Source organism: Mytilus galloprovincialis, chromosome 2 (assembly GCF_965363235.1).
Source record: "Mytilus galloprovincialis chromosome 2, xbMytGall1.hap1.1, whole genome shotgun sequence".
In the NCBI taxonomy this organism is placed as follows: Eukaryota; Metazoa; Mollusca; class Bivalvia; order Mytilida; family Mytilidae; genus Mytilus; species Mytilus galloprovincialis.
This window is the reverse complement of record NC_134839.1, coordinates 1,301,920-1,374,008: the sequence shown is the minus strand read 5'-3', so window position 1 is coordinate 1,374,008 and position 72,089 is coordinate 1,301,920. Positions and strand designations below refer to the sequence as shown.

General features: G+C 32.0%; 3 protein-coding genes across 3 annotated transcripts; 1 reads left to right on the top strand and 2 right to left on the bottom strand.

Annotated features, from left to right (window-relative positions):
* Positions 1 to 951: 951 nt before the first annotated feature.
* On the bottom strand, positions 952 to 8,941 carry LOC143062069 (chymotrypsin-like serine proteinase). Its single transcript, XM_076233911.1, has 7 exons — positions 8,849 to 8,941; positions 8,007 to 8,068; positions 5,181 to 5,368; positions 3,973 to 4,057; positions 3,421 to 3,589; positions 2,304 to 2,449; positions 952 to 1,172 (listed from the first exon to the last, which is right to left on the bottom strand). The coding sequence occupies exons 1-7, from the start codon at positions 8,886 to 8,888 to the stop codon at positions 1,014 to 1,016; spliced, it is 849 nt and encodes a 282-aa protein (XP_076090026.1). The 5' UTR covers positions 8,889 to 8,941; the 3' UTR covers positions 952 to 1,013.
* Positions 8,942 to 13,610: 4,669 nt separating this feature from the next.
* On the bottom strand, positions 13,611 to 65,437 carry LOC143062649 (polypeptide N-acetylgalactosaminyltransferase 5-like). Its single transcript, XM_076234336.1, has 11 exons — positions 65,264 to 65,437; positions 60,993 to 61,149; positions 60,508 to 60,674; positions 58,225 to 58,389; positions 27,030 to 27,255; positions 24,172 to 24,289; positions 23,411 to 23,584; positions 19,740 to 19,874; positions 17,537 to 17,635; positions 15,478 to 15,603; positions 13,611 to 14,224 (listed from the first exon to the last, which is right to left on the bottom strand). The coding sequence occupies exons 1-11, from the start codon at positions 65,412 to 65,414 to the stop codon at positions 14,102 to 14,104; spliced, it is 1,641 nt and encodes a 546-aa protein (XP_076090451.1). The 5' UTR covers positions 65,415 to 65,437; the 3' UTR covers positions 13,611 to 14,101.
* LOC143062650 (calmodulin-alpha) lies at positions 39,583 to 45,597 on the top strand. Its single transcript, XM_076234337.1, has 5 exons — positions 39,583 to 39,736; positions 43,074 to 43,104; positions 43,738 to 43,881; positions 44,455 to 44,697; positions 45,454 to 45,597. The coding sequence occupies exons 1-5, from the start codon at positions 39,734 to 39,736 to the stop codon at positions 45,480 to 45,482; spliced, it is 450 nt and encodes a 149-aa protein (XP_076090452.1). The 5' UTR covers positions 39,583 to 39,733; the 3' UTR covers positions 45,483 to 45,597.
* Positions 65,438 to 72,089: the final 6,652 nt, after the last annotated feature.

Sequence of the window (72,089 nt, the reverse complement as noted above, 5' to 3'; positions counted from 1 at the left end):
AAGTTCGTTTAAATACTTGAGTTACGGTCATCTTTCAAAGTTACGACCATCTTTTGTCGGTTACGACCATCATCCAAACTACTATAGTTGACATTACGACCATCACAATTTAAAGTTACGACCATCATGCTCGAATTTTTGAATGGCTATTTTACGCGAAATTGAAATTATTTTATGTGTCAAATTTGATTTCAATAACCACACTCATGATAAGTATGTATGAGACAAGCGGTTTGGCTCAAATAAATCTTTTACTGCACGAAAATCGGAAAAGAAAAATTTATCCCTAGAGTTGTCTCCCATTTTCGGTAAAGTTACGACCATCCGCTTACCATCAGGGCTTAAGGCTGGCCATATAGCCAAAGACCAATGCATTTATTCTATTTGGATTTTTTTTAATATAAAACCAAGTAAGAAAGGAACCACACTGACAGATCATTCTTCTGTGAATTCATTATGTCCAAGATTCTCTCTGTCTATTATTGTTTTCATGATAATAGTCAATAATGGAGAAAAAAAAATGATAAAAAAAATGCCATTTATTTAAGGGCAACAAGTCCTATTCAAAGTCATCTCACAGTTTTGTCGTATTAAGATAACTGGTAGAGCTGATCATTAAAAAAAAAATATTTCTCAAATTAAGATTTTCTCTATTTATAACGGTATTCAAAATAATAGACAAGACATTCATTTCATCCCATGTTCTATTGCTTCGAACGCCATTTCAGCTATCTTAATTTGCAGGCATGGTCACGTCTTGACACATTTTAATACCCCAATGATGATAGAACTTGGTCAAGTTTTTGTTAAATTTAGTCTAGTAGTTCAAAGGAGAAGATTTTTGTAAAAGTTGGTGAACGACGACGACGGACGCCAATTGATAAGAAAAGCTCACTTGGCCCATTGTACCAGGTGAGCTAAAATAAAGTGGATCGTTCGAATAGAAGCCCGTTATCAATGTTTGATTATTTTATTCCAACGAAAAACTAAGTGAAATATGTACATAAAAGTTATCAAATGCTAACATAACTACTGATCCATGATCTGAATGACGTCAGTCTGGCATAAACACTTGGGAAATCCCCGGAGCACGTGCTTATACCCCACGAAGTAGCCCCAGCGAGGTAAGGGGTATTCTCTGAGTAGCATGTCATCGGTCCACCACTGTCACCCTGAAATAAAAAAAAACACCAACATATTCTCTAAAAAAATAACACCTAAATATGTCATTAATGTAGTCGTAATCAGTTATAACGTTAAAAACCTGTATAATATGATGAAACGCTGAAACAGACATTCTTTTTATACGACCGCAAACAATTTTTTTGCGTCGTATAATGCTATCATGTCGTCGCCTGCGTCGTCTGAAGACACATTTTGTTTCCGGACAATAACTTTAGTTTCAGTGAATATGTCTCTATAATTTTTTACCAGAATTTCAATACCACTAGAGGAAGGTTAGGATTGATTTTGGGTGTTATGGTCCTAATCGTTTAGGAATAAGGGGTCAAAAAAAAGGGGCCCAAAATAATCATTTTTTGTAGTTTTCAAACAATAACTTGTGTTTAAGTGTACGAATCTCTCTGAAATTAAATTCAAGTTTCCATACCATGAAGGGATGGTTAGTATTGACTTTGGCTCAAAATGTTTTGGAATTAGGGGCAAAAAAGGGTGAAACTAGGTTTTTTTGGTCAAGGAACAATTAAGACAATTTAACAGCAGTGTAAGGGAGGTAATTCTAAAACATTTAACATACAATGTTGGGTATGTTCGGATTTACCTCCCTTACACTACTTGTAAATCATTTAATATAAAGAAATGATAGGTTTTGGATTAATTTCGAAAAAAAAGGTGGTGGTAGTAGTTTTCAATTTTTTTCCTCCAAATGTTTCAAATTCGAGTTATTACTAAATATACATTGGATGAGACGTATAGACAATTTTGTGTTGTAATTGATAAGAGATATGAGGTCGGCAATGCAAACTAGACTAATATACACCATAGACTAATTGACACCAAACGTACGCAGCTATATGGCTTTTACGGAATCTAACAATAATTTCTTATGTCTAATTTATCAAGAACTCATTGTAGACTTGCAGACGATTTAGAACAGACAATGTGTATAGACACGGGTATATATTTGGAGCCTTCAGAGAGTTTTATGTTATATTTGTTAGGTTGCTATCTTATTGACCTATACCAAAATCTCATTTATGTTTTTTTCTCTCTAGGTCTATTTTCAAAAGTTAATTAGATTTGTGGTCAATATTCTTATTAAATAATACATATGAATGACTTACACTACAGGCTGATTTACCAGATTCTAATATACAAATGTGTCCGTCATTAATAGTAGCACCACTAACAGGTGCCCATCTTGTTGAACATTCGGAATTGCGGATGATCGTCATCTGAACATCTTTTAAATTGTCAGGACTGCTTCCACCTTACAAATGAAAGGTTTATTATTTCGTCGTTATTTATTTAAGAAGTGTACATTTATGATTATACGTCGAGGGGTAGAAGGCATGTGCATAAAACAAATATATACACAATGCAAAAAATATAAAATATAATCATATACAGGATGAACAGAAAGTCACTTTACTATATCTATGCAGTTGTGGTGTCCACTCTTCTCAGTGCAAATAAACTCATAAAAGATACCAGGATTGAAATTTTATATTTGAACCAGACACTCGTTTCGTCTACGTACAAAAGACTCATCAGTGACGCTCGAATAAAAAGATGTTAGAAAGGCGAAATAAAGTACGAAGTTGAAGAGCATTGCGGACCAAACATGCATGCCTAAAAGTTTTGCCAAATACAGCTAAGAATCTTAATGACTGTTTAATGAATGAAAAAGTAAGCTGCATAATTAAATGATGATATTAGTTATATCAATCAACTTCTTTTTAGTATGATTACAAAATCATGAATGCATATTATTAATACCCTTTTCAAGCTGTTTACGTGAAGATTTATTCTCCGGCTTGTGGATGCGGTCTGCGATCTATGTTTTTTTGCATGCAGATACACTTCTCGTTTCACACTGCGCGAGAAAATGATTTTTCGTTAATTTGATTGGCTTATCCGGCATCGAGGGACGATATTACGACAATGGTTATTTGTAAGGTTGTTGCTGACTGGCAAAGATTAACATGATGCACATTTCTTTCATTGCAACGGGCGTGCAATTCCTGGAATAAAAAACACAGTCACACTGTTCACATAAAAATGTTTTTGTTTTTTGTTTTTTTTTAATTTTGTTATATTTGAAGCTTAGGAAGCAACTTTTTAATTTCAAAAAGTGGAGGGGGGTGGGGTTGTTATTGTTTAAGCAACTATTTTTTTTACAACAAAGGGGGTGTCGGACCCTTTGCACCCCAAATTCCTTTCTGTGAACATATAACTTACTTCCGGATAGTCTTCCCCATCCGGAAAGACTGCAGATGGATCCAGTAAAATCCTGAGTCGTTGGAACAGCGATCTTATTTATTTTTACACCATAAGTCAATGACTCTGACAATTCTAATAAAGCAATGTCGTTTGGGTATCCACCGCTACTTGAACTATAACTTGGGTGCTGCAACGAAAAAGAGAACGTTTATAAATAGAAATATCAGTATGTTCATAATTGAAGTCAAATTTTTATTTCGCATTAACAAAAGTAATTGAATTTTCAGCGTTGAAATGTTGTTTGTGAATCTGGAAATCATTCTTAAGTTGATTCAACAGGTTGAATCGGTATTATATAGAAAAAAGAAGATGTGTCTAATTGCATCTATTTGGAAAATGTTTCTTAACTTGAAATAATGTTATTGTCTCTCGACAAACAAACACCACTGCGTCTTTTAAAAATATAATAACTTAGCTTCGAATGTTTTGAAAATAAAAACAAAGCATTATTATGATTAAGTTACAAGATTATATGTCATGTAAAATAAAGTTTCAAACGAAACAAATTACCATGATAATTCTGGCGAGCGAGCGAACTGTTCTAGAAGTATCTGATAACTTTGTCATTCCAGCTGCAATCCGTAGAGTGTTGGCTCTACAAACAAAATGTAAGATATAAAATACTACATGTACAGTAGACTTGTTTTCACTCAACCCGACCGTGCGAGGGCTGTATAGCCAGTCAAGGTCGTTTAAAACTTCCACAATCTTTTCACTCAACACTTGAAATGGTAATAAAAATGTCAGTGAAAAATATGTGTTCCCGCAAACTTCATCAACAGAAATGTTCCATCATCGCAGATTTAGTCTCCTCTCATAGTTCCGGATGGGCTTTACAGGATAGAGAATAATGGGCAAAAAATAGAGACAAAGAAGGTCGTAAAAAGGAGAAAAATAAACAAACAAATAAAGAATAGAGAAATTCTTAACTAGAATCTCTATTTCGTTGATCTCTTTCTACTGTTCATTTTGCCGAAAAAACACAAAAAAAGCGCGGTAACATCATTATTTAAGGGTAGTGACTCTTAAAAGTAACGGACTGACAATTTTGGCCTTGTTGACCTATTTGTTGATCGAGTCTTACTAATCATTCTCACTGTTTACAGTTTTTTTTCTAAATCCTGTAATGTTTATGCCAAAAAACGCAAAACTAGGTAAAAAAAATAGGGACAATAATTCCTATAAGGTCAACTGACAATTATATTGACTTTTTGAAGATCTTGTCCTGCTGATTAATTTTGAATCTTTTCGACAAAGCTCTTTTTTGTTTAATTTTTCCTGCTGATAATAATTTCTGTTTCAGTATATCTCTATAGACTACTATAAGTGTTGCCAAAATTCCCCAAAAATAAGGGTAAAAATATTATTTAATATTATTCAAGGGCAATAACTTTCATAAAAAGCGAACTTTCAATTACGACTTTGTTGACCATTTTTTTGCTGTTAACAGTTTCTCTTTATCTTCTATTGCTTTTCTCAGCACACAGGAATGATAAATAGTTATCAAAGGTACCAGGATTATAATTTAGTACGCCAGACGCGCGTTTCGTCTACATAAGACTCATCAGTGACGCTCATATCAAAATATTTATAAAGCCAAACAAGTACAAAATTGAAGAGCAAACATTTAAAGGGCCACTGAATTTGACGGGTTTAAGATATATTTCATTTTTAATGTCTGAAAGATCACTGAGTTAAAAATAAAAAAGATGACTTACGAACTTCCATCAACACAATGAGCAGCTGTTACAATCCATCGGTTGTCTATTATAGACCCGCCACAGATATGATACCAACTTCCGCCACTTCTCATCTGCAGTGATATTTGCCAGGGGTAGGTTTCGATTTCTGCGTTACTCCCTCCAACGATTTTACTACTTAAACCATCAACATCCGGTATCCCATTCTAAATATGAAAGCTTAAAACTAAATTTAACGAAGTATTCAGGGAGACTTTCCTAAAATGTTTATCAACATTCCATACATCCCTTTATTTTGTTTTAAAAGCGGTTTTGCTACCTCAATTTTCACTTTCAACCAAATAAAATTAAAATGAATTGTTTTTGTTTGGTTATAGATTGCCAAGAAATAATTAGAGCACTTATGTCAAATCAGTTACTAAGTGGTTGATTTAAGTAGCCGCATGAGATTCCTGTATTGCAAATATCATTTTTTTTCAATGATTTTTTATGATGGAACTGATAAAATGTCATCTATTATCGAAAATATTTAATTATTGTAACGACGTCAGGATATTTGAATTTACGAGGTATACTGATGAGTTATTACGATGTTACGACAACTTCAAAGACGTAGTAGGCTACTAGATAATATGCAGCTGATTGGTTGATCGTTTTTTGTCCAGTGATATTTAGTATGCAGATTATTATATAACAAAATATCAGCTACTCTATTCGACACAATATAAACAAGGTATTCAAAGTGGTAGGCTTCTATACATGCATTCATTTAGTGTGATACCACGTCGTCAGGGATATGAGACTAATGTTGACCCATGTCGTCAGAGAACGAAGATTGATTTTTGACCAATTCAGTCAAAGAACAAAGACTCATCTTTGACCTATTTCGTCGGAGAAAGAAGACTGATCTTTGACCCTTGTAGTTCGGCGGGAAATGACGACTGGAATTTGACTCACGTCGCCAGAGAACGATGACTGACCTTAGCCCCGTGTCACTCACTATAGAACCAAGAATGGTCTTCGAGGGTAACGTTAGCTTCTGAATCAAGATTAAGATTTTTTTTGTTTCAATTGTTCAAATAAAGCCTTTGAAAATAGTGGAATTAATTACTTTTGGAGTGTCAAAAACTCATTGGAAGTACTTGATAAAATTGCATGCATATATTGGTGATTTTGAATCTGTTCAAAGTTTAGATTTTTCTACCCTTTATACCACTTTGCCTCATATTCTAATTAAGAAAAAAATCACATTCCTTATTAACTGGGCATTTCAGAATGCGAGTATATATGTTCAAACTCTTTTAGGTCTTTTTTAGTAGCAATAAACAAAAGAACTATGTCAATTGGACATGCTTTGATACTATATATGCGCTTGAATTTTTACTTGATAACATTTTTGTTCGCTTTGGAGATTCCGTATATCGTCAAGTTATTGGAACTCCAATGGGGACTAACTGTGCACCACTTATTGCGGACCTGTTATATATATTGTATTGTTATGAGTTACAATTTATGACTGAAATTAACAAAGACCCATCGAAACAACATAATATGTATATGTAAACAACATGTATACTAAAGAAATTTATCCTGTTGAATTTACTTTAAATAAAGCTAATACTAACAATGACCACTGCCCTTTCCTCGATCTTGATATCTATATCATTAACGGGAAGCTTAATACAAAAAATTATGATAAAAGAGATGATTTTTCATTTCCTATCGTTAATTATCCATTTTTAGATGGTGACGTTCCCTTGTCACCATCGTATGGTGTTTATATATCTCAACTTGTACGATTCGCTCGTGTATGTAACAACGTATTAGATTTTAGCGAGAGAAATTTATGTATTACTGAAAAATTATTACCAGGGTTTTCGATATCACAAACTGGTCAAAACATTTACTAAATTTTATCACCGGTATAAGGAAATAATTCGTAAATATAACTCAACATGCAGACATCTTATACGCTCAGGTATTTCGCATCCAATCTTTTATGGTAATATTCTTTACAAAGCACAAAAATGTCAGTATTTACCTCAAAAGCTTACAAAACCTTTAACCAGACTTATAAAGAAGGGATATAGTTACGATACTGTTGTCAGGTCATTAAAGATTGCATATTTTGGCTTTAATATTGTTTCACTTATAGGGTCTTTGCATCGGAACTAAACACATTTATTTAAAAAAAAAACAGTTATTGGCATGACACGGGTTATGTTCTTCTCATATATCTTATGATAGTATGATACTAAACCCCTAACGGGAGGAATAGTGCCTGATATTCAAATGATGAAGACATAATCTTTCAATCAGTTTAATTGAGGTCTGGAGCTGGCATGTCAGTTAACTGCTAGTAGTCTGTTGTTATTTATGTATTATTGTCATTTTATTTATTTTCTTTTGTTACATCTTTTGACATCGGACTCGGACTTCTCTTGAACTTAATTTTAATGTGCGTATTGTTATGCGTTTACTTTTCTACATTGGCTAGAGGTATAGGGGGAGAGTTGAGATCTCATAAACATTAACCCCGCCGCAATTTTGCGCCTGTCTCAAGTCAGGAGCCTCTGGCCTTTGTTCGTCTTGTATGGTTCTCAATTTTAGTTTCTTGTGTATAATTCGGAGTTTAGTATGACGTCCGTTATCACTGTACTAGTATACATATTTTTAGGGGCCAGCTGAAGGACACCTACGGGTGCGGGAATTCTCGCTACATTGAAGACCCATTGGTGGCTTTCGGCTGTTGTCTGCTCTATTGGTCGGGTTGTTGTCGCTTTGACACATTCCCCATTTCCTTTCTCAATTTTATTCAATCATTGGAATTACATTTCAACTTACCGAAAATGAAAATATTTCTTTAATTAGTTCTCGTCCTGGTTGTACTATTTTCTGTGTACACACTGAAAATAAATCAATGTAATTTAAAACAGGCATATAGTGTCTTGATTGTTGGTATTCAATATATAATAAATACATGGTAATTTCTATTGAGGAGCATATGAGCCAGAAATTGCAACATCCTTACCCTGAAAAGTGGAGAAAGATTTTTCTAACACGTTTGTCTCACAAAAGACGACGTTTGACCCATTCCCTTTTTCTTGCTTTTTAGTCTTGCTTTTTGAATTACTTTACAATAAATTGTAATTCAAGTTAAATATTGTAAATCAGACAGTTTAAACAAATTAATATTTTTTGCTGAACAAAAATCGTAATGGAATGACAATCACTGTAAAGATTATTTTTTATACTTCCAAAATATAGACGACTTTATTATCGAAGTTTGGCTCCTCTACCCCCCACCCCCACTCCCCCCAAAAAGTCAGTCTATTCCTACGTCACCTTTGAGTTACTGTACAATTATAAGTAAACTATAATTCATGGAAATATATTAAAAATCGGACAACTTGAAGAAATTTTTTGAAAATTTACCCCAAAAAAAGTCCACTCTAGTTTACGATATATTTAATAATCAATTTTCACCCCAAAAAAATGTAACTAACGTACATAACTATGTATATAAAAGTTATGCATAAAACATACCATAGGCGTCTTATTTACGACTGTATTACTAGATATTCCATTAGAAGAGATGCAACTTTAAATCACAGTAAACTTTAAAACACACTTTAAAGCCTAATTCGTTTTGTGTGTTTTCTCAAACATTTTTTTAAAATACTAACCTGCAAAGCCAAATGTCAGAAAAAGAACAAAAGTCTTCATAACTGGCGTTTTTAGGCGGTAACACAACGGTATCAGATGTCGTCTGCTACTAGTTGAACGTCAGTCCAATTTCCATTTATACCATAGTCCATTACTGACCATATGTGCCATTCCAGCGATAAACGTGATAATTCAGAAACAAACGGTCACTAAGAAGTGATTTAACAAGGTCAAAATTTGTCAAATTCGTGACCTTAACCCAAATTTACTATGTCAAGTACTGGTTCTGTTCACGTTATAAAACAAACGTATGTTTAGTTTTGGGAATAATCAATTGACATTGCTAGTCAATTTTTATAGCATCTGAGAAGTTCAGGAGATTATTCATTCGAAGGACTACGACCAGTTTATCGTGTGAATATAAAAGTAAAGCAAATAACTGTCATTTACGATTTCGGTACAGTTTAAACACAAACGAACTCTTATTGGGTGTATATATGTTGTGTACAAGTTATCATTTTGTACAAATACTTATTTGTCAAATCATTTTTACAACTTTAAATTTGTGTATGTTCACTTTGTACAAATTGTTATTGTCCAAAAAAGGGGGTACACAGTTCAATTTGTACAAGATCATACTTAAATCACGTATAATTAGTACAAAGTATTTATGGAAATGTAACATAATTTAGCCTTCCATTTATTTTTAACAGATATAAATTCTAAATCTGGATATTTTTGTTACCGACATTGGAACAGCTGTAGGAATTCTATTCAGATATTTGTGTAGAAATCAAATTAAAGGTGGGAGAGACAAATATTTATTCGCAGCAACAATTCCTTGAGCTGCTTCAACTTTTGCTACGTGACCGTGAAGCAGTTCAAATGTTCTCAATAACTGTATGGTGGTTAGGGGGTTCTTTCATGTTAAGTCAAATGGAGTGCAACACTTCTAAATGTTAATATAAATATAAAAAACGAAGAATTTCCGATGCCATAATTTACTCACATCCAGTGGTCAGTACTTTAGTGGTGACATGAAATGGTCATAATTATGAATTAACTGTTTACAACACTTTGATTGTTGTCGAAGTACAGTGGAATAATTCAGCTAAATGCTTTGTTAGGATAATTGTTTCGGACGTTTTAGATCTTAAATGCTCTTCAACTTCGTACTTTAATTGACCTGTTTTTGCTATTTTGATCCGAGCGCAATTGATGAGACTTTAGCAGACGAAACGCGCGTCTGATGTAAACGATTTTAATCGTGGTATCTTTGATGAACTTATTAGTGTATTTATGTTGAAACACAATATAAACACAAAACAATTACAATGTGTTAATGCTGTATTTACATATTTAAAAAAAAACATAATTCAGTTGTATACATATTGGTGTATGTCACATCTAATAAATTGCAAGCACATATATGCATATGTGTGAACAGATCAAACATTTCTGCACCCAGACACAGACTGTTTACATGAATCAATTAAAGTTCACTGTATGCAATCCACACCGGTAAACACATGTGTGGTCAATCAAACATATCAAAACCCATGCAAGCATGCAGTATCGATCGAAACATACGTTTGCCTTTGTCGATTACATACACCACTAGACTAGTAAACACTATTTGAATTTGATCTGAAATGTTCATTTTGATTTGAAAAAAAAAAATATTACTTCAATCTATCTGTAAATGTTTCAGACTTATCCGTTTCCAATAGATTCAGTTCTGTTCAGCAAATATGCTTGGAGTAATTTATTTTAAGATCTGTTCAGCTTACAAGATGAAATTTTAAGGGACTGAATTTTCGGTTGTCCCCTGACACCGTTTGCGAGTATGGTCTTGAGGAAACGATGATAGTCCGTCGGAAGGGGACGATAAATGACTGACCCGTGTTAAGAGAGAGCCATATCTCTTGCACGTTAAAGACACCCTTGTAGATTTAGAAAAAGAGCAGGCTAATGCCGCTACAAGGCAGCACTCACATCCGCAAAGTGGAAAGAGATTAATATAAGTTGCAAAAACTTGTTTCCCAATCCCTATAAATAAATGTGTTTAAACTAAACTACGGTGAACTCAATCTAGCTGTTTGATTATTTCGAAGAGATCATATAAAACCTTTTATTATATTAATTGGATTGTCTATTAAAATTGTCTTGCCAACAAAGTCTAAGATTGTTGACCTGTAAATAATACAGGAGCGGATAAGGTGTGTGTGTGATTTCTTTCTGCCCCTTTGTTTTGAAGCCCATCTTTTAAAAACTCAAATGTCCCCCATTGTGATATATATAACAAAAACAAGTCTTAAGAACTATAAACGAATTAAACAAAGACTGCCGGAAAAAGATAGAAAATTAATGACGGCATAATAAACCTGTAAAAATATTTACCTTGATGTACCTTTTTCCCAAGAAATCATCCAAAAATTGTATCCACGATAATGTTGAATCTTCAGTATCTCAATTATATTGACAACGATGTGCGAACAAAATAAACATACATAATTAGGGAGCTACCATTTGATTTTTATGGGGGGGCTAGGATGAAAAATTTTGTCCTGCTTTTTTTTTTAGTTGAAATCTCTGTCCTGCCTTTTTATTTTTTACTCTATTCGGTCCTGCCTTTTTTTTTTTACTAGTTATCCTGACTTTTTTTACACAAATTGTCATCCTGCCTTTTTTTTTACCAAGTTGCTCATCCTGCCTTTTGTTTTTACTCAAAACTCCTGTCCTGCCTATTTTTTTCAAATTTCATCCTAGCCCCCCCCATAAAAATCAAATGGTAGCTCCCTTAGTAAAAATGTCAAAAATAAGGGACAGTAGTCAAGATTGTGTTATAATACTGATCACAATAAAACAAGCTAATACGTAACAAAGAAGCAGTAAGAAGGCATAGAGACAAAGCACATCCGCAAAAATGAAGGACAAGAATACAAAAAAAAAAATACCATATCTGAATAACACAATGACGGAATGAACAGAGCCTTGTCATATGTATCAAAGGAACACAAAAAGGCAATCAAAAAAGAATATTATCAAAAATGAAGGACAAGAATACAAAAATTATCTTAGAACAATAGCACGATAACGGGATGTAGAAATACAGAGCCGCGTCAAATGGATATCATAAAAAACAGACTAAACAGTCGAAGTAATATTCCTAAAGACAAGTAAAAGAATGCTTCTATAACACGCTAGTAAGATGATAAACAACGTCAGTACCCAGAATCTATACTTCAAGATCTAGACCATCGTGTATTATTTGTTCCAAACCACAACTTTTGTTTTATCTTGATTTGACTTTGGAACTCGTCATCAGATTATGGCAGTAAAGTTTTATTACCTTAATTCTACTTGAAGTAAAAATATGTATATGATGGTTACATGACAATGTATTATTTCTATAATTCAAATACTACGTAAAAATTAAATATTGATGCCATAGTTAGTTTTCGTCGCTAATTACATTCTTTCATGTATGCTTGGGGTGACATTTACTTCCACATGGTGTCATAGCTTTTTTGAATTTGCAAGTCTTGGTTGTGCACGATCCTTTTCATTTTCACCTTTTTTTGCGAGTGAAACGCTAGCTTTTTTGTAGCTGCGTACAGTGATACCGATGTCTTGGGACATTCTGATAATATGTCTACGGTGTTTTTAAGAAGCTCTGGATCTCAAATATCGTAACATGACTGCAATACACCATATTCACAAGACAACTTAAATAAACTATGATACTTTCTAGTGACTTCTTGTGTAACAGTTCATTAAGAATTTTTTTGAATTTATTTTTTAAAGTCGACATATATATATTGCCATTCACTCGTAATAACAAATCGGTATGACTACGGTAATGACCATCGGTATAAAATGTGTTTATCATACTTTTGACAAGTAAGTAAAATTAACTATGTGAAACGCGTATGGTTCAAATACTCATATTGTCCGGAACATATATACATATTGTCTTTGTTTTTCAAATGCAATTTATTTGTTAAATTCGTCCTTATGTGCTTAATTTTATCGAACCCTTTAAAGTTTGTAGTTTAGTTGCTCATACTACATTCTCCATAAATTATAGAAGTAGAAAATAGTATATTATGAAAGTAAAGCAGAAAAGATCGTGGAACAAATAGAAACATAACAAAATTTCATATAATATAACGGAAAATAAAATAACAAAAATAACAAACTCCAAACTAGAGATTTCAATAAAGGCAACAGTAGTATACCGCTGTTCAAACTCATAAATCCATGGACAAAAAACAAAATCGGGGTAACAAACTAAAACTGAGGAAAACGCATAAATATAAGAGGAGAACAACGACACAACACTACAGTGTAACACACACAGAACGGACCAAGCATCAGACAAAATCCAACGAGAATAACAAATATAACATCTTAAACATATTTCAAAACGGAAAGCCTTTAAAAAAAATGGCACAATCAAAAGCTAAAACACATCTAACGAATGAAAAACAATTGCCATATTTTGACTTGGTACATGAATTTCCTTATGTAGAAAATTGGGAATGAAATCTGGTTTTATAGCTATCTAAACCTCTTCCTTGTTTGCCAGTCGAATAAAATTCCATTATATTGATAACAATATGCTAGCAAAACAAACAGACATAATAAGTAAACATGTCAGTCAAAGATAAGAACACACCATTATAGTGTAATGTCAATCACTATAACACACATAACTGTTTCAACAAAAAAAAGACAAAGTACATATATATATATTAAAGCTAATATGAAAGAATAGAACTCAAAATTGACCATAAGGGCGGGAGGTAATATTACCGATCAGTAAAGGTAAAAATTAAACAAGTACAAAAATAGATTATAACACGTAATTATGATAGTAAACAACGTAAGTACCTAGAATACTTCAAGACCATTTTGCATTATTTGTGAACATGGTGAAGTTGATACGGAATAATTATCAATACAGTCTTGGTATCTTCCAAAGTATTTTGTAAGTAACAGGAGAAGACGTCTTTGACATCACATTGGCTCGTCAATTTTTTGTTCAAACAGGTCGGTAAACACAATTGTAAGAGTTGAGACTTGAATGAAACAAAAGAATGAATTATTTGCCGTAAAATTTTCGAACATCATTCACACTTCCAAAGTTAAATTCAGTAGCATGTGTTTCACTGTTACTAATAACATGGTGTATAAAATTGTGCCTTTTAAAATCTTTGTTGAGTTTAAACACATATCCACTCTCTTTAAAACACTTCATTTATTATATATTATTTTAATCTTTTCCATATCCATTGCTGATACACAGATCCTACGCACTGCTGTAAATTGACTTTTGTTTCATTTATTATTGTTAAACAAAGCTTACTGATCCGGTGTCGAATTGTATTATCCTGAAAAATAAAAAAAACGGGTTTTGACATTACTTCTTAAGTGCTTGTGAGTGACATATATTTGGAATTCTTTCTGTATCTAATTAAAAATTGAATCGTAATATTTTTTTAAATTTTCGTTCCATTAAAAAAGTTTACTGTTAACGGAACTAACGGTAAAAATATGGTTACATTCAAAAGAGAGTCAGATCCTTCTGCTTCATAATGTTTTGAACTTTCTTTTAATGTTTTTTACCTTATAAAAATCAAAGACAATTATATAACTTGAAAAGAAAGGCATTCTCCATTTTCCAAGTGCGAAGTCAGATTTTTCTGCTTCATAACGTTTTGAACCCTCTTTTCATGCCTTTTTACCTTATAAAAGACAATTATATAACTTAAACAGAAGGGCATTTTCCATTTTCCAAGTGCAATGACAGATCTTTCTGCCTCATAACGTTTTGAACCATCTTTTAATGTTGGTTTACTTTATAAAAGACAATTTTATATTCCTTAAAAAGAAGGGCATTTTCCTTTTTTTCTCAAATCAGAAGATACTGTTTATTTACTTCAGGGAAACAGTGCGCTCTTAATTTGAATTAACGATATGATACATTTGTTTTTGCACACATTGAATATTTAACTTGCATCACATATTTCGAAGAGATTGTTGAAGAATTTGCATGGTTTCTGACTTAGTCGTGATTCAGTCATGTACAACTCTTAAAGTTACTTTCGGACATGTGCCAATAACTGTTTTCTAGTATTCTTAGTCGATTTATTCTGTTCCTGACCTAATAATTATTTCTATTTTATCAACGTGTGGTTCTTTTCTGTTCCTATTGGTCAAAACTCGATAATGACATTAAATTTTTTGACGTAATGAAAAAACCACCTAATAGTTAGTACAAATCTTTTTGCAGATCAATCGAAATCGGTGAAAAAGTCTGTCTGCAAATCTTCTAAAAATCATTAGAGAAACAAATATCCCACAAAATCTCGTGCAATTCGGTATAATCCACTTTTGACAGTAAAATTGACCTTCAAGCTCCCGTTTAAGATTTGAAAATTTGACTGTCTCAAGTGGTTGAATACCTTACCACACTCGATGCAGTGATAGAAACAACTGGGGTTGATGTAACGTGTTTGAAAGTGAAACAGTTGCAAAGAGACGAATATATATAAAGAATTATTTACACTATGGTTAAACATTTGTATTATAGTTTTGCAATATTTAAAAGATGCTTGATTGACAAGCCATATCTTATACGTACCGAAATGTAATCCCATTTGCTGTGTTTTTCAAAGTCACATTCGTTTATTGATAAATGATTTGCACTGTCAACAGCAAGACAGAAAACCGCGTGACGGATTTCAAAATCAGCAGACCATTCCCAATACTGAAAAAAAATCGTTTTGAGCATTTCTTAGTGTTATTGAAAAAAAACCATCAAAATAAGGTGACCATTAACACAAGCTGGACATACACTCTTGTGTCCTATTTCCACTTATTCTATGCGGACTGGATTATGATAATTTGAATAGCTGGCTTTTGTTTATGACTATATACCAGTATAAAAAAATAATGTATTATGTGCTCAATATCGGAAATTCACCGTTAAAAACTAGGGGGTTGGGGGTAATTTCAGGTTTCCGAATAAGTAGTTAGATCCTGCTCCACATAGTGTACATATCGCTTAACTCATGTAAGAGCCACATGTGGAGCAGGATCTGCTTACCCTTCCGCAGCACCTGAGATCACCCCTAGTTTTTGGTGGGGTTCGTGTTGTTTATTCTTTAGTTTTCTATGTTGTGTCATGTGTACTATTGTTTGTCTGTTTGTCTTTTTCATTTTTAGCCATGGCGTTGTCAGTTTATTCTAGATTTATGAGTTTGACTGTCCCTTTGGTATTTTTCGTCCCTCTTTTCAAACTAGGCGAAGAATCTGATATAGTAGGACACATTAGGGGAAAAGTGAACGGTAATATGGTGACGACAATTTGAACATATCGGTCGTCATCTGGGAAACAAATAATACAGAACAGTCAACAAACTCTTGATGGCGTCTGTAAAATTTTTGAAGGGATGATTTGCACTTCACCACTTAACACTCGGTTTAATAGTAAACCTCCAACAAGTAAATCATGATAGGTAATGCAAAGTCTTAAATATGGTATCACCTGGGAGATATATCCTCCATATGAAGGCGTTTCTGAAAGGTCGATACATAAAAATGGAAATTTCCAAATTGAATCATCTGTTTTTGTCGCTAGGCTCGGTTATCAGACGAGCCTCATTGTCAATATTGGGATGTTAGATACGGTATGAGATAGTCCTAACTGTTTCTACTGCAGCCGTTAATTTAAATTCGTCTGTATTGCGGAACAGCTAGCATTGAATTCATATAACAAAGACTATTAGTTTTGATTACATTTGTATCACAAGTTTAAAATTTTAGTTTTGTGATGGGAGTCTTGCAATGACAAAAGACAGATATACAAAATATTTGCAAAACCTTCATGGTAATTTTCGATTGTTTTTCCTAAGGAGCACAATAGTATGTGTGTCAATCAGACATCTCTCCATCAAAGTCACAATATGTAAAAGTAAACCAAAATAGGTCAAAGTACGGCCTTGAACACGGAGCCAATAAACCATGTTTAGGTTTACCCTTTTATACAAAATTACTCATATAGAAAAAAAAAGAAAAAGGAAAGGGGTTTAAGCTCAGAACTACTTTTACACTTGGATACGCTAATGATTGTTATTTGATTTCAAGTATAAGTCAAAATGTCTAATATGAAAATCAGAATTGCAATATTAAAGAAAACGAAATGTTGACAGGAATATTTATGTAGATAAAAGTTAATTAGATTTATATCGTTGAGCCCAAAACAGTTTAATAATGAAATAAGCACTTAATAACTGTTATCATCTTAAGCTCCTTCTGAATTTACCTTAACCAAGAACGCTCAAACCGGATGTCCGCCTTTCCCCCTCTTGTTTTTATATTTCAAAAGAATTTTACCGTATTCAACATTGATACATCGTTGCTGCCTTTTACTAACTTTTGTTATCGTTAATCTTTAAACAAAAAGTTAAACACCCAAAAATACTAGTAAAACTGAGAATGATAATAGAGAATATGTAAAAGAGACAAAAAAAGAAAAAAAAACCCGACCAAAGAGAAGAAATCAGCACATGAAAACTAATGGATCATTAATACAGCGATAAACTACCGAAGCCGGAGACTGGCCCCTAAAAAAATGTGTACAAGTACAACGAATGTAATGTTACGTTATTTAGAAGTCTGTATTACGATAAGTTAATTACCTGATTTCCACTTTGATAGTGACATGCAAGTAAAGTTACTGAAGATAAGCTGGAAGCATCCAAACAGAAGGAGGATGTGTTCTGTAAAGCCGGTTTGATCTAGAAAACAAGGAAACTCATGATTGCAGATCCTACAGCAGTTGTGTGCTATATGCTATGCTTTGAATATTTGTGTGCAATATTCTATGTTTTGATTACTTGTGTGCTATATTCTATACTTTGAGTATTTGTGTGCTATATTCTATGTTTTGAATATTTGTGTGCTATATTCTATGCTTTATTTGTGTGCTATAAAAGAGGGACGAAAGATACCAAAGGGACAGTCAAACTCATAAATCTAAAACAAACTGACAACGCCATGGCTAAAAATGAAAAAAGACAAACAAACAACAGCACACATGACACAATATAGAAAACTAAAGAATAAACAACACGAACCCCACCAAACAACTAGGGTGATATCTATGCTTTGATTACCTGAGTGCTATATTTTATACTTTGATTATTTGTGTGCTATAGTCTAAGCTTTGATTATTTGTGTATAGATTTATCCATTTGAATTCATCATACATTTTGTCAAGATGTTGAATTAGTAACAGTTTTGGTAAGCGTGGTTATTCGATGTATAACAGTTAAAGCCGAAATAAATATTTAAAACTTATGTAATCCAAATTATTTTTAAATACGTTCTAGAATACATTGTTACAAGTGAAATCATACATTTGTTATCCAAATATACAGGATGTGTTCAAATTTATTTAGATGGTTACAAGAGCTTTGGTAAACTTTTGTGCATAAAATCAAAGTTTGAAAAGAACGATTTGTTCCAAAGCAATAAAATTGAGAATGGAAATGGGGAATGTGTCAAAGAGACAACAACCCGACCAAATAAAAAACAACAGCAGAAGGTCACCAACAGGTCTTCAATGTAGCGAGAGATTCCCGCACCCGGAGGCGTCCTTCAGCTGGCCCCTAAACAAATATATACTAGTTCAGTGATAATGAACGCCATACTAATTTCCAAATTGTACACAAGAAACTAAAATTAAAATAATACAAGACTAACAAAGGCCAGAGGCTCCTGACTTGGGACAGGCGCAAAAATGCGGCGGGGTTAAACATGTTTGTGAGATCTCAACCCTCCCCCTATACCTCTAACCAATGTAGAAAAGTAAACGCATAACAATACGTAAATTAAAATTCAGTTCAAGAGAAGTCAGAGTCTGATGTCAGAAGATGTAACCAAAGAAAATAAACAAAATGACAATAATACATAAATAACAACAGACTACTAGCAGTTAACTGACATGCCAGCTCCAGACTTCAATTAAACTGACTGAAAGATTATGATTTCATCATATGTACATCAGGCACAATCCTTCCCGTTAGGGGTTTAGTATCATACCATCATAACATATATGAGAAGAACATAACCCGTGTCATGCCAACAACTGTTTTTAGAATAAATGTGTTTAGTTCCGACGCAAAGACCTTATCAGTGACTCAATATTAACGCCAAAATATGCAATATTTAATAACTTGACAACAGTATCGTAATTATATCCCTTCTTAATAAGGTTATCTGTATCTAGATGTTTTGATATACTCTTTTTTCCTACAAATCACGTAACCATACAATGAAATACTGTAAACCAACTTATTTTCGCGGATACTTAATTTCGCGTTTTACCCTTTCTAGTCCACTTCGTGGCTATTTAATATTGCGATTTTCTTATTTACTTGATGTAGCTTATTTGGCAAAACTTTTATGAACTTTAGGTCCTCAATTCTCTTGTACTTTATTTGGCATTTTTAACATTTTTTTTATTCGAGCGTCACCGATGAGTCTTCTGTAGACGACACGCGTCTGGCGCAAATATAAAATTTCAATCCTGGTATCTATGACGAGTTTATCATCAAAAAGGAAAGATTCTAGTCGCTACTATTTATATTCGCGTTATTTTCTACTCGCGAAAGTCGCGAAAATAAATCGGTTGCGAAAATAAGTTGGTTTACAGTAAATCAATCTTACGAAACTTGTCGTTTTTTGTAGTTATGACCATATACAGAAATCTTTATTAATGTCATTTATAAAGTATTTTAAACAGAGTTTGTCATCAGTAAATTATACAATGAAGCAAATCGACTAGGATACGACCTTCATATAAACATCAACAGTTTTTCTGCGACTAAATGACATTACCGTTCCACTAGCTTGTAAGTTGTCTGGAACATAAAAATGTATCAGCTCCTTGACAACCTCTAGATAATGTGTAAAAGGTTTACATTTGTTCTTTTTTCTGATCATTTTTCTTTCAGCAACATCACCTGTTGTGTACTGTAAAAGAATGGTCATACTTATTTCAGAGAAAGAAAAACAACACCATGGCAAAAAATATAATACTACAGTTAACAAGACATATTATTAAAAACTAAATTATGAATTCATAGAATTAGTAATTGAAACGAGTTATAGATTTACCTTTTATTCCATTATTTTCCAAAATGAAGAACTTGAACTCGTAACCCCTCCCACAAACGAACCCGTGGTGCTGGTCTCACATATTTAAAATTATTCAATGGGAAGTCTCATATAATGGTATGTCGTGAAGAAAGAAGAAAGAATTAAATTTAGTTAAATGGAACATATGTCTGGTCTATCATGACGCTGATATTCTGATATTTGGCCAATTTAGTCTCGATAGTGATAGTAAAATAGATATAGGAAGATGTGTTATGAGTGCCAATGAGACAACTCTCAATTCAAATAACAATTTATAAAAGTAAACCATTATAGATCAATGTACGGCCTTCGAACACCATTTACTGCGACTAGTATACTAAATATCAAGGTGCTGGAGACATTTTGCTTTAAAGATTGAGAGTACTTATTATACCCCACGCAACGAAGTTGCGGAGGGTATAATGTTTTTGACCCGTCCGTCCGTCCGTCCGTCCGTCAGTCCGTCAGTCCTGTTTCTTGTCATCGCAACTCCTCTCAAACCACTCAACAGAATTTCACGAAACCTTTTCAGATAATAAAGACATACTTTGTAGTTGTGCATATCGACGGGAAATTGCGATTCAATTTTTTTTCTAGGAGTTACGCCCCTTTGAACTTATTTACTTTAATGTACTACTGCAACAGTTTGTCATCGCAACTCCTCTCAAACCACACAACAGAATTTCACGAAACCTTTTCAGATAATAAGGACATAATATGCTATTGTGCATATCGACGGGAAATTATGATTCTATACCCCACGCAACGAAGTTGCGGAGGGTATAATGTTTTTGACCCGTCCGTCCGTCAGTCCGTCCGTCCGTCAGTCCTGTTTCTTGTCATCGCAACTCCTCTCAAACCACTCTAAAGAATTTCACGAAACCTTTTCAGATAATAAGGACATACTATGTAGTTGTGCATATCGACGGGAAATTGCGATCTAATTTTTTTCTAGGAGTTACGCCCCTTTGAACTTATTCACTATAATGTACTACTGCAACAGTTTGTCATCGCAACTCCTCTCAAACCACACAACAGAATTTCACGAAACCTTGTCAGATAATAAGGACATAATATGTAGTTGTGCATATCGACGGGAAATTGCGATTCAATTTTTTTTCTAGGAGTTACGCCCCTTTGAACTTATTAACTTTAATGTACTACTGCAACAGTTTGTCATCGCAACTCCTCTCAAACCACACAACAGAATTTCACGAAACCTTTTCAGATAATAAGGACATACAATGTAGTTGTGCATATCGACGGGAAATTGCGATTCAATGTTTTTTCTAGGAGTTGCGCCCCTTTGAACTTATTTACTTTAATGTACTACTGCAACAGTTTGTCATCCCAACTCCTTTCAAACCACACAACAGAATTTCACGAAACCTTTTCAAATAAAAAGGACATACTATGTAGATGTGCATATCGACGGGAAATCACGATTCAATTTTTTTTCTAGGAGTTACGCCCCTTTGAACTTATTTACTTTAATGTACTACTGCAACAGTTTGTCATCGCAACTCCTCTCAAACCACACAACAGAATTTCACGAAACCTTTTCAGATAATAAGGACATACTATGTAGATGTGCATATCGACAGGAAATCACGATTCAATTTTTTTTCTAGGTGTTACACCTCTTTGAACTTATTTACTTTAAGGTACTACTTCAACAGTTTGTCATCGCAACTCCTCTCACACCACACAACAGAATTTCACGAAACCTTTTCAGATAATAAGGACATACTATGTAGATGTGCATATCGATAGGAAATCACGATTCAGTTTTTTTTCTAGGAGTAACACCTCTTTGAACTTATTTACTTTAAGGTACTACTTCAATAGTTTGTCATTTCAACTCTTCTGAAACCACACAACAGAATTTCATGAAACTTTGTAGATAATAAGGACATACTACGTAGATGTGTATATTGACAGGAAATTATTATTCAGTATTTTTTCTTATACTTATTTAATTTCTCGACAATGTGGGGACGTGGGGTATGTGAGCGTGCTCACTAAGGTTCTTTAATTTTAAGTGACGGGAAGACCAGGCATTGGGGAAGTAGTCCGTTCTTTTACATCACATTTCATTATATAAAGCACTATACGATAAAAAAAATAACAAAAGGAAAAGTAACAAAAATAAAACCTACAACTGTCATGCAATTGAGAGATTTAGCTAGCTATATAACCAGGTTAAACAACAATTTTCTTTGAAAGTGCCTGTACAAAGTTCGGAATATGGCAATTGTTTTTTTATCCGTTCCGTTGCTTGATAACTTTTGATTTTGTCAGTTGTAATATGCTTCCTCATTTATGAAATTATCTTGGAGTTAGGTATTTTTTGTTTTTTTGTTATACATTTCCACAACCGATGTTTTTTGTGACGCTTTATTATCGAACGCTTTAATTTAATGTAAAGTTTAAATCGGAATGCTGATCAATATAAAAAAGTGTTGAATTCATCTACACTATCACGTGCACAGAAATTTCGCAGACAAAATATTTTCAGAACTAACATTGTTCCATTTTAATCGATACTAAGTTATTTGCATTTGCGTAAAACTTAAAACATGCCAATTTAGTATCTACTAGAACATACCCGTGATATCGCTGGTCCGTGACTGAATTAAAGTATATAACTATGCGTATCCCTTATTTTAGTATTGGTATTGTCATCTTATAAAGTCATGCCGATTATAAAATGCACAGTTTCTCTGCTTTCAAAATATTTCTGTTTGAACCCGTCGACCTGGAACCTATCAATTATTGGTAATATTAATAATTTGGAAAACAAAAGGGCCTGGAATGGAGTACTTTTACTCAACAGTATACAGCAAAATTCTAAATACACCGTTTGGTGGTGTGCCTGTCAGATGCGGAACGTACAGATAAGGTAATAGGTACCAGGTGAATATACTATTGGTATCGGTGTCGGATTCGATCCGGAACTTCTTAATTATTGGCAATATTAATTACGTGGAAAACAAAGGGGCCTGGAGTGGTGTAATTTTTAATCTACACCATTGTAAGATATTAGTTATATATAAAGTTGAATTCTTTTATTCATCGTTTTTACGTGATGACGGCTGACAAATTGGACCTCGTCATTTTAGTATTATAGATTCGACTGTCATACAAGTCAGATGTTTAAGTAGCTATAAAACCAGGTTTAATCCACCTTTTTCTACTTAAGAAAATGATTGTACCAAGGCAGGACAGTTGTTGTCCATCTGTTTCATGTGTTTGAGCATTTGATTTTGCTATTGTTTGAGGGGTTTTCCGTTTTGTATTTTCCTCGGAGTTCAGTATTTTAGTGATTTTACTTTAAATTTTTTTTTCAAGATATATGCACTTCAACTCACCGAGTAATTTCCATACTGTTCGAATACAAATTGTTTGTAATCGTCGAGCCATACCTCGGCAACTCTGTATTCATTTGATATCCTTGTATTACCCGCATGCCAAGGAACAGGTCGATAAAGATGAGCAACATGCGAACAGGGAATCATATATATTCCATCTCCACATGTTATATACTACAATAAATTTTATACATGAATCTGCAATTGCATTATGGGTGATTCTATTAAAAAAATACTAAAAACAAAAAAAGCGGGAACACATGACTTTGTGTCTTTTAATCTATTTGTTTTCTTTATACAACGAAGTTAACACGTTTGTGATAGCCACTACATAGCCCATGTATGCTGACGCGGAACTTCGTTTTTCGTATAAATACTACAACTCTTTTAATATACGAGTATATATATATTCAAAACGTCTGATTCAATATGAATCTGTTCAGTTTGCTCATCTACCTTTTCAATGCTTGAATTCTTAAAGGTCCATTATCTCTTTACAATTAATCTAAAATTTCGTTTTCCATTTTAGTAGTTTTAACATGGTAGAAATATGATATTTCCCGACCATTTGAATGTGGATATATTCATTAAACTTGCTTATCAAGAAGTTATTACAATCAGATACTACTAAGAAATAGTACATACAGTGAAACATTTTATTGAAATCTTTATAACATTCTTTTCTGTTTTTGAAATATGTAATATTTTATGTAATTACAAAATTTCTGACATCCAATATTGAAAATAAAAGTGAAAACTACCTTGATAGCGAGCTCTATTTGTTCACCACCCCATACATGCATTCCTGTATCCATACCACCAAGTTCTTGAAAAATTGTCTTGTTTGCAACAATCATGTTACCCTGTATACTGGGAAGTCTAAATAATAGTATCTTTTAAATTAATCACACGCATCTATCCAATCGAACTAGATATAAAGGATACAACAGATACAGTTAAGTCGGCCTCATATCTTGACTTCTATCCAGAAATTGACAATGAAGTTCGGTTGAAAACAAAACTTTACAACAAAAGAGATGATTTCAGCTTTCCAATTGTGAACTTTCCATTTTTTTCTATGTAGCAACATTCCAGCAGCACCTGCATACGGGTTATATATCTCACAATTGATACGATATTCCTGTGCTTGTATTTCCTATCATGATTTTCTTGATAGAGGGTTGCTGCTTACAAGGAATCTATTAAATCAAGATTTTCAAATGGTGAAGTTGAAAAATCCCTTTGTAAATTTTACGGACGCCATCACGAGTTGGTTGACCGTTATGGAAATATAAAAAAGAAAATGTGGTATAATTGTCGATGACACAACTCTCAACAAGAGACCAAAATGACACAGAAATTAACAACTATAGGTCATCGTACGACCTTCTACAATGAGCAAAGCCTATATTGCATAGTCAGCTATAAAAGGCCCCGAAATGACAATGTAAAACAATTCAAACGAGAAAGTTAACGGCCTTATTTATTCTAAAAAAATGAAAAAAGAAAAAGAAAAAAAAAATATGTAACACATAAACAAACGACAACCACTGAATTACAGGCTCCTGACTTGGGAAAACCCGTTTCACAGATGATATCAGATATGTTCCTCACGTCGTAACTACAATCCCCTTCCCTTTCATGAATGTGACCTACCGTTTAGACTATTTACCGGATTTTTTATAATATAAGCAACATGACGGGTGCCACATGCGGAGCAGGATCTACTACCCTTCCGGAGCACATCAGATAACACTCAGTTTTTAGTGGGGTTCGTACTGCTTATTCTTTAGTTTTATATGTTGTGTCATGTGTACTATTGTTTGTCTGTTTGTCTTTTTCATTTTTAGTCATGGCGTTGACAGTTTATTTTCGATTTATGAGTTTGACTGTCCCTCTGGTATCTTTCGTCCCCTTTTTAGTAGATTTCTACAAAATAGTGGATATAAAGATATAGACTTATAATTTCAGTAAATGTTGTCTCCTATCTTTCTATCGGTTTTCGTGAAATGACTGTACCAAGGCCAACATTACATTCATTTTATCCTCGTTCTTTAGGTTGATAACGTTAGAATTTGACACGCTTTATAATGGACTTCCCTTTAAATATTTACCTCGTAGTTCGGTATTTCTTTTAATACTTTTTCTCCTATGTTTGTACTTAATCTATTGAAACATTTTATGATTATTTGTAACCATTCCATTGCAAAGTGTATATTTTCACAAATGAAAAACTGATGAATTATCATAAAATGTGCGAATTTTGACCAAACATTAACATTTCGGATAAAGGATACGGTTTCGTTTAAAATGGGCAACAACCTTACCAAACATGATATTTGTTTATGTTATCTAATGGTATACTATCTTTTCAGGATAATGCTGTTTATCGGTCGTCCCACTGTCTATATCACTCTGTCCAGCTCTTAATATTATTCCGTATCATGTCTTTGTGACGTCAAATACGTTGACCCGGCCTTAATAACTTTGACCCGGACATATCAGCGACGTCATAATGTTTGAACCGACGTTAATAACTTTGACCCGAACTTATCAAGTCATCTTTTGTGTGCTGGTGAAACAAAGAAAACACTTCTGAAACACGCAAATATAGCCCGATAAATCGATTATCAGATTATCTGCATATTGATATTGTAAAATATCAGCTGCTTGACATTATATGAAGGCTTTTTGATCTCGTTCGCTACGCTAACTCGACAAAAAGCTTCATATTATGTCTCGCAGCTGATATTTTACGATATTAACATGCAGATAACCTGATAATCGGTACTTATCAATCAAAATGTTAAATGCGCGATCGAAATAAAAGAGAATTATCATGAAAAATAAAACATGAAGAAAGCAATTGTTTTAATGTATAAATATTTGATATACGTATTATCAGTAATCAATTTTTATATATATATTTTTTTGCAGTTACCATGACAATCAAAAGTTTGTATTGAATTTGAAACTTGATACAATGATAGAACCGTAAGCGTTGTTGGAAAAAAATATTTATTGTTTGCCATAAACTGTTGTATTTAAAAAGTCATACTAAATGAGTAGACCCAGTATCCTTAATAAACGGACCTGTAAAGGTGTAATGTTTTAAAAATTCAATTTTTTGAGTTAATCGACTGTGTATGTATTGCGAACAGTATTACAAAAAAAGATGAGAACATTAATATGTCTGCTTCATATATAATGAATATAAAAATATCAACTTGAAATAGAAAAAGATTTCATTTTAGTCATTTTTTTTCTAGAATTTTTAATCTTTTTCGACTTTATTTCATGATTTCAATTGTGGCAACACCCCTCGCCCATTAAAATTTTGTTTGAAAAGTTAATAATATGTAACATTCAAAATAGTGCAGCAAAAAGAATGTGAGAAAGGGGTGGCACCACTGTTAATTTCTCAGAAAACTGTAACAAGTTTTATCAAATGATGCAAAAAATTAGGCATGATCACCAGCGTCTATTCCGTCAAATATATGTACACCAGTAATGAAGCAATTTGTGATTTTAACTGAAATTTTTAGACATTGTAACAAAAGCTTATATAAAATTTCACATTATCATGACGTTAACAAATTCAAAGAATATATAACAATACCTGATAGGAGAAGCTTCAAAATTTTCTCTACTTAGGAGGTATTCACTTTTAAATGGCATAACCGTTTGCATTAAACGCCAATCAAATGAAAATGTGATAGGTTTTTTCTTTAGATCTAGATCAGTCTTCTTATACTGGAAAGTGTCCTTATCAATCCCATCTACTACTGGCACTACAAGAGCACGTGGTTTTTCCTTTAGCTGTTGCAACAATGGTTCTAGCCAAACTACAAAATTCAAATGAAATTATAAGTGTTTTAACTTATCTAATGTTGAAAAAAACTAATTGCGGAAATTCTTTTACTTATATTTCCATCATCGTTCATTAAGGTCTTTCCTTTTTCTATAAGGAAAGACCTTACTGTATTTCTTCTGATTATTATTAGTCTTTCCACTTTTCTGTGGAAAGACCTATTGTTTTTCTTCTGATTATTTTGTTTTTCTTCCGCCAAATTTTGTTCTTGTTTGTTTCGCATTATGTCGCTTAGATATTTGGTATATGATATCGAACAGTTTATGCGCTTTTGAAATTTACCCTGCGTAACCGAATACTTTTCTTTGTAGGAGTTATCTCCCCAAACACTGTTTTCCTTGTGATCACAACTCCTTTGCAACCGTAAAAGATTACGACAAATTTATTTTATAAAATTGCTCGTTATATCCTTCGCATGATTTGTCCAATTTCGACCAAAGCAATATGAGAGTTATTTCCCTTTTTGTATTTGAAATTTTGAAATGTATTTTAAACTGGAACACCATAAGTGATAGAGACCTAGGATCTTTTGATTTGAGGTCCTTGGTCCAAAAAAATGAAAATTAGGTCAAGGTCAAAGGTCAAGGTCATATTCTAATTTTTGAATTTGTCTTATTTTCACTCATTTTCATTAACCTTATAAGATATCGACAAATTATTTTGTATAAATTGTTAGTTGCGACATGTTGTAACTAAATAATTTTAGTTGAAAGGGTGCGTAAACAATGAATGGGAGTTTTAGCCCCTATCATATCTTAAATTATGTTTAAAGTGATATCACTTATTAACCATACATATTAGAGACTAGGGTCTTTTGATTTGAAATCCTCAGTTTGTGACCTTGAAATTGAGGTCAAGGTCATAGGTTAATTTGACGTTCTAGATTTTGACCTTTGCTTTAAATTCATATCTATACATCATAAAGCCATATGAACTGACATTTTAGACTGATTTTTTATATTTTAATATCAAAATAGATATAAACTGGTGGAAAGGCCTTCAATTGTTCTCTGAACAATTATATAAAGAAGTTATTCAGTTATCCATTTACGTTCAAGATATGAAGGCAATTTAGTAAATTACAAATATGTTTTAATAACCAGTTTAGTTATTACTTTCAATGACTTCCAAACATTCAAGATAATAATCTATTCCAAAGTTAGTATTGCTTCTTATCAATTGTTGAGTTAAATCCAGCCTGCATTGATCACTTATCATGTGTGCAAGGGGTCCAAATATTGGTCTCTCGCCCTCTTCTACGTCATTTTGATCCACATAGCCTTCAATTCCATAGTCTTGCAAATTTGCTTCTCCTACGGTAATTCCTACGGCATTTTGAAGTTGACCTGAAGTCCACAAGCTCAATGGAGATGAATTAACAGTGCGTAGTCTATGACCATCCCATGCCTCTGCCCAAAATTGCAGCTTCCTGTTTATTTCGTCCATGAAAACAAAGTGGAGAGCAGCTAAGTTTGTCAGTTTTAGTGGGTCTAGATAACCTTCACCTTCCATGAAATAAAATAAGTTGTAAAAGTAACTAAGCACACCTTCATACACATCTCTCCATAGTCTTTCAATCCGTTGATTATGAGTGCTTTTTCCCGTTACCATACTGTTTGGGCCTTTTTGAATCAACATGTAGTTTTCCACAGAAACATTTTCCAATCCTTTGTCAGACCTAACTTTATTGGGTATCCCATACTTTGCAACACCGGAGAAGAAACAATCCAAAACTGTTCATGATGTGTTGTTGTCGGTACATTTTAAAAATGTTATCAATCGACTAAACCCGTCAATGCCACCTACAATTACAAATCTTCACTGGACAAGTTTATGGTTTGTATCTATGTGCCAGAGGTGATTTGGACCCATTACATTGTAAACACGCCTATGAAGCCTACCCGTACGTCTCGCCTGTACACCGGCGGTATCTAATCGATGAATGCACTCCCTCAGTCTCCATCTCTGTACTCTTATGCCTTTTAATAGAAGCATCTGTTGCAATAGTGTTTCACCACACAATGGAAACTCTTTTATTATTTGTCCAAGTGTCAAGTCTAAATCACTGTTATCAATTTGTGTAAAATTCATTTTGCTTAATCCGAACTTTGCCATTCTTCGGTAAATGGTGCTTTCAGACACGGACAACAATTTAGAAATGTCGGATATTTTAAATCCATTTTCCAGAACACTTTTTAGAACAGACTTTGGAATATCAAATGTCGGAGGGCCGCATTCAGAGTTTATTTTATTAGGGGCGGACGTTCCATATTTTACACATTCAGTTCTTAACTTCATCATATCTGCCCTACTAGATACACCTAATATTTCCATTTCATGTGTCGAAAGCCTACATACAATGTCTGGAGTGATTTTCTCTCTCTCAAAGTTTGGAAATGCTTGCTGCAAGTTTAATTTCTGTAAAACATTTAACATTTTAGTATTCACAGCCATGGCCGCCATGTTGGTTCGGTGAGATTCAAATACACGCCACGCTTCCGGTTAATCACGGGAACCACCATCGTATAATAGAAAAGCACCATCGTATAATAAAAAAGCACCTTATAATAAAAAAGCACCTTATAATAGAAAACCACCATCTTATAATAGAAAAGCACCTTCGTATAATAGAAAACCACCATCTTATAATAGAAAAGCACCATCTTATAATAGAAAACCACCATCTCATAATAGAAAACCACCATCTTATAATAGAAAATCACCATCTTATAATAGAAAAGCACCATCTTATAATGGAAAAGCACCTTCGTATAATAGAAAACCACCATCTTATAATAAAAAAGCAATAAAAAAAGACACATAAGACAGCTATGGCGTTCCATATTTTCCTGTTACACCAATTATGAATGATTCATTGCTATTTTTGTCAATTACCGCTTATCAATGATCTGAATATAATCCAATTGTAAAAATGCCACTGTAGTCGTGCAACTTTCGAGTGAATCGATGTTCGTTATCCATCTTGCTATGGACTAGTCTAAACGGATTATAGTTTTTTTTTTAAATAATACTTTAATAGTGTAAGTACGAATTTAAAGAAATTTCCATGAAACCACACACTACCGAGTACTTCACTGTCTATATGAACAGAACTCAAACATCAGTACTGCAATCAAACTTAACTGGTTTGAACAAGTAAATAAGTTTATATCACCCTTTTTCAATAGTTGTGTTTATGATTAGTTTCGATCTGAAAGCTCAAGCCCTTTTGCGCCGTTTTTTTTTTTGTGTATAGTTTGGTTCTTATGTTGTGCTGTTAAACCAATGCCGTTGATACGGAAGGGTTGAGTGCTCATAAAATACTATCCCCGACATATTCTTTTTGTGTCTATCACAAGCAAGTAGCCTGACGTCCATTGTGCATGCCATTAGTTGCTGTCTTTTATTATTGATTTGATCTTGCATCACGTCGTCAGTTTTTCTCCGTAACACATTGAATTATTTCACATTTTGATAATATGGGAAATTATAGATTACTATAGTGTAATTGGTTCTGCACAATATGCAGTCTGCATGGTGATTTGTAGTGTATTTCATAGTGTAATTGGTTCTGCACAATATGAAGTCTGCATATAAAAAAGAAGATGTGGTATGATTGCCAATGAGACAACTAGTCACAAAAGACCAAAATGACACAGACATTAACAACTATAGGTCACCGCACGGCCTTCAACAATGAACTAAGCCCATACCGCATAGTCAACTACAATAGGCCCTGATAAGACAATGTAAAACAATTCAAACGAGAAAACTAACGGCCTTATTTATGTAAAAAAAAAAAAAATGAATGATTTGTAGTGTATTTCATAGTGTAATTGCTTCTGCACACTATGAAGTCTGCATGGTGATTTGTGGTGTATTTCATAGTGTAATTGGTTCTGCACAATATGAAGTCTGCATGGTGATTTGTAGTGTATGTCATAGTGTAATTGATTCTGCACAATATGAAGCCTGCATGGTGATTTGTAGTGTATTTCATTTGTATCATTTTGCCTAATGGGGGATGCTCCATTGCAAGTACAATTGCATCTGCTTATTTATATTGATACAAAATAGATAGTCATTACTGATACTATACTGAGCCAAAAAAGTTTAGCAACACTTTTTTTTTGAATTTTTTATTGGTTGTTTCTGGATTTTTTTTTTTTATCAAACATCATTGATATAATCCTTAGTTTTACCTGGATTTTTAAGCAGTCGTACTTTTTTCCAGGTGATCGATTTCGCGCCATTTCAGCTTTGCGCGTGTAATTAATGTTTTACCTTCTGTACCTGTACTTTTAAAACGAAATTTATTTTTTTTTGCACTAGCGTTCAGAAACCCACCATTGGTAAGAAAAACACATAAACGTTTGAAAAAATTGCATGGGGCGTCAATCAGGCCTCTCCGAAAATGACCGTCAGATGGCTCTTGGAATGGTTGATGCCGGCATGAGTGTTGCTGACGTCTTGGCTCGATTTAATGTGCATAAGTCAACAGTTTAGGGACTAAAAAACAGATATCAACAAATTGCAACAGCACAGGATAGGTCGATATGTCGTAGAACAAAAACAACCATCGTCAAGAGAGGAGCGCTACCTTCGCTTTACGTCAACACGGGACAAGTTTTTTGTGGCCACAAGAGTAGCGTATTGACTAAGGGCAGCTGCTGGTGTGCCTGCCAGTCCTTAATTGATGCCCTTAAAGCATGGCCGAGAAATTGATTTTGAATAACACTATACTCATTTCAGCTTTTTGACCCTCCCGCGCTCCATACAAAAAAATATCCTAATGAATATGAGTGTTAAACATTCATGTTGCTTCTGACATGTCATAATTCCATTTTTTTATTATCAAAATTATATGTTGTTATGATTTTTTAATAAATTTAAATTTTATATTTATGTTGCTAAACTTTTTTGGCTCAGTATATAAACGAGTCTATTATAAAGCTTGATATACACATGATATACTACTATAATCGATTGGGTGTATTTATGTACTTGTGTTAAAATTTAAATCGGACAAAAATGAAGGCGTATCTGATGAATGTAATACGTTTCATGAGGTTGAGAAACTACTAAAAAACAGGAATACGAGAGGAATACAATATTTTCTTGTGAAATGGAAAGATGGTTCCAAACCGACATGAGAACCAAAACAAAATATATGAGAGGGCTTGATACAAGAATATTTTACAAGGAAAACTAGGAGAGGAAGGAGGAGAAAACAGAAAAAATATTTTACGAGGCCATAGGTGAAAACAAATTACTATACAAATTTCACTGGAATAACACAGATAAAGCTTTAATGGCGAATAACTCGCGTACATTCAAATAATCTGGATTGAGCTCCAGTTTCGAATCTGCGCAGTGGACCATTCTTTATTTATTTGACCCTTTGATTAACATTTTTTTCTAATTTCAGAAATTTGATAGGCAAATTATGATGTGAAGTCAAACCTAACAGAATGCATCAGTGTTTTGTTGTCAGTAGTGCTAGAGTACGGCCGTGCTCATTCGACTAATCATCACTTTTTTTTTTAATTTTTAGAAACTGAGTGTCCTGAGAAACTAGAATCCATTCCAATATTATAGTTATGTATGATGAAGTTAAGTGTTCAGTGAACCGAGAGCCAGAGTGAAGGAGTTTAGAGCGTATTAATGTTTAGTTTATTTCTTTTTGTAGGATTTAGAACACAAATATATTAAACATATTTTTAGATTACATTATACCATAGAGACTGCAGATTATGCATGAGATTGCAGATCATGCGCTTGCAAGAAGTGAGCATGCAATGAATCGTTCATTTTCATGTTTTATATTTGAATTTTATATTGTTATATTGTCTTATTAATATGAAAATTTATTGGTACTTCGACTTTTCTGTTGCACTAGCACCTGGTTTACTTGATTTTTCATTATTGAAAAACTGCATCAGTACTATTTTTTAAAACACACATATTTTAGTGTGAACTGTTAATATCCCTCCTCATATGCAAAAATGACAATATTAATTAAAAGCATATTTGCAAACATACAATACCGCAGTGCCTCCCCATTACAAATTATAAACATACATCCTTTGAAATTTTGGAAGTGTCTTATTGAATATCTGCAATATATATATATTTTTGGAATGTTAATTTTTGATAAAGAAGAATGACTTACAACTTGAATATTTAGACAACGTAATTAAGACGGATAACAAATAGACATGTAAGCGCTAAATTAGTGACTTTGGATTATGTACCTTACATGTAAATTAAGGCTTTTGTTAAACAACCTTTTCCTATTAATGGTGGTTTTGAAGAAAAAATTAAAGATGAGAAATTTAAGAATTTTATTTGTACTTATGATATTGTGTTTTTATCAGAATGTTGGATCAATAATACATGTAATATTGAAATTGATGATTTTGTGTGTAAATCTATCCCTTTATCTAGAAAAAAGTATAAACAAGGGTGTGGTATGTATGTAATGATAAGAAAAATATTATCACCCTATGTTAAAATAATTGACATTTCATATGAGACATTGATTTGGATAAGGATAGCTAAAGAACTGACTGGATGTGAAAGTGACTATTTAATTGCAAATCTGTATATACCACCACAGAACTCATCCTTTTATAGGATTCATAATTGTGATTTATTTTATGAGCTTGAGTCTCAAATGATACATTACTCAGCTGAATGTCCAAATATTTTTGTTATTGGTGATTTAAATGCTAGAACAGCTAATATGAATGATTATGTACAAAATGATAAATTACATGATACTAGTAGTATTTTAGATAGGGTTGGTGATCTGTTTACATATGTTGCTGATGAGGCTTTGTCTTGCCGTAATAACCCGGATGCAGGAACCAACGACTATGGATCAAAACTACTTAATTTGTGTAAGAGCAGTGGACTTAGAATTATAAATGGGCGCCACCCTGATGGACTTTCAAATGATTTTACATATAGTGGTCCAAGAGGTATGAGTGTGATCGACTACTTGTTAGCTAAGCCAATTAATATGGAAAAAGTTTTAAAATTTATTACAAGTAATTTTACAACATACAGTGACCATGCTCCCATACATGTTCAATTTAAAACTGACTTTACTATGCAATGCAATGATATAAATTCAAATTTAATGGATGGTGAAGAATCTCAATTTTTCAAATGGAATAAAGAATTTAGAGACTTATGCTATAATGCCCTACTAGTTAATGCTGATGATTTAAGTTTAACGATAGCTAATATGGACATAGCGTCTCAGGATGGTATGGACTTGTGTATAAATAACTTCACTCAGTGCTTAACAAATGTGACAGCTCCTTTTTTCAAACAAATGCCAAAAGTAAAAGTGAAATTAAAGCGAAATTCCCAAAATCAGAGAGTAAATAGTGATAAACCATGGTTTGACCAGAAGTGTAAAGAGCTATATGCCAATTATTGTAAAAAATTACATACTTTTAATGGTAAAAAAACATTTAATAGTCATACAGATTTGAACAGTGCCAAAAAAAGCTTACAAGAAGTATGAATGCAAGCTCAAACGTAGTTACAAACGACAGGAAGGTTATATGTTGTGTAAACTAAAGAAAGACAATCCAAGAAAATTTTATTCATTATTTAGGAAAAAAAATCAGAGGAAATGTGATTTAAACATTACTGACTTTTTTGAATATATCAAAGAACTTGTATCAAGTGCGCCGAATAGCAATAAGAGACCCGAAGTGATTAATAATGAATGTGTTTTTGATGAACTAGATGCAGATATTACTGCGGATGAGATTATAAAGGCAATTTATGAACTTAAAATGGACAAAAGCCATGGTTCAGACTGTTTGCTGAATGAATTTTTCATTGAATACAAGGATTTTATTATACCACATTTATGTACTATTTTTAACGCCGTATTGATTAGTGGATATTTCCCGTCATCGTGGTCAGATGCCATCCTGGTACCAATTTTCAAATCTGGTGATGCTAATGATGCAGCAAACTATCGTGGCATAAGCCTTGTCAGCAATCTAGGTAAACTTTTCACCACAATACTAAATAAAAGATTGTTAAATTGGGCAACTGTCAATGATATATTATCTGATGCACAGTTTGGTTTTCGAAACGGTTATAGTACAGTTGATGCTGTTTTTTGTTTATACTCTGTTATTCAAAATACACTCTGTAAAAATAAAAGATTATATTGTTGCTTTGTAGACTACTTGAAAGCTTTTGACTCAATTAATCGCTTATGTTTATGGTACAAAATTTCCAGATTAGGTATTCGGGGAAGACTATTAACTGTTTTAAAATCTATGTATAATAATGTTAGAACCTGTATTAGATTCAATGGGCTAAACTCTGATTACTTTTGTAACAACCTTGGTTTAATGCAAGGGGAAGTTCTTTCTCCAATTTTATTTTCTTTCTATGTGAATGATTTTGAAAATGAATTTATTGCTAATGGCAACTGTGCCTTAGAGTTTCAAGATATAACATTATTTTTGTTAATGTATGCTGATGACATGATTTTGATGTCTGAAACAGTAGAAGGTTTACAGGAAATGTTAAATACTGTGTCAATTTACACAGAAAAATGGGGCTTGTCTGTTAATACAAAAAAAAAAACAAAAATTGTTGTTTTCAGGAAGGGTGGAATTGTACGGCCTAATGAGACATGGGTCTATAACGGTCAAACAATGGATATTGTGGAACAATTTTGTTATTTAGGTGTATTAATACCGTATAATTGTAAATTTCTTAAAATACAGAAACATTGTGCAGAACAAGGTAGAAAAGCTATGTTCAGTATGAGAAGAACTACATCATCATTATGTTTAAATGTATTTACAATGCTTAGTCTTTTTGATACTTATGTTAGTAGCATATTAATGTATGGGTGTGAAATATGGGGAGTACACAAATCTCCTATGATAGAAAAGGTCCATTTGGACTACTGCAAAATGTTATTAAGTGTCAAAAGAACGACCCCAAATGTGATGGTCTATTTTGAATTACAGTCAAACCTGATTAAACCGGACCCTGAATAAACCGGTTTCCTGTCCATTCCGGCCGAAAATGAAAGTCCCATATTTTTCCATTCAAAGTCTTTGTTAAAATACCCTTTGTAAACCGGACCCTGTGTATTCCGAATTCCGGTCTTATTATGAAGTCCCAATACTCTTAATTACATTAATTATTACCTGTCAAAACCGGTTTGTCTAATTAATATCAATGATCGATATGCAATCAAAACATATTTGTTGATACAATATAACTTTTCGTGATAATCAATTAGTCAGGTGTCAAACTGTGAACCTACAATCGTACAGTAGTGAGCTGTATTATTTATTAAAACATTATAAACGTGTCAATTAAACGAAAAGACACACCGAATATATATCTCGGATTGAACTTACGTTTTAACTTGGATAAACAAATTAAAATCGCGAAGTAAAAAGTTCACATCGTAATTTTGAAATCCTTGGTTCCTTGTTGTGAACCCCTAAACAAATGACCTTGATAATGAAAAACACCCGGATGACAACAATCAATGGATATTGTACACTGTACGACAACGTTTTGAAAGTGATGACATTACGTTTGATAATATTCTGGCTTTTTAATCGGCCATTCCAACATTTCAAATTATTGATCATGGGAGTAAATCGAAACTCTCGTCTTACAATCCAAACAACGCGAGCATTATGATGCAAATGCAAACAATGAAAAACGAAGTGAAAGTATTTTAATTTATCAGATATAATTTACAATCAGAGAGATTTTTTTCATGCAAAATGTCGGACGTCACAAGTCATTAACTTCCGGTCAAAACAGAAACCTGAATAAACCGGCTCACTGTCCAAACCGGCCCTTTTTCATGGTCCCGTAGCCGGCCGGTTTATACAGGTTTTACTGTAGGTAGATTTCCACTGCAGTATGAGCGTAATTATAGAATACTTAAATTTTGGTTCAAAATTTTAATTAGTGACAATTGTATATTAAGGTCTTGTTATAAAGAACTTGTGTTAAATTGTTCAAAATGTATGAATTGGGCAACATATGTTAAAAGATTGATATATAGTCTTGGTATGAATAATTTGTGGGATAATCAGTGGTTGTTAAATGTAGACAGCTCATATTTACCTTTGATAAGACAGCGTTTGTTTGATCAAGCTAACCAAGAGTTACAATTTTTATTAGATTCTTCTTCAAAGTGTAGATTATATAAGTATGTTGTAACAAATGTAGTTTTGCAATTTTATTTACAGAAATGCATTCCTGTACTTTTTCGTAAATGTATAACAAGGATTCGTTTGTCTTCACATAATCTTTGTATTGAAACTGGACGTCATGTTGGTACTAATAGAAATGAAAGAAATTGTATTTTTTGTGATTTAGGAGTAATAGAGGATGAATTTCATTTTATCCTTCAATGTAGTAGATATACTGATTTGCGAAAAAAATATATAAAAAATTATTACTGGTCTAGGCCATCAACTTTTAAATTAATAGAATTATTGTCAGGTGAAAACACAAAACAGCTTTGTAACTTGGGAAAGTTTATACATTTCTCTTTTAAATTAAGAAACAGTTTATTGTAATAAAAGATATTTTGTATTGATGAAACTTCTGACGTCACCTATTGTTTATTATACATATTGTTTATATTGTTTGTAATATGCCATATGTATACACTGTACATGTACTTGATTATACTGATGAGCCGTAAGGCTCAAAGTTAATAAAGAATTTGAATTTGAATTCTATTACTCATGTGTGAAATTGTTAATAACACCTGTCACCCATGACTTGATTATTGGCCAACCAGTGAAAATAGGTTGTGGTCAAGGGAGCTTTACAAGGTAATTTTTGATTGGTGAAAACAGAAGAAATCAGTGATCATGTGACCACATCCGCATGGAAACAATTTATGTTTTCAACGGTCACTTTGATTACTGATTTCAAGAAATAAACATCTATATTTACTAGAACTTTCTCTTGTTTTACACCAGGTAAGTTGAATTATATTTTTTGTATTTTTGTTTATTTAAATTAAAGAGTTTTAATTACTTTATATTTTTGAAAAAGCTAACTAAAGTTAAGATTCAGTTTATGAAATTCACTTAAATTAATTGTATATATTTTGTATAGATTTTATTTGTTTCCATTGAGATTAATTATTTTTGTGTTGGTTACGCTTAGGACGCGATGATTTTTATTTATGTAAACAATTGAGAAACGTTTCAAGAATTTATTTTATACAAATCTATTCTATGTTTAGAAATATATAGTTGATTTTAAAATAGTTATTTTCAAAAGATTAGAGAAAGTCCGGAAATATTTCATATTGTAACTTTAAGTTTTACAATGTCCAGGGGAGATAATTTGTAATTTATTTGCCGGGAGAAATGTCTTTTGTTGATAAAGCAATGATTATAGAGTTGAATCGAAAGCTAAATAACATAGACATGAAACCTTATTTTCTACTTTATTATTCTGTAAGTTGTGTTATTATATTTTGTATATAAATTGTATATTAAGTTCATAAAATAGGTTATGGTTAGTCCAAATAATTATGACGTTTTGCAAGGCTATTTTATTTTTTTTCTGGGACGCCTTCCTACGAAGATAATATACGAAGGCGTCCCAGAAAAAAAATTAAAATAGCCTTGCCAGACGTCATAATTATTTGGACTAGGTTATGGTAAGCGACACTTGTCCGCAGGATTTCAGTTTGTTTACAAAATTGTTTGAACATTTGAATTGACCTAAGAACTTATATTTAAATTGAACTTTGTTAATTTTATTATAATACACACATACACGGAACTCGTGACAGGAGTACATGTTTGTTGCTAAGCAACATGGGTATATTCTATATTTTAATATTTTGCAATAAGAGTAATTACTGTTTAAGAATTATGCAAAGTTATTTTACATACAAATTTATTCAGAATAAATTGTATTTGGTATTAGATTTTATGCGTTTAAATATTAAGATAGTATGGCAATGATTTTATTAATTTTAAAAGTTTATTGTTTCCATAGCAACAAATTATTATACAAAACATTTGAAATTAAATATCCTTTTTAGTTGAAATGATTCGGTTTATTTAACATATTGTATTATGCATTTACCTGTACGTAAAGTTTTGTAAAGCTGTTTCACTTGATAAAATAGAGTTTGGGCAAGTTTTGTTTAATTAGTTAAAATTTGCATAGAGTTATGTCCCTTAAATTAGTTCATTTGTGAAATTCTAAATTTATTATCAAGTGAGACTTGCTATTTTATTGTGTAAAATCTGTGGCACTTTGATTACTAATTTCAAGAAATAAACATCTATATTTACTAGAACTTTCTCTTGTTTTACACCAGGCGCTAAAAGTCATCAGACACAGCACAGAAAGTCAGTACGACAGAAGTAAGGACATAGATTTTACACTCACACAAAATGGTATGATTACTTTAGATTTTTATCTTGTTACAACAGTTTTATTTTATTTCTACTTCACTAAAATGTTAAGATAGTACATTTCATATATAAATTTAAATTCAACTTTATTTTTGTCCCTTGTGGAGAGATGTCCCATAAGCAATCCTACCACATCTTCCTAATTGTATATTTACTTTAAATAATGATGACTTTTTTTGTGTTAAAAATAGAATTAAAAGATATGTGTTTATTTGCTGTTAAAAGCAGCTATAATGCATTACAAAGAGGGATGTTATGAGTGTTTAAGGGTCTTTAAACAAAATTTATTGAGGTTAACTATCATATATATATTTTGAGATATTCCCTACATTTCTTTTTAAAACTTATATGTATGGTCTTACGATTGGTTAAATAATTGAACTGTGATATATCCCCTTTCCCGGTTAAGTTTCAATATTTTTATAACGTTTGTCCAAGTCTTTTTTTCTCGGAATTATGAGGTGTTTTTTTCAAATTCAATCTTTTGGAAACATAACTGAATACAATATTACCGTATGAAAACAATTTATTTATTATAACTATTGATCTATTGATTATGATTACACTTCCGCATTCATACAATATGAATAACAAAGGGCATGTGAAACGGTTATTGTTTTAGTGTACGGGGTATGTGGTAATTATGCCCCACCTACGATAGTAGAGGGGCAATATGTTTTCTGGTCTGTGCGTCCGTTCGTTCGTTCGTCCATCTGTCCCGCTCTAAGTTAAAGTTTTTGGTCATTGTAGTTTTTAATGAAGCTGAAGTCCAATTTACTTGAAACTTGGTACACATGTTCCTTATATTATAATCTTTCTAATTTTGAAGCCAAATTAGACTTGTGACCTCAATTTCACGGTCCACTGAACATAGAAAATGAAAGTGCGAGTTTCAGGTTAAAGTTTTTTGTCAAGGTAGTTTTTGATGAAGTTGAAGTCCAATCAACTTGAAACTTAGTACACATGTTCCTTATGGTATGATCTTTCTCATTTCAATGCCAAATTAGATTTTATTACCCAATTTCACGGTCCATTGAACATGGAAAATGATAGTGCGAGTAAGGCATCCGTGTACTTTGGACACATTCATGTTATTTGCCGGGGTGAAATGGTGTATATATATACAAGAATGCAATCAAAACTATAAGTCGAAAAGAGACAGAAAAAAAGTTGTTCAAACGAAAAGAAAAAGCAATAACAGGAGATAAACAGTCCAGAAGCTGAGGTCTCTGGTCGTTTATATAAAGGAACGCCTGTGAACCATGCACCATAAACCAAAATATTTAGAATGGGCTTTCTGTTTAGTGACACTTGTTGTCTTACTCCTGTTAAAATCTGTTGATGAAATGTATCATCACGCTGAAGTAGACTAATACTATCTCTTAGTAACCCTTATTCATTATACACATCGAAATATATCGTCGCAATATAGGCTTTAACATATGATTTCCCTTCCATAACTTGATTTGTCCTCTCTTCATTGAAATTTATGCAGTGGAAAGTTTAGGGAATGGAAACCTATTGAGTTTTTGGTCAATGGCCAATGCCTAAGGTCGCTGGTACTAAAATTAAGTTATATTAAATGATTTCTGATGATAAAATTGAGAATGGAAATGGGGAATGTGCCAAAGAGACAACAACCCGACCATAGAAAAAAACAACAGCAGAAGGTCACCAGCAAGTCTTCAATGTAGCGAGAAATTCCCGCACCCGGAGGTGTCCTTTAGCTGGCCCCTAAACAAATATATACTAGTTCAGTGATAATGAACGCCATACTAATTTCCAAATTGTACACAAGAAAATTAAAATAATACAAGACTAACAAAGGCCAGAGGCTCCTGACTATATATACATTTAACTTGAGTTAACTTTGTTGGTTTGAAAGGAAACTTATATATGTGAACTAAAAAAGGAAAGGGAATAGATCAATTATAGGTATATGGCCAAGGTCAGTAGGTTAAATGCCAATGAGACAGTAGATGAAAATAGATGTTCATAGTTTATAGTATGAAATTCTTTAAAAAAAATTGTTTCAACTATGGCATTTAGTTGTCAAATACATGTTTATGGAACATGTGCTTCAGACCTAGAATAACCGTAAGCCAAATAATACCAAGGGCCCAGGAAGTTTCTGTATAAATCTCTTTAGATACAGAGTTTTTTTTTAAATTGTCAGCAATATAGTTATCTGGCATCTTTTTAGGACCCTACAGACAACAAGACATGACTCTTATTATAGCTTCTCCCAATTTATATTCGATTTGGGGAGCATCTGTTAACAGTGTTCACTTTTTTAGTAATCAATGCATGGTATAAAAGCAATTCGTCAGATTTAAAAAAAAAAATCGTTTTGAACTTCAACATATATATATATATCTATTTTAAAAAATAACGACGATGCCCTGTTTTATATGTCATAAATCTTCTGAATCAATTCTTGAAAGACATATAAAATAGCTAGATTTTCAAACGGAAAAAATAAACTGTTAAAGTAAATATAGTAAGAGATTGACAGTGATTTAATAAAAAGTTTTATATATTTTGCTCCGTTGATCTGATAAATTAGACATTTAGTCGATATTGAAATTGATGTAAATAGGTTTATCTTTTCAAATTCATGTATTAAAATACATTTTTATACATGTTTGTTCATGTCATAACTTGAAGGTGTTTTTTTTTGTGTTTATAAAAAATCCTATATTATGTGCATCACTTGACCAAAATAAAGAAAAGAGTACTTATACATGTAACAGGACTGCTAGTATATCTATATTAACAACTTTAGTGACAATTTTGTGATATTAAATCAAGATAACGTGAATTTAGTTACCAAACACAAAGCGGCCTAAGGGAGCTACCATTTGATTTTTATGGGGGGGCTAGGATGAAATTTGAAAAAAATAGGCAGGACAGGAGTTTTGAGTAAAAAAAAAGGCAGGATGAGACACTTGAAAAAAAATAAAAGTCAGGACGACAATTTAGGTAAAAAAAAGTCTGGATAAACTAAAAAAAAAAAGGCAGGACCGAACAGAGTGAAAAATAAAAAGGCAGGACAGAGATTACAGCAAAAAAAAAATGCAGGACAACATTTTTCATCCTAGCCCCCCATAAAAATCAAATGGTAGCTCCCTAATAAACTTATCTACATTCTTGTTGTTCAACATCCAGTTGATTTAAGGAATTTTCGTACTGTTTTGCATTTGTATGTGTATGAACTGATACCATTTCAAAATAAACGGGATTTGTTCATCAGTGTGATATAGCTTTCGGCAATGAGTGCTTTCGTACGAACAATTATTTATATTACATGTATTTGTAGGCTGACCAACTAAATGAAGAACAAATTGCAGGTATGAAAACTCATTTCTATATGATATTAGAAATTTAATATCTACAGTATAATACCTACCTTCTCTTTAAAATACTACTATTATTATGCATGTATGTTAATTACAATAATTGAAACTAACAGTGCCCTCCTTGATCGAATTGTTTTTCAACTTATTTGGCGCACAATGTTTCCAAAGCCTGTTCAAGGACAATTAAAACTGGGATACATCAAGAACGCGATAATTTATTTTTTCCTATTGTCAACTTCCTATTTTTGAGAAGTAAACACCCAACCTTGGTGAACGTATTTCAGGCAAAACAATACTAACGCTTGTTTTCATTTTGATGATTTAACCAAACAGAGATAAACACTTAACTCAAAAATTACTTCAGCTGGATAAGAGGAAGAATGACTTAAATTGTAATTCTACAAAATTTTCCTTATTTTTTGTTTTGTTTTGTTAGTTGTATGCATCTGTGCTTGGATGCAAATTCCTCTTGCCTTTTCCTCTAACAAATATTATAAAGTACGTTGTGTGAAATATTTATAAGCATAATATTTTCCGTTGTAATATAAATTTCGTATATCCTCACCAATGTGTTTTTCTCATTATTGATATTTCTGCTTTATACATGCGCTTTTTATTTTACAGAATTTAAGGAGGCTTTCAGTCTCTTTGACAAAGATGGTGACGGTACCATTACCACAAAAGAACTTGGAACTGTCATGAGATCTTTGGGACAAAATCCTACAGAGGCTGAACTACAGGACATGATCAATGAAGTCGACGCTGATGGTAAGTTTACCTACAGATGAAAAGATATATTATGTGTATACCGTATAATACATGTTTCTTTCCTCGAAACCTTAGTTCCATTATATGTGGTCATCGCTGTGTTGTTTGTCGTTCTTTGACATATTGTTTTTGATTATCTTTTTTTTTTATATATAAAACATATCTTCTTACTTTGTGTATACATGTTCAAAGAAGGGACATTATGACTATCACAGTGACAAATGTCAACATTTGCAATACCAACATAATTCTTACTATACGATTTTAGGGATGCAGAGAGTTAATCTAATTATATGATATAATTCGCTTTGCAAACTACCTTGCTATTCCTCGGATTTCTTTGTACAATGGATAATTGCTATGGTAGGTTACTAGTATCTTCAGATTTTTCCCAAGTTACATACATATTTGTGCAGTTTTGAGAAGGTTTCGAACACGAGACAATTGATGAATATCTATGTTAGTCTTTCGCAAGGTACTTGTGTATTCAGAGTACTTTTCACATTGTGTTACAACCAACAACAAAAAACAAACCAACACTTTCTCATTCTTTTTTTCCCCTTTTTTCTCAAGGTAATGGCACGATAGATTTCCCAGAATTCCTTACTATGATGGCCCGAAAAATGAAAGACACAGATTCCGAGGAAGAAATCAGAGAAGCATTCAGAGTATTTGATAAGGACGGCAATGGTTTTATAAGTGCAGCTGAACTTCGTCACGTGATGACAAATCTCGGAGAAAAATTGACAGACGAAGAGGTAGACGAGATGATACGAGAGGCTGACATAGACGGCGATGGACAAGTTAATTATGAGGGTATGTTTTATTTTTCAAGGAATGTAAAATTGAGAATGGAAATGGGGAATGTGTCTGTTTAGGATTGAGATCATATAAGACCGTTTTCAGACATACCAACTACTTTCTAAGTTTTAAAACTGCTTCGTCAAAAACAAAAACAAAAATAAATCGTTGATGCACTTATTCATTACTTTCCCCGTGCGAGTATCTTTATCACATATATCGCCATGAACACAAAAAAATAACTCAAATGATGTCATGGCAACATTTTAAGGAGTTGATGGCCAATCACTAATATAAATTTGTTAATGAGTGTCCAGAGATGACTCATGATGCATGTGCATACCCTTCTTAAAATACCCAACACAATTTATTTTGGTATCTGTATACTAAAGTATCTCCTTCATAGTAAACACGAATTACCACTACACATAGTATTGTTTATTTTAAGGAACGTATACACAGATTTGAAGGTATAACAGTGAAAGGAGGCAGTGCAATGTAACATAAAATAGCCATTCACTGTATATGCATAAGGCATTGGAATATGCATTTTTATTTCATGTAAACGCTTTACACAATATCTTTGTTATTTAACATTGCGCCCTATCAAGGATAAATACAACAAAAAATGTCAAAACACGTGCTTTATGTTTCAAAACAATAACATACATTAGATATTATTTTTTTAGCCAAAATTAATGTTAATATTTCATATGATGTATATTATTCACGTATTGTGAAATACTATATTTCTCTTTCCTTTTTTTGCAGAATTTGTGAAAATGATGATGTCGAAATGAGGGAAATTAGATATGATATACAAAAACAATAAACAAATTTTAAATAATATATTTATAGAATAAAACAGCATGTGTTCAAATTTTAAAATTTGAGAAATTTGGATATTCCTATTAATTCTAATGTTTCAGTAGTCTCTATTACTAAAAGAAATGATTATTTAAAATTTGAATTTGATCACCACAACAAGAAATCATACAGAAGTACCATCAATAAGATATATGCTAGAAAATATTTCTTTTTTCAGTTTCATGTAATTGCATACATGTACATGATTACTATCATTTGTAATATATAAAATGTTTATATGAGTTTTTAAGCACTCTTGTGTATATCGTAGTGGTTATTTCCACTAGTGAAGTAAGCCGGAGTGCCCGGAGAAACCACTGACTTTTAGAAGTATAACTGGCAATCCAAGTCAATTAAGATTGGCGTCGAACGCACCAGTCATGTAAGACAGTTGAGCACAACTGGTGTCTATTGTATACAGTTTATGTAAAGTTTTGGCAGTTCTGTTTATATCCTTTTGGTTATGTTCATTTGTACGTTGTACATGTTTGGTTTTTATACATTTTTTCTAGTCTGTTCCTGAGTTACTTCCTAAATCCCTAACAATACAAAGAAATAAGCAATCATGTGGCTTCATCAGGTCGTCGCATTACTTCCCCTTATACCATACAATTTGATATGTTATATGGTTGAAGAGCGTGAGTTTGGCAATTGTAATGAGATGGATAATATTGTTAACCTGCGAATAAAAAAAATATGAGAATGAAAATTGGTATTGTGTCAAAGATACAAAAACCTGACCAAATAGCAGAAAACAGCCGAAGACCACCAATGGGTCTTCAACAAAGCGGGAAAATCCTGCAGCCGGAGGCGGACTTCAGCTGGCACTTAAACAAATATGTGTACTAGTTCACTGAAAATGACATCATACTAGACCCCAAAACATATAAATGAACTAAAATTTAAAAAAAAACCATGCAGGATTTACAAAGGCCAGAGGCTCCTGACTTTGAAAGTATGCCTTATTAGTTTGAAAACGTCGACACCCAACTACATGATGTGGGAGAAATTGTGTGTTAAATAATAGAAATGACAAAAAAAAAAAAAAAAAATAGAGTGTCTACTTTTCGGAATGATACCGTTTGTGGTCAGCAAGAATACATCTTTATTGTGCGTCGATATCACATGTTCTTAAATCCTAGTGTAAATACAAAACAGACAAATGTCGTAGATGTTGGAAACCAAAGGTCACCAAATGGCCTTCAAAATTGGACATATGAAAAAGGTCGTTGCAAAAGATAAAACAATTTAAACGATATGTTTAACGGCATGATTTGCGTACGAAAAACAAAAAAATGGTTGTGGTATCTAGCAACAAACAACAACCATTGAACTTCAAGCTCCTGACATAGAACATTCACATATTATACAAACTTTGGCGGGTTAAAACGATTGTAGACACAAAACTAGCAGCTTACCTTGGATGGTGCTTTCAAATAAGCAACATAAGAACGAACTATAAAAATTAGTTGAAGAGTACTCGCAGTTACTAAACGTCGGTTCCAAGGCAATAACAACTAAATTAACAAATCATGTATTGAAGACAAATTATCAGTCAGTACACGTCCAATGGGTTTAGTGTGAAGACTTCATAAACAGTCGAGGAAAACATGACCTTGCACAATGCGAAAAAAAATCCTTTACCGGATGACGAAATGTATGTTTTAATATTAAATAATTACAATTACAAGTATGTTTCATTATAATACGTTATTCTGATTGGCTAACTGCACATCTCGCGTTATTCCTTAGTCAATTGCATTACACAATAAAATTTATCATTTATGATGACACGAGGTCCCACAATAAAGTGCACAAGTAAATTCAATAAAAACTTGATAAAAATCGTGTTATCATGATCCTAGCTAAAAAATGTAATTATAAGTATTAAATGCTTCTTTTTGTAACTTCATAGGGTTGTAAAAGCGTTGACCGTGCGCACATTTTTAGAATGAAGCGCTTCCGCGCTTCATACAAAATGCACTTCGGTCAACGCTTTTACACCCCAATAAAGTTACAAAAAGAAGCATTCAATTCTCAAATATATCAAACATAAAATTGATAACTTTTTTTAAATAAGTTATCATCGAATCGGATAAGCTTACATGGATCGTATCTAAATTTATGGGTCAAAAACAAAATCACCGTAAAAAAAAATTATGATATCCCATTAGTAATAACAGTTTTCTACATGTACAATTTAATTTAAGAACTAAATCGTCGTATCTTTGAAAAAAAATGTAAAGGTTTTGAGTAATTTGTGGTAACGAAATCCCTGACCTTATGATCTAACAGTGATACATTGCTAAGGCAGCAACCATTTGATTTTCTGGGGGGGGGGGGGGGGGCTATGTTTTTTTTTCTGTGCAAACTTTTTTTTTCGCCTTTGGCGAAGAACAATCTATTTTTTTAGCGACAAACCGAAAACAATTTTTTTCTTTCAATTTTAGCATTACATATAGTGGCAGCTGAGGGTGAAACAAACATTTTTTTTCTCAGGGTCCAAAACAAATTAGTTTTTTCACCAAAACCTGGAAACAAACTTTTTTTCCAAAAAAAAACCATAGCCCCCACCAGAAAATCAAATGGTTGATGCCTAACGTTGAACCGTTCATCAAAACTACAGATAAGAAAAAACGAACGACTAGACGAGTTGATGTATATAAACTCTGTAAGATGGACCAAATTGAAGAAAAAAAGAAAGAAGAAAAACAATGTTTGATATATGGTTTCACGTGTGAAATCAACATTAATATCTGAATCTAGGATAGGACAATTATTTCTGTTTTTTACGCGATATCATAAACGTCGCTGCAAATAAAATCAAATTCTGATAACTGCGGTAATTCTTTACAAAATCTTACCTATATTTTAGGTCCTTTTTTTGTTGCGATATATCTCTTCAACTGTTTCGGTTCTTATACATCCTTAGCTTTTAAATATTCGGCTTTGAGCGTTCCTGATGGAGGTAGACCCAGAAAAGAGCTTCGGGCGCATGCAATTTATAACGCGTTGTTTTCATTTTCTACAACACTCTTTGTTGTTCATCTAAAGTTCAAAGTTGAAAACTGTATAAAATTTAACATTTTTTTTTTCACGTGCATTATTTATCATCATCGGTATTCATCTGTGTTGAAACTTGCAATCTTATAATATCAAATGTTTATAAAATCTCTCTTATTATATATTGTAATTGTTCTTGGCAAAAGAAGGGGGAACAAAAACAAATGTTTTGGTTGAAGTTCAGTCCACGTTTTTGGGATACGATTGCTTTCAAGCAATCTGTAGACTTTTACCGTTGACTCAGGGCTGCATTCCCTCACGTCAACCGTTTTATTCTAAACATTCAGCAACATCTCAAATTCTTATTATTGTCTTGCTTTAAAAGGTGAAAACAAGCAAAAGGATTGAACATAAACAACTTTCCTGTAATGTTCTTCTCATAATCTTCATGTTTGATATTTCCCTTGACTTATTTGCGTGTTTTTAACAACACGGAAAATAAGAATTAAGCAGTATTTATATTTAGTGTTTTTATAAATTTAGAAACACGTCAGAGGGAATTCCCCAGTTTTGATAAATGCGAGAGTTCTCTGAATTCCGATAATTCTATTTCTGTCATATATAAAGAACTGAAGTGGAGTTTTTCTATATTTTACTGTTATGAAACTGATATTTGATACTGTACTATCATAAAGAAATGGAGAACCATTCATCATATCATTTAATAAACGTTTTTGTTCCAAATCGCAAGTCGCGGGTTTGTTTATGTATTAATGCGCATGCGTATAGTTTTCTTGATTTCAAGGGGTATCAGATTGAGTGGTTGCTCTGGATTTCCCGCTTCATTGATTAATTTGAAACTCATGGGATTATTTCTATGTCTGTCTGCTATTGAGGGTTATTGTTGTTGCATAATTTTAAATCGTATGCATCATTTAAATTATAAAAATAAATGTCCACATCGTAACGGGTTTACCTATAACACCCCTTCAGCCGAAATGGAGTCTTCCATATTATCGTTTCGAGTTCTCTCCCTTCCGGAAGTATTTTCCGTCAAAATTGAAATACAGTACGACTCGTCAAGAAAAATTAACTCGTTAGATGTCGATAAACGTCGTATTATATTAAGAACGATCTCAATTTAAACAGAGGAGTGTGTACGGAAAGGAGTCATGCCCACTGACCCAAAGGAAGTTAATATTTAAAGAGTTAGAAATGGGGTTCCTCCTAGAATTAACGGTGATAAGATACGAAGTGAAATACCTTCTCTCATTCTCAGTGACTGCTGTGGAAAGTAAACTTGGAATTGATAGTACAAAAATAAAACACAATAAGTACGTTGCTCATACACTTGTATGGTATTGTATCCGGGATTTGGCCATTTTTAAAGTTGAGTGACTATTCTGATTGTTACATTTTGCATGTGCAGTTGAATTAGTTTTGAAAATAAATAATACTATCCAGCTGTACCAGGGCTGCCAAAAATGTGCGAGACTCACGCATGTTCATGCTTTTTGCGGCAGTATCCTTTGATCTATTTTTCCCCTCTTTGATCTTTTAAATTTTGGCCAAATCTCACGCATTTGATTAATGAAAAGTTGGCAGAACTGCTATACATGTGTCAATGAAAACTATGGCAATCGTATCCCTCAGAGCATTCTGCTCTTTGATTTACCAATACCTTTTATCAAAATTTGTCCAGACTTGAAAATTAATGTCATTTATTCAATTTTTGTTGTTTTCTGTTATAAACGGTGTAACAGTTAACATCACAATTTTATTCTAAATTATCACCGTTTATGAATGTAATTTCATGGTTGATTTAATATACTCAAATTCTTTAAATTGAATTGAATAATTAAAAGAACTTGTGCAAGTAACTAACCCTCACAACGAATTTTGGTTTTAAAATACACATAATTTGAATTTAGGTCGTTATCATCAGACGGTTTTAAAATGGTAGGTGATTTCTCAATTTATTTTTCAAGATATTGATCTAATCACGAAGATACAAACATTATATGTTGACTTTATTCTGATCTTTTTTATAAATTAATTCATAAATACTCATTTCAATTACTAATATTACAGTTGTTAAGTAATATAAGAGCCGGTGAATATGTTTATTCATGTTTCATTTTGACGATAGGGGTTTTTATATTTATAACTCATTGTGCTTCTTATAACATAACATAACATGAACAGTAGCATTTATTTGTATTCAATAGAGTTTTTAGGCCATATAACATAAAATGTTAAATGCCGTCAGCAATCTACCGTTTATAACAGTATAATAAGAAAGACATAAGCAGAAATCACTCCGGTTTTTCGTGGGGTCCGTTTTGTAAGGTCTTCACGGCGTTTTCCTGAGTTTTGTTTTTGGACGTCATTTTTCGTTTTTTGACATGGCGTTTTCAGAGTTTCTTGACTTATGAGTTCGGTTCCTCCCCTTGGTATCTTCGGCCTTATTAAGGTCTTTCCTTTTTCTATAAGGAAAGACCTTACTGTATTTCTTCTGATTATTATTTTTTTTCTTCCGACTAATTTTCTTTCCTTCGCTAACTTTTTGTTTCACAAGATGTCACTTAGATATTTTGTATATGATATCGAAGAGTTAATACGCTTTTGAAACTGACACCGCGTAACAAAAATCTTTTCCATGTAAGAGTTATCTCCCCGAACACTGTTTTTCTTGTTATCACTTATATGTCGCAACCGTATAAGAAACCGACAAATTTATTTTACCAAATTGCTCGTAATATCCTCAGAATGAAATGAATAATTTTAGTCGAAGCTATCCGGAGACTCCATATGAGAGTTATCCCCTTTTGTATATGATATAACTGATTTGCATTTCTAACTGGTAAACGATAAGTGACATAGGCCTAGGGTCTTTTGATTTGAGGTCCTTGGTTCAAAAAAATGAAAATGAGGTCACAGGTCAAGGTCATGTTCAAAATTTTGACTTCGGTTTGTTATCGCTCATTTTCAGAAATCTTATAAGATATCGACAAAATATTTTCACACAATTGTTAGTCGCGACATGAAGTTACACATAAATTTTAGTCAAAAGGGTACGTAAACATTTGATGTTTTTTTTTTTTAATTTTTATTATTTTCAAGATTTACAACAAATACAACACATCAAACATACATACAGTAATATTAGCGATAGATTTGAATATGTATTTATTTATGACAATAAACATTGTTGTAAATTAATTTTTTCTATTTATATGAAAAAAAAAGAAGCAAGAAAATACAGAAGAAAATATAATTAGAGTTAAATGTTTATGTACCACTGTGTGGCACTTGAGAATTTTAAAGAATTTTATAAAAAAAAAAAGAAAAAAAAAGGAAGAGGTTAAAAAAATATCCTGTAAGATTTTCAGTACATAATAATTGTGCTATTAGATACAATAATATTTTATGTTAGTTTTGACAATAAATATAGATTGTAAAAACAAATGACAAATTGAATTATAAAAATAATACTTTAAATGCATTCCACATGGTATCAAAGTGTTTTTGTCTCTTATTTTTGACTGCCATTATTTTTTCTAAATTGTACATATATTTTAACTTTTCTTTAATGGCACTGACTGAAAGATCTTTTGAAAAACATCTACTGTTGTATATATATTGTTTCATGTATAGAAAAATCAAATTATATGGGTCACCTTTTCGAACTTTTGATATATCTCCAAAAATAAAATTCAACTTATTCAATGGCAGGCTTACCCCACCAGATAAGAACCAATAATCTACATCTTGTAAAAAATTTTGGATAATCTCACAATTCCACAGAATATGTTCAACAGTTTCATCTTCTAATTTACAAAAAGTACATTGAGGGTTATCGATAAGTTTGATTTTACATAAAAATTTATTTGTGGCAAGAATTCTATGGTTGATTCTGTACTGAAGCCACTGTAGTTTTGTATTGACAGTGACTGTAAAAGGTAGTTTGAATATATGTTTCCAAATAAGATCTTCACCTAATATTTCACTCCACTTCAGTTGTCCTGTTGGAGTCACCTTGTTACTTATGAGTATTTTGTACATATCTTTAGTACCTTTTCTACTTTTAAAAAAGACTTGTAAGCAAGCTGGAATAAATGGACAACATAACTTATATGAACCTTTTTTGTAATTGTTTGCTGCTTTTTTAATAGCAGAAATAACACTCATGTAATTCAGAAAATTTACATTGATATCATAACATTGCTGTAACAATTCTAATGAAATAAAACATCCATGTTCATCTATTACATCATTAACATATTGTAAACCATGATTAAACCAATGTTGATAAAAAACAGGTTTATTACCAATTCTGATCATATTGTTAAACCAAATAGGACTTGATAAAAAATATTCATAGTCCATATTTCTTTCTTTATCAGTAATCATTTCCCATGCTCTGAATACATCTTTCCAAAAACTGTTTTTGATATATAAACTAGCTTGTTTGATATACTGAACACCACAATTAAAAAGTTTATTTTTATCAATATCAGACATCAAAATACTTTGCCACTTATTATCTCTCTGAAAAATCCTTCTTATCCATGATGATTTTCATGAGTGCCATGGTAAAACTATAAAGATCTATCATTTTTAATCCTCCCTCCAAATATTCTTTAATCAATATGTCCTTCTTCACTCTATGAATAGGAGAATTCCATACAAAAGAATAAAAAATGTCATTAATTTTTTGGAATACACTGTTTGAAGGATTAGGCAAAGACGTAATAAGGTGGTTTAAAATAGGTAAAACAAGAGTTTTTATCACAGTTATTCTACCTATTACTGTAAGGTTTCTTTTTGACCATTGTTTTATTATGTTCTTAATCTGTATAATTTTATCATTATAGTTGATGTTGACAATATTGTCCAAGTCCACATCAAAATTTATCCCAAGTAGTTTAAAAGTTGTCTCCCCCCATGAAAGGTTAACGTCGGGACATAAAATTTCCTTGCTATACTTTTTACTTCCAAACCAAATTACTTGTGTTTTCTCAAAATTTATATTTAAACCAGATAAGGATTCATATAAAGATTTTTCACTACCATCTAAAATCAATGAAGTGTCATCGGCAAACTGTGACAACTTATGCTCAACTTGAGTTACTTCAATACCACTAATTTCCTTATTTCCTCTTATCTTTAGTGCAAGAATCTCAGCACAAAGGATGAAAAGATAAGGTGAAAGGGGGGTCACCTTGTCGGCAGCCTCGACCTATGTTAAAAAATTCAGAAAGATTACCCCCTTGTATAACTGCAGACTTGATATTATTATAAAAAGCTTTTATCCAGTTGATAATTGATTCCCCAAAATTAAAGAACTCTAAAACATTTAGCAAAAAATCCCAAGAAATAGAATCAAAAGCCTTTTCGAAATCAATTAACAACAAGAGTCCAGGTATTTCGTGATCTTCTGTGTATTGCATGATATCATATAAAAGCCTTATATTTTCTCCTATGTACCTCCCACTGATAAAACCAGTCTGATCAAGATTAATAAGTTTGTCAAGGACAGTCTTAAATCTGTTTGCAATTACTGCTGACCCAATTTTATAGACAGTGTTTAAAAGTGAAATAGGACGCCAATTTTTCAAAAAATGACGTGGTTTATTTCCTTTTGGCAGGCAAGTAATAATTCCTTGCTTTTGTGTTACTGACAATTCTCCCTGTTCTGAACCATAATTTAAAGATTCAACCACAAAAAAATGGAGATCTTTCCAAAAAAATTTAAAAAATTCAGTAGAAAAGCCATCAGAGCCAGGAGTTTTATTATTTTTCAAATTTTTAAACATTTGATGTTAGTTTTCCCCCCTTTTATATCTAATATCAGTAGTATGGTAATATAACTCATTAACAATATAAAGTAAAGACCTAGAGTCTTTTGATTTGAGGTCCTTGGTTTATGACCTTGAAATTGAGCTCAAGGTCATATGTTATTTTAACATTCAAGATTTTGACCTTTGCTTTTATCTCATATGTATTCATGTTAAAGCTATTAGACTTTTTGCATTAGGTTGCAAGCAATATGACGTTGAAAAAGCTAACCGGAAGTGACCTTTTGCAAACCGGAAGTAGCTAATTTTTGTAATAAATTATTGTAAAAGTATGTAAAACCATATATTTTTGGAATCAGCGTCAAGTAATCTATAGGACAGTACCGGAAGTAACATATTTTGAACTGGAAGTAGAAAATTATCTCCCTTATTTATATCTTTTTGTATACAAACCTTATATTTTTGGAATTAGCGTACAATAAGTTGTCATTTGACGCTGAAATTGACATTTAAAACCAAATTTTAATATTTTCATATAAAAAAAAATCATTACTGGTGGAAAGACCATCAATAGTTCTCTGAACAATTGGTTTTTAATTAAGGTCTTTCCTTTTTCTATAAGGAAAGACCTTACTGTATTTCTTCTGATTATTATTAGGTCTTTCCACTTTTCCGTGGAAAGACCTATTGGATTTCTTCTTCTGATTATTTTTTTTTTTCTTCCGCCTAATTTTTTTCCCTCGCTGTTTTTTGTTTCGCAAGATGTCGCCTAGATTTTTAGAATATGATATCAAACAGTTTATACGCTTTTGAAACCAACTCTGCTTAACCGAATACTTTCCCAAATAAGAGTTATCTCCCCGAACACTATTGTTCTTGTTATCTCTAAGGCTTCGCAACCTTATAAGAAACCGACAAATTTATTTTTCCAAATTGCTCGTTATATCCTCAGGATGTTCTGTTTTATTTTGACCGAAGCCGAATATAGATTCCATATGAGAGTTATCCCCTCTTTTATGTTTGATATGAGAATATGCATTTCTAACTGGTAAACCATAAGTGATAGAGACCTAGGGTCTTTTGATTTGAGATCCTTGTTCCAAAAACAGGAAAATAAGGTCAAGGTCAAAGGTCAAGGTCATATTATAAATTTTGATTTTGGCTTATTTTCACTTATTTTCAAAAGCCGTATAACTTGTCAACAAATTATTTTTACTAAATTGTTAGTTGCGACATGTCGTAACACGTAAATTTTAGTCGAAACAGTACGTAGACATTTGATGCCAGTTTTGCCCCCTTTTATATCTATTATTAGTTGTAAGGTAATACAACTCATTAACAATATATAGTAGAGGCCTAGAGTCTTTTGATTTGAGGTCCTTGGTTGATGACATCGAAATTGAGCTCAAGGTCATTGGCAAATGTAACGTTCTAGATTTTGACCTTTGCTTTTACCTCATATGTATACATGGTCAAGACATGGGACTTTTTAAATTAGGTTGCAAACAATGTGATCTAGAAAAAGACAACCGGAAGTGACCTTTTGTAAACCGGAAGTAGCTATATTTTGTACTTAATTAATGAAAAAGTATATAGAACCATATATTTTTGGAATCAGTGTCAAGTAAACAATAAAAAATTACCGGAAATAACATATTTTAAACCGGAAATAAAAAATGATCTCCCTTATTTATATCTTTCTGTATAGAAACCATATATTTTTGGAATAAGCGTTCAATAAGCTGTCATTTGACGATAAAATTGACATTTAAAACCAAACTTTTATACTTTCATATAAAAAAAAGGTCTTAACTGGTGGAAAGACCATCAATGGTTCTCTGAACAATTGGTTTTTAATTATTATTATTATTCTTTCCGCCAAACTTTAACGAAATTTCCAAAAAAGTACGCGACATGTTGAAATGATATTAGGTATCTAGTATCGGTTGACCAAAAGCTATCTTGTGGTGAGGGCACGACCCCGTAACATTACCTTTATAGGGGTTATCTCCACTAACACTGAAAAACTTGTTATCATTCTAACTCTATAACCATAATAGGTAGAAAAAAAACAAAGGTTGGAATTTGTTCAGAAACAGACCCTGGTGCTTCGTTACATTTGAATCGAAAAGATTCAACGACTCATTGGTAGGGTTATGCCCCTTTGAAAATTAAAAAATGTCGGTTGGCCACTAAAACTCAAAAACTGTAAGTTGTAACCACCTAGGATCATCACCAATGATCATCAATTCACATGAACATGAAAATTGATCTAAAGTCAAAGGTCAAGGTCATGACCTAGATTTTGACCTTAGCTTGTTATCGGATTTATTAAATAACCGTAAAAGATGGCTGATAAAATATAACTGAGAAAATATGTGTCTTGTCGAGATCTACATTTGTTATGTTGAATTGAAAATCATTGGACCAACTGTTATGGAACTAGGGCACCAAAACTGTTTTTTGGGTCCGAAATGATGATTGCTTATAACTCAAAAGTGGTTAGAGATAGAAAGAAACTTTGAATTGCAAAAATGATCAGCATAATAAGATCTACAAAGTTAGGTCAAGGTCAGAGGTCAAGTCCCTAGGAACGACATAAAACACCATAGCAACCATATATTTTTGAACTTAGAAGGCTATGAACAATATAAATATGAATAAAGGCAACAGTAGTATACCGCTGTTCAAAACTCATAAATCCATGGACAAAAAACAAAATCGGGGTAACAAACCAAAACCGAGCGAAACGCATTAAATATGACATTTTTATTACTGGAAATGACATTTTTGTCCCTAGCAACGACATACAAGTCCTTAGCAATCACTTATTTTTTTAACTTTAAATACTATGAATAGTACATATGACATTTTTAATAACTTATTTTAATATATTTATCCTTAGGAATGATTTTTGCCCTAAGCAACCACGTATGAACATAAAAGTCCTTAGAAACCATATATTTTTTAACTAAGAAGGCAATTGATAAAAGAAAAAAGGAAAGACCATTCAATTGTTCATGAACAATTGACTTTTTAATTGATATTACTTTTCTTTTTAACATTTATAGCTGTAAATCTTTAAACTGTTCGCAGTTGGGTTTTTTTAATAGCAGAATCGATAATGTTATACATTTAGAGATATAAGTCATAAAATTTCCACATTTCTAAGATGTTCGATGGTCAGGTTTGATCGTATATGTCATGGCATTCTCTTAACTGGCTATACTAGACATTGGTTAATCAATTATGTTCAATACTCCATTAAAGAAAATGCGAGTGTATATCGAATACTTAAATAATTTTAACAGCATGTCAATAAAAGGAAGTCAGTTATCACAAGTTAAAACATAGAATCCGATTAAATTAAAAAAAACTAATTATGAATGCAATCAACCAAATTACAATGACAGACATAACAGCTTTTATATGATATCTTAAAAAGTGACTTACTGTCCTTGCATAAAACTCAGTGAATTTTGCCACAAAACAACCAAATACTAGAATATTCCTTTGCTGTTAGAAAGTTTGCCTCATTATCTTATCAGCTATTTAAATATATTGCAAAAAGCAAAATGAAACCAAGAAATATACACGGATTTATTAGATTGGATAATCGGCAAACTCTTGTTGGCTCCTTATTCAAGGCTTTATTTTTAAAGTATCGAAATGTTCGACAATAGTATATTCTTTGCCAGATACAAACAATTAGCTTTTTAAAACACAAATAAACGTATGCTTAATTGTAAACGTAATGAGAATGCATCTGTCTTTTTAAATATAGTTGAAAAGACTTGTAGAAAATCTGATTCTATCGCAGTTGTATGCATGATGCCTTAAAATGAACAGAAATGAACAGAAATGTAAATACCCTCTGCTACCTCCTGGTGAGAATCCATGACAACGATAACGTCTGCAATTGTTTGATCTATTCCCCGTTGCCTGGCAACCATAAGGCCTTTTGGTTCTTCGTTTCTGATAACACGTACATTGTAAAGATGAGATAAGTAAATATCAAGTTTGGTTTTTAATTCCCCTAAATCAAATAAAAAAATAAACAATTTTAATATTTATTTTTGATGCATGATGCCATTGGAAATAAACTTATAGATACCAGGATTAAAATTTTGTGGTTGCGCCAGACGCGCGTTTCGTTTATAAAAGACTCATCAGTGACGTTCGAATTAAAAAAAAAGGCCAAATAAAGAACGAAGTTGAAGAGCATTGATGACCAAACATTCCTTAAAGTTTAGCCATATACAGCTGAGATTATCTATTCATGAAGTAGAAAAAACTTTGTTTTTCAAAAATTCAAAGTTTTGTCAACAGTAAAATTATAATTATGACCATTTTTACAAACACTAAATGTTTTTTCCTCTGTATACCTGTATACTCGTAATTCAGATGCACATTCAAAAACAAACGCTTTACATGCTAGTAACGCGATACAAATAACGAAGTTTTGTAACTCGTCCTCTTGTTAACTATACAGTTTGTGTTCACACATGGTTGTCAATACAATGGAATTTTATGCGACTGTTATAAATACGAATGAGAGGTTTAGCTAACAATAAGGCCAGGTTTAATCCACCATTTCTACATAAGAAAATGCCTGTACCAAGTCAGGAATATGTCAGTTGTTATCCATTCGTTTGAGCGTTTAGGGATTTTCCGTTTAAAAATTTCCTTGGTATTTGTATTTGTGTGATTTACTTTCTATTACAACTTAATTGTTTTTATCAAATGGAAAATGTCAAATGTAACAGGAGACCTCATATGACTTTTTGATAATTCGAACAGTTTTAGTAGTGTTATTCTGATGATCGGAATAAGTCAGAAATTAGTTGGTTGGGCCTGGCGATGTCGATAATCGATTGGGATTTTGTTTAATCGATTGTCGTTAAAGTTTCCGGACTTTTAGCTTATTAACTTCCGGTCCGTTTGCGGTTTGCATTTTATATGCGCAGTCAAACAAATAATAACAAAAAATATCAGGATCGATGACAATAACAATGTCAAACATCCTATAATTAAAGACATAACCAATTTCCTTCTTTAGAAACGTGACAAATGCATTGACTATAAATATTTGCAGATTGATGGAATTTTATTTAAAATTAATAACTTTGTATGAAATACTTTCTTTCAATACCGGTACTTGTTACTTGAGAGCGTACATAAAATCATTCTAATTTTAGACAAAATAATTTCTTTGCTTCATTAGAACGTGTTGCAAATTGCCTTTTATTAATGTTTTATCCATTTGTAGCATCAAAAACGTCATATTCCTTTCCAAATTGCTTGCCAAACATCGTTTATTTTTGTAAATTTTCCGAAATTTGTTTGCAATATTGAAAAATATTAGAATCACGAATCGGATACGGTTCAACTATGTAATAATTCCGCATTCTTGCAATTATAAGTTCAGTTGCACGAATGACACAATCGACAGAAAATAATGATCACAAAAGTGAAAAAAAGCAGTCTACACGAATTAACAGACATTGGCTTAATCTCCTTTGTTTACTGTATATATTATAATGAAAATGCATTTTTTTTTTTAATGTTAATCTTAAATTTCTTAAAGTTAAAAACTTTATATATCTTTTCTTAATTAGAAGCATTCAAATGTTTATACAGCTATGTTATTGAAATTGTATTGTGAGTTACACCATTGAAATTTAGAAATGTTAGTGTCACTGTTGGTAATTAATGTTGTAATTATGAGATAAAATATGTTCAATATGAATCTTGATTCTTATTAATTCATTGTTTTAACTGCTAAATAGATAGTTATCAAAGGTACCAGGATTATAATTTTATACCCCAGAATATGAAAAGGAAACAAAAGATCAAATATGAATATATAAACTCTGCAATGATATCGAATATACACGTTAGACATGTACAATGAGACTAAATGCATGATTTCATTTAAAAAAAGGGTAAGGTATTATGATGCGATTATAACCGATAGTCGGTTGGTTGCTGTCAACCGATTGTAATAGTTTATCAGTTGGAAATTTCAACCGATTATCCAACACTAAGTTTTAGTCGGTCTGTTCGTGTTCGACTGCTCGAAGTTCGACTGTTTATAAGTTCTTAAACTGTATTTCTTCATAAAGATAAAGAAAGAGATTAAAATAAGACACACCATTTTTTGAACCATCGTCTACCAGAATGATTTCTCTCAGTAGGTATGAAGGCGTTCTATCTAGTATACTATGTACGGTTCTTAGAAGAACGCTCCAACTTTCATCTCGAAACGGTATTATAACGCTGACAGGTGGTAGTTTAAAAATATCATATGACTTTGTGCACCTAAAAAATAAAAAAAAAAACATGTAAATAATATCATGTATCATTTTTGCAAAATCAATATTCAAACTAATTCAGTTTAGGTTTAGTTTTATACTACAAACTCAGCTGAAAATTAATGAAAATCTTACAACGGAATTTTCTACTTCAAACGAATTTGATGATTGTGTTATCATTTCGGTTTTATGATGAGGGTTTACGAATATGTGTATGTTTATTTGAAAATATTTTTAATTTCAAAATTTAATTTTTGCCACTTTGATAATTAAAGTTAAGTCGGCAAGATAGTGGTCAGTAGGCTTGGGATTCTAAAATACTTACCCATTGTAAATTGTATCATGTGGTAAACTTCTGTGAAAAGAGATTAGATCGCTGACGAAGACATTATATCCATGCTTGTTCTGGTCTTTCTCGTATTGCCTTCTTTCTTCGTTTGAGAATAAACTCAAGTCTAAAAAAACAGCTTGACCAAGTTCACCTAGAAAAGATAACAAAGGAAAAAGTTGCACGTTACAAAAACTTTGAGATCCTGCAAACAGCCATTTCACTTTACAAATATAGATGTACAAATAATATCAATATCCTCTAAAATACCTTTTTTGATGTCTTCCATCTTTTTTTTTATTAGCGAAACTACTATTAAAGTCAACCGATATGAAACAGTAGGAAAGTTTGATGAGACTTGCTTATTTTTGCCCTGTTTCTAAATATTTTTTTCGAAAAATAACTAAAAAATATGTGGTGTACATATCGATGAAATGGCAATCGTGAGACACAGTTTATAAAAAGTGTGCATGTTGTTCGACAAAAACAGATTAAGAGTGCATAGTAATAATAACATGACATATTTGATGTGGAAATAAGAATTAAAGAACGACATGGAAAAGCGTACCGAAATCATCTATTTGTTGTGTTATTTGTGAATGTTACTGCATATAGAAAACAATTGTCCTACAATCAAATATGGACCTTTAAAACACGTTTCCAGTCATATTTTACAACAAGTCAACAATTTTATGAGTTAGATAATTTTTTTTTCAAAGTTGAGAAAAATGTTGCTGTTATCATCATGTGCCCTGTGATAAGAGTAGGCATTTTTAATTTCATTTTCTTGTGTATAATTCGGAGTTTAGTATGGCGTCCATTATCACTGAACTAGTATGCATATTTGTTTAGGGGACAACTGAAGGACGCCTCCGGGTGCGAGAGTTTCACGCTACATTGAAGACCCATTGGTGGCCTTCGGCTGTTGTCTGCTCTATGGTCGGGTTGTTGTCGCTTTGACACATTCCCCATTTCCATTCTCAATTTTATTTATTTATTTTCTTAAAATGATCATTTTCTTAACACTAATACACACTAAAAATAACACAACATAATTTAAAACGTTGTTGCAACAGGTTAAGTGTTAAATAATTGTTACTACCTGAAAATGAAGACAAAGTATTGTAGATTATTTTAAATGCCTGGACTGCTGGAAATCTTTTTGCGAAGGTTAATCTTAGTACGTTTCGTAGAATAACTTCAATACCGATGTAAAGAATTTATTAGATAAAATTTCCGATGACAAAAAGAAGAAAGAAAAAAAAAAGAAAAAAAGACTTGATAAAAGAAAATTTGGTTCCAATTCCATTAAGCGATGTTGACTTTATGACCTTACATTAATTTCCAAATCCTTTTAAGATTCATTTTGTCACATTACTTCTTTCGTTTCTTATTATGGATACACCCCTGGCTTTCATATGTTTTGGTTTCAAAGTTCCAGGTGAGTGCTTCGGACGCACGAAATTAATAATGTTTGTATTTGTTTCATTTACTAGCACTGGGTTGACACCATGAGTTCATGATACCTGTTGGTTCCGGAGGATATCATCAGTTCAGTATTCAGTGCTTTGGTAATGGTATAATGTATAGCTTGCTATCTTAAATTTTCCATTCACATATGATTTGACTTACCAATTGATTTGAATCGAGCGCAACTAATGAGTCTTATGTAGACAAAACGCGTTTCTAGCGTTCAATTAAAAGCCTATTAACTTTGCTTTGTTTTAACAATCGTTAAACAAAACATAATATTCATACTTGTTTGCAATTTTTTGTAAAAAAAACCCTCACAATTTTGTTAAAAGCTTTGGTAAAGATATGTTTTCATTGTGTATAAGGCGATTACATATTATAACAAATCCTATTAACTATTATTACGTACATTCATTTGCTGATTCTTATTTTATAACGCAAACCTGGTTGATACTGGTTAAAACTGGTTTTTGCCAATAGTTACTGGATCATGTACACTCCAATATCGAAAGGATGGTATTTAACAAAAACCAAACCCTGAGTCCCGAAATTTGTTATTTCCCAACTTAACCAATGAGTTTACTAAACACATGAAACAGGACTTACGCCCTTTCATATAAATATGTATATACTAAATATTTAAGAACGTTATATTGAAAAAATGAGTTAAACGAACAGAGCAAAGATCCGGACTACAATATTTTGGAATCTAAATTTGTTTTCAAGAAAATGAAGATACATATATAGGCTGGCAGAATTACCCTCGAAAATGAATTTTTAATGATTTCAGACGCTTTTATCTTTCGAGATCTAAAAGAAAAGTCTATGTTAAGTGTGGTTTGCTAATAAAGAGGATGTCAGGGAACTCTATTTTTATAGATTGTTTTCATTTGTCCTACACTTTTCTATTCTGGGGAAGCATACCAACGACAATTTATATGACGTTATCATTTAATTTTCTTGTTATCTGAATTTTGGTTACCATTATATCGATATATATACTTTTACAATATATAAATCATTTGTTTGATTTTATACATTAAATGTTTGATTTTCTACATTTAATGTTTGATTTTCTACATTAAATGTTTGATTTTATACATTAAAAGTTTGATTTTATACATTAAATGTTTGATTTTCTACATTAAATGTTTAATTTTCTACATTAAATGTTTGATTTTCTACATTAAATGTTTGATTTTCTACATTAAAAATTTGATTTTCTACATTAAATGTTTGATTTTATACATTAAAAGTTTGATTTTCTACATTAAATGTTTGATTTTCTACATTAAATGTTTGATTTTCTACATTAAATGTTTGATTTTATACATTAAATGTTTGATTTTATACATTAAAAGTTTGATTTTCTACATTAAATGTTTGATTTTCTACATTAAATGTTTGATTTTCTACATTAAAAATTTGATTTTCTACATTAAATGTTTGATTTTATACATTAAAAGTTTGATTTTATACATTAAATGTTTGATTTTCTACATTAAATGTTTGTTTTTCTACATTAACAGGATAAATCAATGCACTAAAACACTATTGAATTTAAAAAAGTGTACTCGCTTAACTCGTTATCCTATTCCAAATTGTTTTCCAGCAGGCTGACGGGACAGAGACTTAAATACATACTTCAAGCAAATCAATTTCTTATCTTTACGGGGATTTATTTTCAATGAAATTTATTGATATGCTTCTTCAAGATCAAAACGTGTTTTCCCATCCCGAAAGTCAGTTGGTTTTAACTCCTTTTTTTCAAATAAAAAAAGATTCATTATATTTTTAAGCTCTATAATGTTAATAGAAAGCATACACATATTATTGTATTGTATACATGCATTACAATTTAAATGACCTTAGAAAAAAGTAAAATCGCAATAGAAAAAAAATTAGATGAAAGTTCCAAACGGCAAGTCACTAATAAGATAACCAAATCAAAAGCTCAACCAAATCAAACGAATTGATAACAACTGTCACTTTCCTGACTTGGTACAGGCATTTTCTTTTGTAGATAATTGTGGATTAAACCTGGTTTTATAGCTAGCTAAACCTCTTAATAATATGACAGTCGCATAAAATTCCATTATATTGTCAACGATGAGTGAACAAAACAAACAAACACAATAGGTAAAAATACAACGTCTTATTATATCTATATATACAAAGCACATAAGCAAAAATTAAAGACAAGAGCACAAAAATGTATCATAGACCAATAACAGTATGGCGGGATATACCGAGTCACGTCAAATAGATATCACCAAAAACAAAGTAAATAGTAAAGGTAATATCCAAGCAGACAAATAAAATGTTATTAAGAGAATTAACAACATCAGTACCCAGAATGTTTACTCCAAGACAATCGTGTAATATTTTTAAAGCTGATACAGAAATAACTGTACAGAATTTTCAAAATGCCATCTTATTCGTTTTTACCTTCTTAACGTTAGAGCGTCAGTCGGATTTATTTATTTCAATTATTCGCCTACATGAATTAAAGCAATTCTGTATTGAAGACATTCGTGCATCATTCATGCTTTAACAGTTTCTGACCTGGTCCTTAAGTCTTGTTATGTAATCTCTATTTGGTCTTACAACCATTTTTCTGTTAACGCTTAACTGGCCTACCACCATTTCAATGTTATGTTTTACCTCGTCCGGAAGTCCTATTATCTAACTATTACATGGCTCTACTATATTTCTGTGTTTTCTCTTCCATGTCCCTATGATCATTCTATGTAATTTCAAGCCTGGTCATAAAGTCCTATTATGTAATCGCTTACCTGGTCCTACTTTCATTCTTTGTAATCTCTGATTAGAATCGTTTCCAAATCTTCTATTTCCCACAATTTCTTTCCATGTAAAATAATTGTTAAGACAAGATAAAATAACAACTAAGAATACTATACAACAGTAATTCCAAATTAGTTTCATTTGTAAAAAAATCCTAGTTTAAGGTGAAAAGTAAATATTTCTTTTATTGTATAATTGCACACTATTAGACATGTTACGAAAAGGTATATTCACGACGCTGAGGTTGATAAAATACAATTTAAATGTGGGGACTGTGTCAAAGCACAAAAAAGATTAACATTGAATATGATTTAAAAACTGCATTGATCCTTTTGGAGGCAATTCCGTATGGAACGAATATTCAATAACATTTGTACTATAAGAAAAATATAAGAAATAAATATTAACGATTTCCATAATATTTTTAAGAAACTATAATGCAAAAAAAAATGGGAGGAGGAGGGGATCATGTTAATGCAGTAGATGTGCGGGGTAACGGAGACACGGGGTACATACATGCCCTTAATATACCTTGCCCATTATCTTAATTTTTAATAGCTAATCACTAGTGATTTTTGGGCCCTGTATAGCTTGCTATTTGGTGTGAACAAAGGATCCGTGTTGAAGGCAGTACCTTGACCTATAATGGTGTAATTTTATAAATTGTTACATGGATGGAGAATTATCTCATTGGCACTCAAACCACATCTTCCTATATCTACTTGCAAATGATCTGAATAACTATAATTTGTTTTATACCTACTCGCGAATATATATGTATATAATGGTCATTTATATATAGTTACGAAAAGTAAACAAAGGAGTGTATGTATTTAGAACCAGTTGTTTGCCGCCTAAATTTTTTTATCTAATGGGATCTGTTTTAAAACACATAAAACACGATTTTAATTCAATTTTAGTTTTAGAAAATTTACTGCCGGCCATATAGCGTCCTTTATTTCCTTTCAAGTTTATCTTAAATTAAACAGTTTCAACTCAATTTGTTGTTTCCTTATAAGGGGTTTTTGATTGATTGATTGTTGATTGCTTAACGTACAGTGGCAAATATTTTATGCATGTTCAGAACGATAAGAGGTTTGAGTAAAATACGACTCACTACTCACCGGTTGAATATCCCTACAGAGTTTCAAAAGCATTGCATAATAACTTTGCATTTACACCTTAACACCACTTTATGCAGACATTGCATTCATACACAGGTTATTTAGGACAACAGAAATTATAAGATTTATTGGAAGTTGTTTCCTAGGACACCAAAATGATGCCCAACAGTATAATCTATAATAATTGTCTTTAATTGGACCAGGTTTGGAGTTAGATTTCCCCTAAAATTTTGTCATCTTAGCGGATAAAATTTATCCATGTCGATCGCCCCTCGTTACCCCTTACATATCATAAAAGCAATTGTCATATAGGATGTTACATAATGATGTTCTAGATAAATGTGATTTGAATTTACCAAGATGCACAGGATTCAAATGTTACCTGTTTAAATCTAGAATCAATGTTTTGACACCGTCCCCAATTTTAAAGTGTTATTTGTCAACCTCAGCGTCGAGAATATACCTTTTCGTAACATGTCTATTTTAAGACACAAACATATTGCTTTTTATTGAAACTTAAGAATATTGTTTGTGTTACTTAAATCTGTATGATAAAACGATTTGTCATTTAACGCACATGTTACAATAATTTTATTTCCATTGAAAAAAATTATCGACAAGGACAAAATAAGTCCAGTGAAAGAATGAACTGTCGTAATCTTATAAATCTTATAAATCATACGCATAGCTACTGAGAAGACAATAAGACCATGATACCATCTTTTGAAATATAGCATGTTATAATGTAAAGTGCACAAAATACGTACACGTGTAGTTTTTTTTATCTTAACAAAGAGGATTAACTTTCATAGAAATATATTTATTAAATCTTCATATTTCTAGTTGAATACACTTTCTTGTTGAATATACTTGATTAACTTTATCATATTTGCATTATATGTAGTAGCATGGTATTTTGTATGTTCCATTCAATAAAAATTGATATAGACAGTAAAATATATAGATAGTTTTTATAATTAAAATTGTGGTATGTAATCTACTATGGATTCATTATTATTCGAGAGATTCTTGAATAACTTAAGTACAAGTGAGCAATACATTCAAATGTCCGACATACTATAAATTTTGTGGGCTTGTATGCAGTTTTTGGCAAATCAACGAAATCAAATATCCACGAAAGTGCAAGTTTTCGTCAATCCGTGAAAATTGGTACCCACGAAAAAAAAATGAATCCACAGTATCACACAACTATTTTAATGAATTGTTCATCTTTAAAGACCATTCTTGAATGAAATTATATTTAAGTTTTGGCTAAATATTTAATGCAACTCAAAGTTTCTGAAATAGATTTGACCATGCAATATCTTTAACAGTTCAAAAGAGGGACGAAAGATACCAAAGGGAAAGTCAAACTCATAAATCTAAAACAAACTGACAACGCCATGGCTAAAAATGAAAAAGACAAACAGAAAAACAATACTACACATGACACAACATAATAAACTAAAGAATAAACAACACGAACCCCACCAAAAACTAGGGGTGATCTCAGGTGCTCTGGAAGGGTAAGCAGATCCTGCTCCACATGTGGCACCCGTCGTGTTGCTTATGTGATTACAAATCCGGTAAATAGTCTAATTCGGTAGGTCACATTCATGAAAGGGAAGGGGATTGTAGTTACGACGTAAGGAACATATCCGATATCATTTGTGAAACGGTTATTCCATAACGGTCAACTTGATAGCTTACTAATACTCCCACTTGTATGACTGTTGCTTAAAGTTGAAGATACCAGGTTACAACTTGCCGTTTCCGAATCTAATGCATCATTGCCCTTATTTTCAAAAGTGTTCACCAAAATGTCCTGATTGGTTTAAAATGTCATACACAATGGGAATTTAAATAATGAAGTGACGTTATTTTCATTTTAGGATACGAACAATGAAATTATCCATGATTCTTTAAATTCTAAAACGGCCAATTATGTACGTCAGAACCGCGTTTATTGTTCATATGATGCTCGACCCAAAACAATTAACATGTCAAATATAGAATGAGGTGAATCGAGTGCCCGACATTCCGAAAGGTATTGGAAAATGCAGTTAAAGTTATCTTTTCCCATAAAAGATAGAATATCGAACGTTGTTTATAAACAGATAATCTGTAGATATGGCATTATTAGTGATGATTCCTGTCAATACAGAAGTGCTGAATTCATTTCATCTGCTATGTAATATATATGTTACAGGCATTTTCTAAATCTAGTCAAGTTCGATAATGACGATTTTAACTTTTACCGTTCAGGAGTTATGGTTTATGAAAGATTGAAAAATGGTGTTTCCAGTCATGTCGTTGCATTTAATCATGAACCATTCAACCAAAGCATTTTAAATTTTGATATGTTGTTACTCATGACCAAAAATGGAGGTTAAATTTGATATTGACGATTTTCATTTGCACCGTTTAGGAGTTATGATTTTTGTGATATTGAAAAATGCCAAAACACAAACAAATGTTAATAAATCCGGTTTGCTGTCACTCTGACAGCCTCTTGTTAGAGAATAAATTAATTCTACCGAACTGATGATGAACTGAAAGTTATTTTCTTTGCAGGCATTTGTGTTTATGTCCACGTTTGTCACATGCATCTCAGGGATATCCTTTTTGTACAAATTGCCTGAAACTGAACAGGCAATTTGTTGAATTTTGATTAAAAATTTCAGTCATTTTTACTCATTTTGTATAATGCCCGTCCAAGTTAGGCATTCTATAAATTGATTGAAATTTTAGTCATTTTACAAAATGCCTAAATTCAGAAAATGTCTGTAACATATATATATATATATATATGTCGTGTACAAGTTGCGATTTTGTACAAGTTATAACCTGTACAAAATATTGCTTAAACATGGGTTTAACTTGTACAAACTTGAAAAATAAAGATATGTTTCTATTATTGCAACCTCAAGAATATGTTCATCATTTTTTATTATTCATTCATATTAGTGTGTTTAGTCCTTTTTTGAAACAGTTAATGTCCAGGGGTCGGTATTGCGAAGCACTCCTAAGACATAAGATATATCTTAGGAGTTTTGACATGTTTTATGATCCTCGTCAACCTACAAATATTTAGCAGGAAACGAGAATTGATGATGTGATAATAAATGAGTGTAATTTATATGAATGAATTTATGACTATCATAAGACCATCATTAGACACCTCTCGTGTAGTCCTAACTTTATGACCAACTTTAAGACATGTTCTAATTTAGGAATACTTTGTGAAAACCACTTAGGAGTAAGATATGTCATAAGACCATCCTAAAAAGTAAAATCACAAAAATACAGAACTGAAAATTCAAAATGGAAAGTCTCTAATTAAATGGCAAAACAAAATGATAAAACTCATCAAACGAATGGACAACAACTGTCATATTCCTGACTTGGTACAGGCATTTTCAAAAATTTAGTCCTAAGACAGTTTTGTGAAACTAGCCAGAGATGCATAGTTTTTATGATTTCTTTGTACCTTTTAAAACACACATGCAGTCCACAAACACTATTCAGTATTCTTATCTGCTGAATTATAATTGTGAGTGTCCACTTTGAATGCAATTGTAAAATACTTTCATTCTAGTTGACACTAAAAGACGCGTAAGAGGATAGCCAGGATAGATTTCTCTACAAACAATACCCTGATTTCAAAGTCGAGGATATATATTTAATACACCAAAATGACATTCGCCTCATGAAATGATATGTATAAAAAAAAATAAAAAATTTGAGGTATAAATTTACATAAGTCTTGCTGAAGGCCAAAAAAGTTGAAGAGTAGATTCAAAGATAGTTATAATGCAATGAAAACAATTTCAGCTCTCTCTTGCTTTTAAAGAGTAAGCATATCAGACATTGCTCTAGTTTTTGAATACTATAAAAAAAAAAGGGGAGGAGTATTACGCAAAATTTTAAGGCATTGTTCTTAAACATTTCAGATGAATTTAGTTACTAGTATGTAATAAAATTGAGAAAGGAAATAAGGAATGTGTCAAAGCGACAACAACCCGACCATAGAGCAGACAACAGCCTAAGGCCACCAATGGGTCTTCAATGTAGCAAGAAACTCCCGTAGCCGTAGGCGTCATTCAGCAGTATTGTCATTAAGGAAATGTATGCTTTTATTTAACAGTGTGACACTGATGTAAGCCATGATGGACTGCATAAAACATACAATTACATGAAAACACATTATAATCCAACATAAGTCACAAAGCCTAAATTTTTGAAACTCTGTGATCATTGTCCTCTAAAGAAAAAAAAAATGTTCTGGCCTATTGATTGTTGTTCTTTATTATTAAACAAATTTGAATGTCTTTTCTGTTTCATTTAGGTTTATCTTAATTTTTGTACTAGTTAAAACCATTTTTAACCAATATTTCGTACATGTTTTAACATGTACGAGGTAACTTTGTACATGTTATAACTTGTATTTTTGCATTATACAAGTTATAACATGTACAATATTTTTGTACGTGTTATAACCTGTACAAAATCGCAACATGTACACAACATATAAATGACGAAAAAATCACACTATATCATTGCCAAAAATGTACAGAAAGTACGATCTATTATTTTTGTCATATAAATAAATCGAAAATTAAAAAAAAAAATGTTTTCTTTAATATTTACGAGCATATTTAAATTAGAGCTCCTTTCTACAGAATATTCAAGTTGATATAAATCCAAAAGGAATAACAGTTACTTATATAATTTTTCGATATTCAAAATGCTTCTAAACTTCCATAAAAGTCCGTGAGATTTATAGGTTTCTAAATCAACGACCGAAAATTGGATATCGCTTGATACAAACTCGAGTATATCTAATTTAATGAAATAATTAACTAGCCTTTGGCAAGTTTATTATTCCTATTTAGGGACGACATCAAAAGTTCAATGAAGGATAAAAAACTTAATTCACATAGTTTTTTCACTGACCCCCACACCCCCCTCTTAACTTAATTTGGGAAAAATTGATTTACCTATATGGATATATGTAAAATCGATTTTAAATTAACAAAACTTGCAGCAATGTAACCCCCCACCCCCAAACTATTTGATTTAAGTTTTTTATCCTACATCGATCTTTTGATGTCGTCCCTTAAATTAAATAACAAAAGATAAAAAACAAGTTGTTAAACCTATTTCTCTTATGGACAACACTCCCATTGTGTTAAATAAAAATTCTGCAAATCGTTATCAAGTCTTTTGTACATTTTAGAATGACGTCATATGTCCTCTTTCAGAGTAAATTTTTTACATCAGACATAATTAGACCTTTTCTACGATTAAGAATGTAATCAAATTGGACACACGAAGATTTCCAATTGAAAAATGTTATTTTTTTTGTATATAATTGAAGAAATCACATAGGTCATTTACCAAGGACGAAATGTACATCGTCGTAACTTCTGGAGGTCAATAATGACATAACAAATAGCTAATGGAAATGCCGTAATATCGCTTTATGATGCTGGATAAGCCCATGAATTAACGCAGAATTTCATATCACATTTTCGTATCACACTACTTGCAGTGTGGTACTCGAAATATCAATGTACTAGTATGCAAGAAATAGATAACAGAACAGAACCTTAAGAGAAGGGCAATTGACGTACCTGTAACCTTAGCGTAATCAACCTTAATATTTCAAATGTTAATAATTATCTCCCCT

What these genes read in the sequence shown, in the direction of transcription:
- LOC143062069 (XM_076233911.1), bottom strand. Translation starts at nt 8,888, where the DNA reads ATGAAGACTTTTGTTCTTTTTCTGACATTTGGCTTTGCAG. An exon ending in CATTGTGTTGATGGAAGTTC is followed by an intron (nt 4,058 to 5,180) that starts GTAAGTCATCTT and finishes TTTTGTTTGTAG; the next exon opens with AGCCAACACTCTACGGATTG. An exon ending in CGCTCGCCAGAATTATCATG is followed by an intron (nt 3,590 to 3,972) that starts GTAATTTGTTTC and finishes TTTTCGTTGCAG; the next exon opens with CACCCAAGTTATAGTTCAAG.
- LOC143062650 (XM_076234337.1), top strand. An exon ending in AAATGAAGAACAAATTGCAG is followed by an intron (nt 43,105 to 43,737) that starts GTATGAAAACTC and finishes TTTATTTTACAG; the next exon opens with AATTTAAGGAGGCTTTCAGT. An exon ending in TGGACAAGTTAATTATGAGG is followed by an intron (nt 44,698 to 45,453) that starts GTATGTTTTATT and finishes CTTTTTTTGCAG; the next exon opens with AATTTGTGAAAATGATGATG.
- LOC143062649 (XM_076234336.1), bottom strand. Translation starts at nt 65,414, where the DNA reads ATGAAACTAATTTGGAATTACTGTTGTATAGTATTCTTAGTTGTTATT. An exon ending in AGACGATGGTTCAAAAAATG is followed by an intron (nt 58,390 to 60,507) that starts GTGTGTCTTATT and finishes TATTTGATTTAG; the next exon opens with GGGAATTAAAAACCAAACTT. An exon ending in AACAGTATGGAAATTACTCG is followed by an intron (nt 19,875 to 23,410) that starts GTGAGTTGAAGT and finishes ATTCTTTTACAG; the next exon opens with TACACAACAGGTGATGTTGC.